This window comes from Alosa sapidissima, chromosome 6, assembly GCF_018492685.1.
Source record: "Alosa sapidissima isolate fAloSap1 chromosome 6, fAloSap1.pri, whole genome shotgun sequence".
NCBI classification, from domain to species: domain Eukaryota; kingdom Metazoa; phylum Chordata; class Actinopteri; order Clupeiformes; family Clupeidae; genus Alosa; species Alosa sapidissima.
This window is the reverse complement of record NC_055962.1, coordinates 10,044,105-10,116,193: the sequence shown is the minus strand read 5'-3', so window position 1 is coordinate 10,116,193 and position 72,089 is coordinate 10,044,105. Positions and strand designations below refer to the sequence as shown.

The following is a 72,089-nucleotide window of genomic DNA, read 5'->3' as shown; positions in this document are numbered from 1 at the left end:
TAAAAACATTAGAGTACAGTAAGAATAAGTGCATCAGTGAGTGCTGTTTTTAACAGTTACTTGTCAGTTTGAGACGGCTGGTGAGTGCTAGGATCAGTAAGACTTGTTGTAAGTGTTGCTATGAGAGGAGATGTTCTCTAAAGAGCTGGGTCTTCAGGAGTTTTCTGAAAATGGAGAAGGATGTCTCTGCCCTTGTAGGAGCTGGCAGTGTGTTCCACCAACGAGGAACAACAGATGAGAAAAGTTTGGATTGGCTTGAGCGTACCGGTGGTAGAGCTAGACGTCGTTCGTCTGAGGAGCGCAGCGGTCTGGAGGTAGCGTATGTCTGTATGAGGGCATTCAAGTAGGTGGGAGCAGAACCGGAGACTACTTTGTAGGCAAGCGTTAGAGCCTTGAATTTGATGCGGACCGCCATAGGTAGCCAGTGTACCTTGTGTGTCAATTCTTTAGATATAACACTCAAGGTGTTTTTGACCTTGACATTTGACCTCCAACATCAATTCACTTCATCTTTGAGTCCATACAAACACTCATATCAAATTTCAGGCATGTATGTCAAAGCATTCTTGAGATATCGCGCTCAGAGTATTCATGGACTTGACCTTTGACCTCCAACATCAACTCACTTAATCTTTGAGTCCATACAAACACTTGTACCAAATCTGAAGTATATGCCTCAAGCCGTTCTGGAGATATAATGTGCAAAGCATGAGATATGGCTGTGACTTTTATTGTGACACGGAAAACACTTAACAGGATGTGTCGTTTTAGGGAGCGCCAGATTGTATGCATTAGAAGCTGAGACAGTTGGATTCACAGGTGACACCTGTGCCAGTGTTCCGATTAGCCCGGGAACTACTCTGGGAGCTTAAAGGTGCGATTTGTAGGATTGTTACCGAACGTTCTGTAAGCCAAAATCAAAACACTGGTGAACGTTCTCAAGACTACCAGAGGCGAGCCTCTTCTGGGTTGCCAGATGTAATGAAGACTTAGCTAACGTTAGTTGACCTGCAGCTGCTTTAACGTTTCTCCAACCATGACCCAGCTACACATTACGGAAGCAGTGAAAACAAAAAATACCTCTCTAACCAACGTAACATATTTAGCTGAAGTTAGCGATGCAGATGAAGTTTAGCCTAGGCTACCTGTTGTGGAGAAATATGGCCAGCTCTGCGTCAGACTTGATATTCTTCGTTTGACGAAGAACCATCTCAGGAAGCTCCTCCGATGTCCACTTAATTTGTTTCTTGTTTTAATTTTGGAAATTTGCCTGCCTCTCGTAGGCGTTCATGACTACAACTGACAGCTGTTGACAGTTGGCCTTTGCTAATTTGGCAACCCAAATAGGAGGACGCGCTAGCCCATTATTAATACGCTATTCTAGAATTAATCGTTCAAAATTCCATTCCAATAAACGAAAATTCCAAGAGATTCCACCCCGTAACTCATTTTTTTCATGGGTTTTACGGGTTAGAGTAATGTTGTCAAATAAGGCATTACTTCAATTCATCGTGTTTCCTTACTCTCTGACAACATATGGTGATCATTTTTGGAATGGTTACAGTTTATTTTCCATTATTTCCTACATACTGGACCTCTAACGAGCGCAGCTGGCTTTAGGCCATTATGACATCACAGCCATTCAAGTCTATGGGGGAAAAAATTAGCTTTTTAACATTTATAATCCCCTATTTCTCAAAAAGTATAAACTTTTCAAAAAAATGAGGAACAACAACTCTCTTGCCCCACTCCAGACCTTCAGAACGGTTATTTCAACATGTCTGTACGTTAAGCGATTAGAGCCGCATTCATTTTTGAAAAGGTAAAAAGAAAAGGTTATAATAACTAGATGTACCGCAGAGCGGTACAAAATATGACCGCCGCCCAGTCCAGCACATTTTTTTCAGAAAAATAAGTCACGCTTGTCAAATTGTGTTCATTTCCTACTTTGTTCCTTTTTTGTGTGTTTGTAATTGAGTGTATGTAGGTGTGTTTGTATGTGTGGGTGCATATGTGTGTGTGCGTGCGTGTCGTGTGTGTGCATGTAAGTGTGTGTGCATGTGTAGTGTGTGTGCGCATGTGTGTGTGTCTTTATGTATGTGTACATAAATAAAGCAAATCAGGGAACCACCTACTCTTTGCGATAAGTGCCATGAGATCTTTAACAACCATGGTGAGTCAGGACCTCAATTTAACATTCATGCAAAGGAAAACATCTCCTGCAGTACAGTGTCCCTCTCACTGCAATAGGACATTGGGATTGATATTTGTTTGGTGGCTTATGGCCACAGGGAAGAGTGCCACCTTCTGGCCAGCCACCAACACCACTTCCAGCAGGAACCTACTCTTCCAAGGAGGTTTTTTATCCAAGTACTAACTAAGCCCGTTTGCTTCAGTAATTCAGCAAAGTCAGGGTATCTGCTGGCCTGGCTGCTGGCTAAAAACAAAAGGTGAAAGGCATATATGATTCTAACTGTCTCACTGAATTGCATTATGCACACTCAATTGTCACTGGTATCTGCTAGACAACAAGTACCAAAACATGATTAGTTCATAGATTTCACATGTAAAATTCATTTTATACAACCCCAGCCCCATCTTGCCTGTTCATAATTCTGAGAAATTCTTGAATTGTGTGCATGTGTGCGTGTACATGTTTATGTTTATGTGTGTGTGTGTGTGTGTGTGCGTGCTTGTGTGTTTGCCTGCGTATGTGTGTTTGTGCATGTGCATGCATGCATACATATGTCTACTTTGTGAGTATGTGTCATACGTATGATTACTGTGAATGTATGTGTGTGCGTGTGTATCTGTTTATGCACATGTGTGCACATGGAATGGGTTAACATGACCCCTGGAGGCAAACATACGGAAAAAATTGGTCATCCTAGGCCCTACGGTTCTCAAGATATTCACAGAGAACTGTGTCTGCCCTACTCTCCTTTCGGGGGGTCCAGTACAGCGGGGGGGGGGGCTACAGATCAAAACAAAAAACGATGGTTCCATGCTATCCATGTGGGGTTACATGCCCACCAAGTTTCGTGTACCCCGGTCTTTCAGTGTCCCGGGAATCCTTGTTGGTGTACGGTCACTAAATGTACACATAAATTAATTTATTGTGTGGCCCCCCATGAACGGCATTCCACGAAACTTGGCGTGCATTCAAAGGGTGTCATAATGATCCTACACTTCCAATTTCGTGCAGTTTTGACTATGTTAGGTCACAGATACCTGCGATTACAACACCTCATTTTTACTTTTTTGTGTTTAACTAGGTGGCGCTATACATGAAATGAGTGGTTATGGAATGGGTTGACATGGCCCCTTGAGATCAACATACAAAAAAAAATGGTCCTCCTAAACCTTACGGTTCTCGAGATATTCACAGAAAACTGTGTCTGCCCTACCCTCCTTTCGGGGGGTGCAGTCCAGCGGGGGGGCTACAGATCAAAACGAAAAACAATGGTTCCATGCTATCCATGTGGGGTTACATGCCTACCAAGTTTCGTCTACCCCGGTCTTTCAGTGTCCCAGGAATCCTTGACGGAAATTTGGACATGCGAAAAAGAAAAAGAAAAAAAAATCTGACTAAACCTATAAACTCCTCCATTGCAAGCGCTAACTGGGTAAGACGTAAACACGGAAGTGACGTAGCCTAGTTCCCGCCTTGACGAGTGACTTGACAGATTGCAATGCGTTTGGCAGATTGAATGGTCATTTGAATTTTGCAACACAAAGAGCGTGACCAAAGTGCAATGCAATCACGGGGGGCGCTATTTCTTTTCCATTTGAATAAAATGCCTCAAAACGATGGCAAAACGTTTTGCCCAAAATAATCCAAAATCTTTTCAGGCTGGCATTGACAGTTTTGCCAAAAATGCAATTTTTAAAATGCAATCCTACATTGCACTTTAAATATTAAATTGCAAAAACAATTGACAGTAAAATGATGAAACTGAATATAGCAAATTGAAATGCAAAATGAATTGCCATTTGAATTTTGAAACTGAAGTACCATGGCAAAATGGAATGCAATTCAATCCATGTTTATTCTATTTTTTAACCAAAATTATTGGAATTGATTTTAGGATTTCATTGTCACTTTGCAGATTAAAATACAATCTGTTGGATATTATTGCAAATTGCAATATTAAATTGCATAATGAATTGTCAATTGCATAATGTAATGTCTTTTTGAATTGCATATTGCAGATTGCATTCTCAATTGAATAAAGCTACTCATATGCTTCTATAGAGCTGCACCAATGTTTGTCCTTCTTTTCTCTCATCTTCTCAAAAGAACTCTAGATCTCATTCATAGTGTATATATAATATTTCAGTCTTTTATTTTTTATACATTTACAAAACACTCCAAACACTTGTTTTTTATGGGTGTTGGGAGTATTGTGTGTAGATTGATGAAAAAATGAATTGAATCCATTTTAAGATGAGTCTGAAACATAATGAAATGTGGCAAAAGGGAAGTGCTGTGAATACTTTCTGTATATGTATTTGTCAGTTAATTTTCCTCACGAGCACAAGTCTGTCACACAAAAAAATAAGCCATTTGCCATTTCATTTTCATCACCATCCTTGCCAGATCTTAAAACCGGAACGGCAAAGAAAAGAAACTTCCCTTTTCCTCATGAAATATTTTTGTAGCCAGTAGCCTGTGTGGAGGATGGAGACTGTGGAGGTTGTTGGCCCCATATGCGTGAGCTATGACATGGTTGTCTCTTAGGGCATTTTCAGACCTGTAGTCCAGTTATTCAGTCCGCAGCAGGCAATAAATTGTTACAATGTTGCAAACATTGAGAGTTGTTCGGTTCGGTTTCACATACACATGTTTCTAGGCAAACCAAAATGCGTGGGCGGCCTAAACACTGAAGTGACACGATCTTGGCTCATTGTTTGCATTTGTGACTTTTGGCAAATTGTGGAGTTTGGAAACGAGTCGTGACTGCAGCTAGCTAGAAAATAATCTGATTTGCGAGGCCATGTAGGCTAGTCAGCCGACCATACACGTATGAAACATTGTTTGTATCTCCTCACGCATCCACATTTGTCCATGTTTCACATTATTAGGACCAATTGCACATGGCATTTATTTAGGAAGTGAATAGGAAATTAAATCGACCTAATTTTAACGATCCAGTGATCATTACAACTAGACCGTTAAACCTGTTTGTTTCAGGTTTGCTTTCTCACCAGCAGGACCACACCAGAGTTCATTAGATGGTGCCAGGGGCGTCATGCAAGCCAAAATTCAGGGGGGGGGGGGCACAATCAGGCAATTTGTTAGAGGGGGGCAGAGATTTCTCCCCCTGGAAATTTTGAAATTCTGGCTGCTAAACATACCATTTCAATGCAGTTTGGGAGGGACAGAAATAACTTAGCAGAGCAAGCAGCAACCCTCCTCTATCTGAGGACTAAGCTAAAGTATCTATTTTGTAAGTTAATGTAAAACATATAGGTTGGTGAAAGAACTGTAAGCTCAAATTCAGCTCATTAAAGTGTAAGCTCATTAAAGCATGTTTAGACACACACATTTACACTTACTACACAGGCCTACTACACATGATTTTAAAAACAGTAGGCCTACCATTGCAGTTGTTATGATTTGATTGATATGTGACCTAAGAACAATCTTACATTAAAAAAGGTGCTGAGGTCTGACTTTGTGGTGCTCAGAAATTAAATTATTTTAATCTTAATTCATGTGATGAAGGACTTTGAAAGAAGTTTGACAGGTTTCAGTGCTGAGTAAGGTTAACACTAAATATTTGAATATTTTACTACTAGTAATATATTTTTCATTACCATTATGGCAAGCAATAGGCTACCTCATTTGTAAGTTGATACCTGCAAATCATGAGCAAGTGACCTGATAATAACCTAAGTTATGAGCACATGAGAGAGACTATTATACTTTCTTGCCCTCTACATCACGGTAATAGCCAGGGGCATCACTAGACCTTATTCACTGGGGCACGTGCCTTAGTAAAAGTCTCCAGTGCCCCAGTACAATTCTAGCGCTGCTCTGGAAATGGCATTCATGAGCGCATCTCCGTGCCTGCTTAGTCATGACTCGAGCCTGTCACTTACCAGCCAATAAAAAAAACAAGGAAAAAGAAAGGGGCCATAATAGCCAATCAGGAAATAGCACCTCTGTAGCTGGGTAAGATTGAACGCAACAACCAATGAAAATCGTTCACATCATTCTTCCGAGTATTTCATCCGCTGGAGCTCGTCACATCACTTTGAGCACAGAGTCAGGGATGGATTACTGCACGGGCCTACTGGGCCCAGGCCCAGGGGCCCAAGGGGTCAGGGAGCCCTGAAGCCCAAGCCTTTGCATGGAATCATTGCCTCAATATCAACAAATCAGGATGAAGGCTATGAATCTGATTAAATTTAGTACTGGCCATCCCCAAAATGCACCAGAATACAGGAAATCACATAAAAAAAATGTAAACATTTCTGGGGGAGGACCCCCAAACCCCCCCTCCCACATATACGACAATAAGTGGGGGGCCCTTAATACATCTGGGCCCAGGGGCCCGAAAGTTCATAATCCGCCCATGCACAGAGTAGGTCGTCCCCTGTTTTAATGTTACAACAAATTCACAACTTGTTTGACAGAAAAAATGACAAGTTGATCGCTGTTAGAGAATGTTGCCCACATAATTAGCATCTGTTTTTCAATGCTTAGCGTCGTAGCCTAAATTTAGCAACAGTTTCCCAGCTTGTGCTCTCTCCCGCACACACACACTCACACCATGTGTATAGGCTGCATGCACACATGCGGACAATTAATAATGATTTATACGTATACTGGAGAGAGAGAGAGTCCTGTAAATGTAGCCTATACTGTTTGTGAAGCTGTCCTACTGTAAAACTAAACATAGCCTTCTGATAAACTATTCAGAGATGGACATCAGACAATTCTTCCTGAACAGAGGGAAAGGAACAGTGAGGAGAGATGAGGAGGACGAGGGAGATATGATAATTGCCCACATTAAAGGTAACATTTATGCTGGTAATAGCCAGTGCTGTGATTTGATCAATGGTTTAATGGCAAACTTAAATAAGTTTGCTGCATTTGTAAATGTAGCCTATAATAATCTACACAGAATCACTAGATTATTAGGCTACATTTGCAAATTATCACCAAAAGTCAGTATGAAGGCTTTAGTAGGCTATTTAAGATACAAAGAACTGCAGTATTGCCAGGATGACTACAGGACCCTTATCTGGGAGGGAAGTATATCTCAATTTTGACTAAAAATAAGCTTCCCTTGTGTAGGAAAGCCTATTAAATTCATGCAGTGAGTATACAGTAGGCCTACTTACTGTATGCCTATGTGTTTGGATGTTGCTGCAGTGGCTGCTACAACAATTGAGGGAGAGAGTGCTGGAGGAGAAGGAGGAGGAAAAGAAGGTCAAAAAGAAAAGAGAGGGGAGAAAGAGCACAGGCTGGGCAGTCCAGTACCAGACAGGAGGAGGAGGAGGAGGAGAGAGACAGGCAAGAAATGGATGAGGACATGATGGGGGCTAGACGTAAAAGCCACTTATTTCTTTTTTTCATTTTTTTTATGTATTGGGAGTTGGGGGCCTGTGCCCCAGCAAAGCTCTAGGTCTAGAATCGCCTCTGGTCGATCCTATTTAGGCTATATAAAACAACTTTAGGCCTCCTTTTGAACGGGTAGCCTCAGGGGCGCAGGAGATATTTTGAAAGTGAGGGGGATCAAATTGTGAACACAAACCCATAGTGAGATCAGATTTCCAGATATCGGATTGCCACCTCTGGCCCACTTTCGACCATAAACTTGCCATAATATTAAGATAATACCATTGATTGTTTTCAAAATATTTTTTGATAAAAATGGTCAAAACTGTGAGATGAGCACAACACCAGATCTGCCCTCAGACCAGCTTCTTGCTATGTGCAATTCTACTTTTATTTATTTATTTTAGATTTATTTCACACTATTTGGGCCAATGGTAGAATACTCTAAAAGCAACATGGGATGTTGATATTTTATGAAGCCATGAATGAATCATCATGCCTATGATCCAAACACAGACTACATGATCAAATAGCCTAGTTAGGCCTATACTTAAATTGTCTGGTAAAAACCAAATCAACTCTCCACTATGTGTTTGCAGTTAATATTTATGCAACGTTAGAACATGTTGGCTTAACATGTTACCAGTCCAGAACACACAGTAAATTGCAACAGAAAGTTGACTTTATAATCAACTTCTATTTGTTCCAACAGCATTTAAACAAAGCATTTATAAAATTAAAAAATAAATACTGTTACTGTAGTAACTGTAGGCCTACCACATTATCCCAAGCTTCAAAGAACTCCCCACGTCTGTGATAGGCAGACGTGACACTGCTAAATTCTCAGCTTGTTTATACCCCACACTGAACACATAAATCCTCAAATTATGCCCGGGATTGATTCTATGTATAGCCGGACAAATAATGGCAGGTTCCCACAAGACGGGGTAACAATTGCCTATACCAACAATTGCCATCAGTCCACCAGCACTAGAAGACATTGTTTTCGATTTCAGTCAATGAAATAACACCTCTTCTTAATATTTTATTATATTGTTGGTTGGATTAATAGCCTACGGTTGGCAAAGAAAAGTCGTTTTCCTACCATGGGTTTCCAACACACGTTCTCAAGCTCACTCTCTTGCTGCCCCTTTCGAGGTAATTGCCAGGCTGAAGCCTGGCTACTACATTTAAACACAATTGTTGCGCGACTCAAGGCATTCCAGCCTACGAATTTAATAAAAAATCAGAAATCATGCATATTTAAACAATAACTCAATTTAGGCTACTTAGCTACGCAAAAAGGTTTCTATTAGGCTACAGCACAACAATGAATGGCTGCCTTGTCTCGCAATAAACAGCTGCATTTGTTTCACTTCAATGTCACAATCCCGACACTTTTTCAACTGCATGAAACATAACAGTGAACCATCAAATATCTCCCAGATTTCAGTGCCCATCAGTCTCAACATTTAGCAATATAATCAAACAGTCCAAAAGTAAATTAAATCCCAAACCAAACCGAAAATGTTATGCTTTTGATAGCCTACGGTATGCCGCTCCAAACGAAACGCATGTCTAAATGCAGGTTAGAAATTTAACCCTTTAGGCGCCAGAGGTTTTTTTTTCGAAACGTTCGATTTTGACATCTTCATTTGAAAAGGCTATATCTTAAAAGTGATAAGAGATACAGACTTTCTGTAAATTAGAGAAATATTAAGGATGCCTCAAAATTTATGTAGGGATTAAATGTTTACATCTAATTTGCATATTATGACGTCATATGGTGGCGGCCATCTTGGATTATAGAATTTTCATGAAAAGTCGCATGTTTGAATGATAAAATGCACCACTTCTTTCCCCCCAAAATGTCCCTCACCTTCTGTATGCTATATTGCACAATACTGAATGCTCAGGTAAATAGTAAGTAGTGAACAAACTGTGTAAATCATTACTAATAAATGGCAGAAACAAACCAAATGCATGTAGCGGTAGACTGGCCTTTTGCTGTAGAGATTTTCCATTTACTATACAGTAGGCACTCTGATTCCATATATGGGGCACATATATATTATTCAGATGACACACAAACACAAGTAGACAAGACCTGTTTAGTTCAAAAGCTCATTTGCCACGGCAAGGCACAGATCAGGAGTGAGATGACGAGACAAGACAAGAGACAATGTTAGTATTTTTTTCTTTTTGTTGTTTTTGTTGATGTTTTTTTGTTTTTTTTTTCTTAGCTGACAAAGACACACACATCACAAGGACATGAACACACAAAAAGGAACACATAGTGTATGTCCTAAATGATCAGGGAAATAGATAGCAAATCAACAGTGTAAATCATTACTAATAAATGGCTGACTTTTTTTTTTTTTATGTAGCAGGCCTTTTGCTGTAGAGATAATGACTCCCTATCCCTATCCATACAGGGCCGGCATTCCCATCATCTTGTGATAGACTATGCATGACCTAATGTGTGTGTGTGTGTGTGTGTGGGAGAGGGAGAGAGCGTGTCACCACCTCCACCATGCGAGCAGCATGGCCAGATCTGCCTCGCGCGTGCCGAGTGGAGAGAATTTGCGCCGCTCGGACTAGGCCTACTGTCATTCTCATTGCGACTCCCCACACTGCCACTACGTTCCCCCCTAACTGTCCTATGAGCACTTCGACCTCGTCTAACATACCCAGTGGCATTAGACAAAGGCTCCACCACGTTACTGTCGCCACGAATGTGGAGAGGCACACGTTCAGAAGACAGAAGCTAGCGCTATGGACATTATGCTACCTCCAGCCTCGTTCGCCACACCACTAACACCCTGCTAACTTCCCGATGAACACTCCGAACCCGTGAAACATTATTCCCACCAGTGACATTGGGCAAACGATTCAACGTTTGTGCTTGGTGTAAGCTAAACTATGGAGTAAACTCTCACTTTGTCCAGCTGCATCATTGCAAGGCAGGGACGCATCTGAAGCCTCACTAAACGAATCACCATCATTTTCTGAAGGCAGATATTCCCCTTCAGAATCAGGGTCCGCGAATAGAAGACCCAACACTTCATTTCAGGTAAACTTTTTTGATGCCATTAGACGATAATCTAGTGCAAATACTCGCTGACGTTGACAATATCGCTCTGACAAAGTGGCTCACACGCACACTAGCTCCGGTATTGTACGCACTGATTCAATGCAGCTGTAGCGCGAAAGTTTTGTTTAAAGAGTGCCCTTTTTTCGACTCGGGGATGACGTATGACATGTCTGCCATCTAGTGGAGTGGAGGTCGAACGAAATATGACACCCTATTTGACTAAATCGGCCGTTTTATTCAGTACCGCATCTTGTCGACTATAGTCGACTGTGGCGCCTAGAGGGTTAAAAAGCCTGCCTCGAAAAGCCTACCAGCTTGCCTCAAATATCAGCAAAGATGCTGTGCTTTGCATAAGACCCCAGCCATAATTTGAGGATTTACGCTAAGAAAGTAGCCTGGATTATTTTATGATGGTTGTTAGTAGACAAACTGGCTTCAGATATCCAACAGAGTGAATATGAGATTGTGCAGTCTTACAGTACTGTAGATGGCTGTGGTTAGTGACGTGATGCTGTTAATGGGGAGTTTTAGTTAGCGCAAACCCTATAGGTTATTATTTATTTATCGTAGGCCTACCTATTTTTCCTTATCAAAAGTGAGGGGGACGATGGCGTCTCTTCAGCAATGCGGGGGACATATCCCCCACGTCCCCCATGCCTCCTGCGCCCTTGGGTAGCCTATCCCTTTTCACTACATGAATTAGCTGCCAGATACAGTGAATAGAACAAGTGGAGAAACATCCATGCCTTGGTACAGTAGGCCTAATGTTATTAGGTTGGATTTTGTAGTCACTGCAAATTTAACACCCTCGTTTCTATGAAACTGGAAACAATTGAACCACAAATATTTGTACAATTTGTAAGAGTAGCCTAGGCTACGTTACACTGACACCATGTAGGCTAACGTTAATGTAATGCTCTGAATTCGCGGCAAAACGCGGAAAATCAAATCCATAGTTCTAACTTTTTGATCACCAAGTCAAAATTTCCTGGTCAACCACAAATAATTCCACTACTTTGTATTGCTTAGCTAGACTACTTACCACTTTAACACCATTGACTGTATCTGTTTAAACTGTTACTGTAACAGTTCAACTGTTCAAACTGTAGCCTAAAGTTAACTGTAACAGTTCAACACAAGCAAAACATTGCGAGCTCAATGCGCGTGTGAGTTGTTACGGGAACATACACAGACACCACTTTTAGGAAAAGGGCTGATGTTGACCGGTCTTCAGCTATTTTGCTATGGTTTATTACACATCCAGAAGAATACATTTGAGTCGTTATAGGCTCTGGCTTATTATGGAGCATAATAGGAACAAAGTTATGATCAAAAAAATTATCAGGGAAGAAAAATCCGAGGGGGCACGTGCCCCCTTTATTTTAATGGGCATGACGCCACTGGATGGTGCGAACCAGAGCCATAGAAAAAGAGAGTTGCGACACTCTTTGAAGTCGCCGACACGCGGTCACGTGGTTCACGTACGCTTCAACAGTTCCAAACAGCTCTTTGCGTGTCGTGTTATTTCAATGGGATAGACAGCAGCGAGTGCGTTATTGAACAGGAAACATTACAACAAACCAAAAAACGAGTGTTAGCATGCTTACATTATAGTGTCAATTATATATTGCGAGTATAATTAGTTTGCAACATCAATCTAAAATATGTTCTTGGTAGTTCTAACATTGAACATTTGTTTCCTTGCTGGACATGAGCTGTTATTGGATTCCTACATTTGCCTGTATCACGCTACATATACTTTACTTACATTGTCAAAACGTAGGCTATGCATTTTGTATCCTTTTTGTGTGTGGACATTAGATCCAGTGTCCTTTTCAGGACCCCCCCCCAAATCTACCACACAACTTTGATCATTGTAGCCTATAAGACTAGCAATAAACGTCTATCAAATATATGAATGGCATTCAGTAGCCTAACTAGCTCCTATATCATTGAAATGTATAGTCTGGAATCGAACCATTCACCTCGCTTAATCCAAGGGGTGGGCAGAGAATTGTCTTTCAAAGTTGACGCCAACGCCGATTCAAACAACTGCTCTTCGTTCGCCATAGCCACCTTCCTTGTTGTTCACCGTCGCAGGACTGTCGTTATCCTGTTAAGCCCGTCTTAAGACTCTCTAACAAAATAGAGCACTGTGATTGGATGACGTCCACGGCGTCAGCCAATAGAAATCCCTATGGTTTGATACTAGACGTACAGGCTGAGCAAATTAATTTGCCGCCGCTAGGGTGCGTCTATATTTCTAGGCTATAGCCTAACAGCTTAAATTTTAAAAGTTTGATCAATGCATTAAATCTGTTCAGTTCTTTTAGAGAAATAGCATAACGGTGGCCACCACACAGCCTTGGTAACATTTTAAGACTAAGCCATAAACATGTCAAAAACACATAGGCTAAATAAGAATCAATAACAACTTAAATGTGAAAAATTTGATTAATACTGCAAGATAAGACACCCACTGTTTCAATAACACACTTGTAACTCAATAAGCAATCAACTATTTCAATAAAATACTTATAACTTATATTTCAACCGGCTGGTGAGACTACAGCATGAAAAGGATGACTGATACATGTTAGGTTTTCAATAGAATTTGTATTAAGTTTTTAATGTGTGTTTAAAACAAGAACAGGAACAAATGCAAAAAAGACTGGGAGGAAGGTATGGTGACACTGCAAGATAAAAAGGAGGTCTGACACTCATTTAGGTTTCCAAAAAATAAAAAGATTTCAGTTTCCAAAGTTTGAACACTTGTGTGTTTATACACTTGTGTGTGAACTACACAAAAGACACAATGTGGAGGGGATGGGTAGCCCTCCGTGTACTCTGTACAACTATAAGAGGGACATGGTAAGGAAGATGCAACATTTGGCTGGAGTCGGGAGTGTTATGGGAGGTGTGGAAGATGCTGGATCAACACAACTCCATTTGTGTAAGGGCCCCATCGTGTGGACCTCATAAAAAATGAAATTATCTGACCATTCCAGTCATATATCGCAAACCCTTCTTGTCCTCTGCATCCTTAGGCCTATAAACATAATAAAAACCTGTTGACAACCAACCTATCATCTAAAGTTGCTCTACTACAATAGGCTAACCAAATGTGTTTTGTCTGAAATTCATTATTGACGTAGGAACATTATCTTTAAGCCAGCCTCTCTCCACATCAAGGTTTGCAGGCTAACTTTTGGCTTTAAAATTTCGGTCAACATTTAAGCAATAAATATCAGTTAAACAAGCAGCACAAAAACCTCAAAGAACAATACCAGTATCTACTAGTGCAGTTGGTATAGGAAATGCATATGCCAATTGAAAAAACGTCGTACTTTCATCTACTTACCACTGAAAATATCAGGCAGAAAGCAATGGAAGTGAATGGGGCTAAAGCCGTCAATGTCAAAGTTAGGAACTTTTGAGCTCTGCATAACGCCGAAGTAGCCTGGAAAAAGCGCCGCCATTGTTTCCTATGGAAGTCTATGGGAGTGTCGCCACTCTGTTTTTCTACCGCTCTGGTGCGGACCAAGACCACCTCTTTTTGGAAGTCTCGGACCGATCAATTTGGTGCGCACCTGACTGTGATTGTTGCATTTGGCCCGACACAAACAAACTGAAACAAGGGCTCAAACGCACTCGTGTTGCCACGATAGTCACGATAAGTCGAGCAACGAGTAAGAATGAACAGGTATGATAAGGGATCAGATTCCAAAAATAATTCGGTGGAAATGCATGGATTCCAGTTTCTTCCAGTAGCAGCAACTGGAATCCATTCATTTCCACTGAATTATTTTTGGAATCTGATCCCTTATCATACCTGTTCATTCTTACTCGTTGCTTGACTTATCGTGACTAAATTCAAGATGGCTGCAAACGCTAAACTTCGTGAAGATACTGTCTGTATAAATCGTCTTGTAAGTAAACTACCAGTGCTTTTTCAAAGTTCTCAATGTCTCGTTTTAAATGTCAGGGCCCTCAGAAGTCTACCAATGAAGTGTGGAGATACATTGAGCCTCGTAAATGGGTGTAAAACAGTGATTTATTTGCATGGCTAGCCCGATGCCGAAGCACCACTATTGAAAAAGCTGTTGGTAGCATCGGCTAACTTGCGCCAGATTTTGGAGTGCAGGGGACAAGCCGAGATGGGCTATGAGACATACGTTCACACTCGGTATCATGTTTCAATACACTTTAGGTCAATATCACACCGGAATTCTCCTTTAAGAAACCAAGCTAAACAAATACAGGGCTCACAATAAAATGGTCAAGCAAACACATTGTTCAAGAGACTATCAAACCACATTACAAAAACAAACTTCACCCAAGGGTAGGCTACTTACCATTTCAACAGCAACAAAGCCAAGTTGGCTTCCGTTTTGCAGTCTTCTTCGAAACTACAATCTGACTACATTTTCGAGGCGCAATTGGATACTTCTGCTGAGTCACATCCGGATTTCCTCGGACCGGGAACAGAAAGTTGCATATTCGTTTTTTACGCGGAGAAGTGATAGGGGGAGACGAAGCACCAAAAAGTGTTGTAAAACCATCAGAACGACTCTGCATAATTAAGGTCATTTTTGATCAAATTGTTGCATAGTGCTTTTTTAATATTTATTTTATTAGCAGAAGGGAAATAGGGCTGCACAATATCGCAACACAATTTGAACCAATGCAATTTTCTAATCGCAAAGGCTATACTTAATCATGCATGGCTAATCTAGTCACATTTATGATTTTTATATTCATACCACCCTTTTTGTGTGACAGACTGTGAAGCTCACCACTAGGAAGTGTTCTGCTTCTCATGCACTAGGCATGTTCACCTATCAGAAGTGGCATAAATTAAAGAGACATTTGGAATATTGAAGTAAATCTTGACAATGAATAATATTCAAACATCACATATCTGTCAGAAAAATCTAACTAGACATTTTTTACAAATCGTGCAGCCCTAAAGGAAAAGACAATATTATTCAGATTTGACCTTCTTTTTGAATACAACTGAGAGACATTTTTTGATTGCCAGGAACATAATCAATAGTATGAGCAGCAGAGCCATGAGCAGAGTCAGAATGACGTCTATAGAATAATAAGCGATCCAGGACATTCTGAAGGACTGAGTGCGCAGGTGAGGGGCTCCTCCGTTCCTCATGACGAACTCGATCCAGAAAACTGCCCGGTCCAGAGGCTTCATGGGCTGGTCATGGTGGATCCTGGAGAGCCTCTGCATGTTCTCCTTGTAGGACGGCTCATAGAGCACTTCCTCTAGCGCCTCCTTAAACACTGCTCTGTCTAGAGTACAAAAGTCTACTACCTTAGCGGTTCCTCTTACCTCCATTTTGAAAAGATTATCAGGCTGATCTAATATCAGAGGCAGGCCCACTATCGGGACACCATGGTAGATTGCTTCTTGCACACCATTGGTGCCCCCGTGGGCTACAAATACTTTAGTCTTTGGGTGCCCCAGCAGGTCATTTTGGGGCATCCAGCCCACCAATAAGGTGTTGTTGCCAAGAGTCGAGGGCTTGGCACCCTCATGTCTCCAGATGACCTTTTGCGGAAGCTGAGCAAAAGCTGCTGCAATGTTCTCCGTAGTATCACTTGGAAGCTCGCCAAACAAAGTTCCAAGGGACATGACTATGACCCCATGTTCCCCTGAGCTTTGGACAAACTCTTCCAGATCAGCAGGAAGTGGTTTAGCAGGCTTGCATTGGAAGCCACTCATGTAGACCATATTAGGCATGGTTGGGCGTGGAAAGTCAAATGTGAAGTCATTCCTCATGAGCCAGATATCAGCATCCTGAAACAGGGAGAAGTAGTCGACATCAGGGCCAAAAAACCTTTTGCAAAAAGCTGTGTAGTGAGAAGAAACCATCATTGGCCATTGAATAGAGCCCACGGTCCAAGCCAGCACATTCTGAAGTCTCTGGGAGAAAGTCATTTTGTCCGTCAGCTCCGTTCTTGGGTAGGGGACATATGACAGAGGGGAGGGCGCAATAGCATAGTGGGCCTCTCCGTGGACCGTCCACCTCACGTTAAACACCAACGGAAGGCCAAGACGTCGCGCCAAAAAGACTCCGTTACCCATGCCTGGATCAGTAAGGACGACATCAAACTTGGCATCTGTGAGCGATTTCATGAGAGCCTCGTCTTGAAACATTATTGTCAACATCTCACACATTTGTCTATGCATCTCTGAAAACTGGCGTATTAATTCTAACTCAAACATCATACGACTCCAAAACTTTTGTTCTTTCCGTATCTGCAGCAGTCTCTTCACAAAGGAGCCGAAGAACTCCTCATCAAAGCCTCCAGCGGATGGGATAGTGATGGACGTGTAATGGGGAGACTCCTCTTTAATGTACCAGCTGTCTGAGGGTCGCACTATGGTAATGTTGTGCCCTCGAGAATGAAGCTCTTCAATAATGACCTTCATGTTCACCCAGTGGCTGCCATCTGCCGGGAACACCAGAACTTTACCCCCAGAACTCATGGACAGAGTGACCGACAGCACCAAGGCTGTCCAGGTAATGTGATGCATCTTAACCAATCTGAAAGAAAAGAACAGAGCCAGTCACTGTGTGGCCTGCTAATATTGTCAAACTTCCCTTCCCTTCAAACGTTACTCTTTGTAAGTTAATTTTTGCTTGTTATGTTAAACCAGCTGTTGGGCTATGAATGAATAAATAAATGAAGCCTTTATTGCCCCGGACCTAAGGAGCTATTTGTCTTGTACTCAAGGGAGACACGTTGAACCTTTAAGCACAGACAACAGTAAATAACAATACAACAACACCCAACAACATTAAGACATACAGGACAAAGAAACAACAACAACATTACATTTATATAGCGCTTTTCTCAAATTGCTTCACAGTAAAGGGGGGACCACCAATGGCAATGTGTAGCATCAAACAGAACATTTGAAGTGATTTAAAACTATATCATATAAAAATAACTATGGTGGTAGCATATAATCATCAGTCCAATATCTAAGAAGTACATAAATACACTGCAAAAACTGCTTATCTAATGAAATCTAACCTACTAATAAGTGTTATTCATATTATATCAAGATAAAAAAAATCTAGTTTTCATTGTTTTCAGTATAAAAAGACCTAGCGCCTTTTCGTAAAATCATTTGACTTAATTTCAGAAGAGTTTGACTTATTAATAAATAGTGCATTATTGTGTCTATGTGCCTGTGGCTGACCTGTTAAGTAGTTGAATGCTCCTTTTTTGGGGGGGGGGGGGGGGGGGGTTGTTTTTAATGGACTCTCCCTAGAGTTGCAGAGTATTTATATTTTATCTTGTAAAACCACCATTGTACAGTAAATACTTCCCAAGCCAGAGGACTAGCAACAGGCGAAGACAATCTCCCAAGTATCTAACCAGGTAATGTTTCACGATTCTCGTGAGATGTTACTGGGGCGCCAACAGCCAAATTGCAAGGCTGGTTTTCTGCCTGCGGGGCACTACCAGCTATGGTGCGTGATTCTTCCTATTGCAAGTTTGTTTACAATGAAATATTAATTTGAAGCTGTGATATTTAGGTAACAAACTTGCATAGGATGCCTTTAAACCAACTTCCCTTATCAAGACTAAACACTTGAAGAGTGGGAATGTACAGTATAGAGAAAATGTAACTTAAGCCATATGCATTGCAAAAGCGAGTAATACTATAAAAGCATTTACCCAATTGAAGGTACACTATGCAAGTTTTTTACCTTTATAAATCTAATTTGATAATAAATGAACTTATAATAGGTGAGTCGTTCGTTTAGCATAGCAATACAGCATAGACGTAGCGAGTCGCTACCGAGAAAATCAGCCTAGCTGGTTTCGTGAATTTGCGAGAATCGTGAAACATTACCTTGTCAGTAGAAAGAGATCTTTGGAGATAGTTTTTGCCTGTTGTTAATCCTTCACCTCAACAACAAAAGCATTTTTATTGTGTAGGGGGGAATAAGTCATGAGAAGTTTGCTATTTACAACAGCAGAGTGAAATATAAATATATTGTGACTCTAGAAGGAGCTCTACAGTCGCCCAAAATACCTAAACCTGCATAGTGTACCTTTAATCGTTAGTTTCATCAAAATGTTTGCTGTTCAGTCTGTCCATCTTAAGCAGTTTAAATGCCTAAATACATCTTTGCAGCAGCCAAAAAAAAATCCAGGATGAAACATCCCACTATATACCACTCACCTGCAGGGGACAGTCTGAATAGAGGGAAAGAGTAATTCAGGGTGGACTGAAGTCATGTAACAGATGAAAACCTTGCTACATACCTTGAATAAACCACTCCCAGTTACGACATGATCTCTGGACCTTGCTATATCTACAGTGGAAAACAGAGCCAAAGTTTGCCTGTGCTGCTCGGGTAGACTGTAATCTGTCACCTAAGGCAATAAATGTGTCCATTCTCAATGAAGGCAATTGCAAAAATGGCTAGAATGTGCTTTTGTTAAGCAAATGGCTAAAATGTGCTTTTGTTAAAAGAAGACTGAAAAGAGCTTCCTGCATTCATGTGTTCTTTTTATTTTTTTTCCTTTTCGTACTTTGCCCTCTTTGACAGATTTAGTGTGAGGCAGAGAGTCACCATAAAGTAAGTTGAACGAGGTTTGCATTCACCAGTTGTGAGGGAATAATATGTTCAGGTAAAAACCCATGTATAGAATTATTGAGAATATAATGAGTGAAATTACAAAAATGCCCACAATATGTTCTTCATATTGAGTATATTTTTGCTGCATTCCTTTAGACTTAATAAATAAATAAAAAAAACACAACACTGTAAACAACATAAATAATGAACAATATAACTTTGGCAGATGCGATGTGCACCCTGGTGTCAATATGCAACAATGCTATTTGTACCTGAAGTGATGGGGATAGCCTGTGTAGGTATTTACACCTGAGTGTACATAGCTTGGAATAGCAGAATACTGGTGTCTGTAGCACCGGCATACTGTACAGTATACTGCATTTCTACGATGCACTTACCCAGCCCAGGTCTGAGGTCAGCTGGAGGAAGTTCCGGCACTATGGATCCCGTCTGAGCAGATGTTACAACTATGAACTTATATAGTAATTTTGTCGACACAGAAAACTCTGTGGACTATGGGACACAAAAACACTCCCACTTTTCAGTGTACAGTACAGAAGGGTGTGATTGTGTAATGACCGCTAGGGAAACAAAGATCCGCCTGCTCTGCAGTGTTAGACTCTCATGGGCAGGATGTAATTTGATACCCAAGGCCAGAAATGTGCATTATCTTAACTCCTAGCAAATACCACTGCTAGCAAGAATGTCTTAGAATACTGACCCATGAAAACTGTTTCACTTGCGATCAGCCTGAGCACTGTAAATAAGTATTATTTAGTATTTGGTCTGTATCAGAGATGTTACAGTATAATGAGGAGACACAACACTCAAAGAATCCTCCAATGTGTGGGGTTAGTTAGCCTTATAGAGATTTGGGCTGACTGACCACCCCTGATCTGTGATAAACCAGTTTGCAGCAGTCTGCATAGTTGTTTGTCTGCTGTCTATAGTGTCAGGCAACTCCCTCACATGGATCCCAGCTCTTGTTCTTTGGCAGCCCATCAATAAGCAGTCAATACATGTCACATGTCCGTTAGCACCACCACATGCCAGGCTCATCGACAGATGCCCTCATCCAGGGTGATACCCACTCTTCAGATGTCCATACACTCTCTCAGAGGACAGCCATGACAAATTCATCAAATGCAAAAGTTCATAAATGGATATTTATGTGAGGCATTTTCCAACGGCTATATTTTGGCAACAAACTAAGGGGAGGCTGTAGTTCTAACCAAGGGAGTGTGTGGATCCAACAAGCAGGTAAGGTTCTAACCAGATGAACTGTAGCTCTGATTTTTCTGCAATTTGAATTGTGTATTTTCTTTCCATCATTTTCAATTTGTTCAGTAGATCATGCCAGTGGGTTTCTCTAAAATTCTCTAAATTACCATATAATGAAGTTTAACAAAGAAAGAACCACCTTACTGGGAAAGATGTCTTTAAAGAGGCACACAGTTGATGTAATCTGTATACTTAATTTAATTGATATTCTGTGAATGTGCTGTTCCATGACACCTGTATCTACATTATATGGACCATCTATAGCATTGTGTATTAAGGGAATGATTATGATATAACGATAAAGGTTTCAAAAATGCAAGGTTATTTACTCAATTCTAAGATGCAAGTCTAATACTGATGTCATCAGTGCAGTTGGTTGTTTTCAAAAGCACTCCTAACCCTACTCCCCTGTCTATCATGTATAAAGCCTGACACATGTCAGATGAGTGGTTGTAATTAGTTCTTGGGTTTGAATTTGTAAGTCGCTGTGAACTGTAAAATTGTCAGATGGATCTGCAAAGCAATTTAAATGCTTGGGTTTGTTGTTACAGTAGTTTGGGTTTACCCAGGCTCCAGCATTCAAACGAGACAATCATCAGAAATATTCAGCCAAAATAATTGAAAACAATAATGTCCCAAAATGTCCCTAGGACACATGCAAAAAGCTTGCTAGTGATTATAAGAACCATTTTGATTGCTCTGATATTAAAGGTGCAGTCAGGGATTGCACAGGAAGTCGCGTTAGTTTGTGTTTATATTTAAATGTATTAGCAGACGCGTTTGTGCAAGAAAACATACATTATATTTTAACCAAGGACCAAACTAAACAGGCCAGAGAGGTACTGTAGCTCTGCCTTCTGTATTCCCAGAGACATTCCATGCAGGGTTTTGTTTTTGTTTGGGGGACAGGCTGCCCCCACTTTGTTTGTTTCCAGTTTTCAGAGCCAGGGCTGCCTACAGAGACCGGGCTTTTTTTAGTAGTGTGCTTACGGAATGGGCAGCTAGCGGTCGTGGGGAGATGATTGCTGAATGTGACAAAAAAATGTATGGGCTTGAAATTATGTAAAATCTACACCTTTAATAAAAGCTTTTCCATTAATTATTTAGAAATTTTATGAATAATTTTGGACATGCCATTTTTCATCTGTATCCTTAGGACACTGTTTTACTATCTCTTGACATGTGTCAATGACATTTCCAGTCAGAAGAATCCTATGGTCAAATAAAAATGTACTTTAAATCAAATTTTTCCAGGGGTTTATGAATACTTCTGGGCGTTTCACCGACCCAGTGCATCATGGGAACCCTGGTGGTGGAGGTCTGCCCAGCTCTGGGATGGGAAATGGCAGCCTTCATTCATCAGTGGAGAGCGTGGGGGCAGAAGATTCGCCTCCCCCAGCCCTCTCTGCCAGACAGGACCCCCCTGGACAGGAGCATCCTGCTGCCGAGCCCCTCCCCCGCCACAGCAAGATGCAGTGGGAGGGAGCCTGTCACCATGGAGACTGCCTCAGCAACCGCCTCCAGCTCATGTCTCTGGTCCGGTGCCAGGTCATGACCACTCCCACTAAGCGTCTCAGGAAAGACCACTCCCCCTACCCATCAGCCCCGGCAGTATTCCACGCCCATCAGCATATCCCTGAGTTCCACCAGTGCAACAGGCATGTACACATGGCAGGATTGGCATGTGTGTGTGTGTGTGTGTTTGTATGTTTCTGTGTTTGTCAAGATTATATCATATTTTGTGGATTGTGGGTTTGTATGTGTGTGTGTGTGTGTGTTAGCACGGTTATACAATGTATCTGTTATGTATGTGTGTGTATGATTCAACCTTTGTGCTTGTGTCGTCTGTAAGTTTGTTTCTCTATGTGTGTGTGTGTGTGTGAAAGTATGTATGTGACAGTGTGTGGGTGTTTGTGCAATAGTGTGTGTGTGTGTGCTCATGTGTGTATGATAAAGCCTTTGTGTTTGCTTGTCTTGTGTCTCATAAACATTACAATAATCCAGTAGGGGTACAAAGACAGACGGGTAGAGTGAATGGGTCCATACACAGTTACCACCTGTAACCAGGTGATAAATAAATGCACATAAAGCGCACCAACAAAAACATAACATACTTAACATTACATACACATACATCCCAGTGGTCCATGAGGAAACAGTTTTATATTAGATATAGATTAGTAGGAAATTATTTTTTAGTTGTCTTTTGAAATTGGAGATATAGGGCAACACCTTGAGGCCATCATCAATCCTGTTCCAAATCTGCGGCCCCCTACAGGCAACACTCATACTGGAGCGCACATGTTGGCGACATTTACCTGATATGAGTGGTTTAATTCTCGTTTAGTATGTGTGCTGGGGGCTGGAGATGGGAATAAGACTACACAATCTAGGGTTGATCCTGTTGACAATTTTAAACATAAGGCAGGCATTATGATAATCATTTAGCTCAGCCAATCTTAGTAACTTAAACCGGTGAAATAGAGGGTGGGTGGGGGAATTTATCTCTGACCAGGACAGGGCCCGTATGACTTTCTTTTCCTAGGATACAAGTTTTTTAAGATGGCTGGTGAAGGTGTGGCAACATATCACATTACAGTAGTTAAGGTGAGGTTCAAAGAGAGTTTTGTGCAACGTGAGAAGGGCAGACAAAGAGAGGAAATGTCTGATCTTATAACAAGCTAACATACTTGGACAGTTTGTTTACAAGATAAAACATAAAATAAATAAGATGGTCAATATGACATTTAAAGTTGAGACAGTCATCAATGTGGACTCCTAGGAATTTAGTGGCATGCACTCTTTTTATTTCCTGGCCATTAATTTTATTCAGGCAGTGATCAATGTTTTTTAATTTTTTTGTTCGATTTGAATAAAATGGAATTTGTTTTGCTGACATTTAATAACAATTTGTTACATCATTAGGTGATCTCGGTGTATTAAAGAAGCCCTATGGAACAATATTAGCAAAAATTACCTTAATTATGCAGGTTGAGAGTCGTTCTAAAGGTTCTACAACACTTTTTGGGTCGTTTGGTGGGTGCTTCGTCTCCCCCTAGTGCTTCTCCGCGGAAAAAACAAATATGCAACTTTCTGGTCCCGTCCCGAACAAATCCGGATGTGACTCAGCGGAAGTAGGCCTATCCAATCGCGTCTCAAAAATGTAGTCAGATTGTAGTTTCTAAGAAGACTGCAAAACAGACTCCGACTTGGCTTTGTTGCTGTTAAAATTGTAAGTAGCCTACCCTTGGGTGAACTTTGTTTTTGTAATGTGGTTTGATAGTCTCTTGACAATGTGTTGCTCGACCGTTTTATTGTGAGCCCTGTATGTGTTTAGCTTGGTTTCTTAATGGCTAGCTCGCTAGCTAGTGGGGGTTTAGCGTAGCAGTCACTTGCTACCGAAGCTGCAGGGGAAGCTATGTCGTGAAAAATGCGAGCCCAAATCAGGCGAAAACCCAGAAACAGCGAAGGAATAACCAGACCTGCATAGGGCTTCTTTAATATGATCCAGAGAAAACTTCAGTTTAATTCGTCCCAGATATAGACAGAAAAAATTGCAGATATGAGTTAATAATAATAATGCCACTTAAGGTAGGCCTATACTGTGTGCAGCTGTGGCTGCTTTAGAGCGTGTAAAATAGCCATGGTGCTAGATATAGGAATCAAACTGAATTGAATTGGGTCTTTGGATCTTCTTGACAGGTATGACCATCCTGACCTTTCCTCCAAACCCCACATTCTGCCCTCTTTGCCCCCGGCGATGCGCCCCATCGTGCCCCCATCTGTGGCCGTGTCTGGGCCCGCCGGGGGGTGGGAGCCTGCCATGTCCCGCCATGCCCAGATGGAGGCGCTGTTGTGGGAAAACGAGACGCTGAAGAAGGAGCTGGACACCCAACAGGATATCAGCTTCAGGATACAGAAAGTCAGTGTACATACATACAAACACACACACGCACGCATGCATGGACACACACACACACACACACACACAGCTAATATCAGTGTGCTTTTGGCAGCTTGAGCAGGAGCTGAGGCACGTTTCTGATGCGTACAGTCAGCTGATCCAGACCTGCGCTGACAGAGAAGCTGAAGAAAACCAGCAGAGGGAGCAGTTACTGCAGGAGATCAGGAGACTGCAGCAGCACAACATTAACCTACAAGGTACACACACGCACACACACACATGAGACTACAGCAGCACAACACTAACCAAAGATAACATACACACACACTTACACATGAATAAACACACTTCCACTTATGGACAACACTACAGTCGGGTAATCTGAGTCATGCTGTTTCATGATTGGTGGTTTTCTTTGACAGACAGATTAGAGGAAACCAGTCGACAGGTCACCGAGGAGGTGGTGATAGCAGACCAACACCAACATCAGATGATGGCCCTCATTACAGAGAGTGAGCTCAAACACACACACACACACACATAAACTATACCGCATAGCGGTACAAAATATGACCACTGCTCAGTCCTGCACATTCTCTCCGCAAAATAAATCATGCTTGTCAATTTGTCTCTATCTCCATCTCCGACTCTTGGAACTTTTGTGTGTGTAAATGAGTGTGTGCATGTGTGTTTGCTTTTGTGTGTGCTTCTCTCTCTCTCTGAGTAATGAGGATCTTACCACAAATCGCACTTAGACCTGTTAGAAAGATTGCCTTTAACAGAAAATCACAAAGCAGTACAAAATCACATCCAAGATGACGTGACACATACACATAACTTGTGGGTCAGAATCGATTAAAACTTTAGTTGAAAGACTTTCCCAGATTCAAAAATATGAAACATGAGTGATAATGATCTTAGTCAAACATCCAGTGAACAGCAGCACTCATGTATGTGTGTCTGTGTATGTGTGTGTGTGCGTGTTAATGTGTGTGTGTACGTGCGTGCATGTGTGTGTGTGCCTGTGTTTATGTGTGTGTGAGTGTGTTTCAACATCATCCTCTACAGGCAACCCTTTGCTCAACACCATAATCTACAGGCTGATTAATGTACAGTCACTAAATGTACACATACATTAATGTATTGTATTGCCACCCATGAACAGATTTTCATAAAACTTGGCATAAATTCAGAAGGTGCAACAATGATCCTCAAATTTCCTGCAGTTGTTAGCCGAAGATACTGTACATGCGTTTACAACTCCTCATTTTTGCTTTTTAATTTCTAACTAGGTGGCGCTATACCGCAAATGAGGTAATGGGTTGCGTTGAAATTGTCCCTTGAGACCAACTTAAAAAAAATATTTGGTCATTCTAGTGCCCACGGATATTCACAGAAAACTGTGTCCGCCCTACCCTCCTTTTGGGCGGTCCATGCGGCGGGTGGGCGATGGATCAAAACGATCAATGGTTCCGTGTAATCCATGTGGGGCTACATGCACACCAAGTTTCGTGCAGCCCAGTCTTTTAGTGTCCCGGGAATCGTTCACACAAAATTGCACACATATACACAATATACATACACATGCAAACAATTACATTTTTGTGAGGAGAATGCGCAGGACTCAGCTGCGGTCATATTTTGTACCGATTAGTGATACATCTAATTTGCATCTCTTCAGGGTGTGTTGCTGGCCTAGGCTCCCCTGATCTGTGTGCAGATTGCTTGACAGACTTTCCCAGTCAGAGTTGTGAAGTTGTGAAAAGTTGTGAAATACTCTATAACCGCATATTCTGTTTTTTGAATGCTGGCGACTGGCTACATTTAAAAAAAATCCTTTGGTGACTGTCGCTACATAGTCTACCTGTTGCTAGCTTGACTCAAGGGGAGACAGGGAGGGGGCCTTCATTAACTTGCGGGGCCCTAGGCAACTTGCATAGTGTGCGTATAGGTAGATCCGGCCTTCTGCTGGCCGTCAAGGGTATACAATATTTGGAAATTTAGCAAACCTAGCATTAGTCATTGAAATGAATGGTAGTACTTCCTCACTATCTTGTTTCTCTGTCTCTGTGTGTGTATATGTGTGTGTGTGTGTGTGTGGGGGGGTTCTGTGCATGTTCAGACGAGACACAGCAGCAGGAATGTGCGTCTCTGCAGCGTCACCTGCGTCTGCTGCGCGTGCGCTGGCATGAGCTGCGCGTGCATGCGTTTGCGGTGGAACGCGCTCTGGGCGTGTCGGAGCGGCGCACCAGGGAGCTGCAGAGGGAGCTGCAGATGCAGCAGACCTGCGGAGACACCACTCAGCAGCTGCAGGGGGCGCTCTCGCGTCTGCAGGACGCCTGCGTGCTCAGAGAGGAGCTGGACATGGAGCTGCGAGTACAGTTACAGCAGCAGCTCAGACACACGTCTGACAGGTATAAACTCACCTCACCTGAGACTGATAGACACTTTACAGGTAGACTCACCTGAGCCCAATACACACCTGTCTTCTTTCTTTTTTTCAAACTCAGCAGCTCTTTCCCAAATGACCAGCCAGACCCAGATATGGAGAGAAGGTAAGCGTGTGTATGCATGCAAGAGCCTGTGTGTGTGTGCGAGCTTGTGTGTGTGTATGTGTGTTTGTGTGTGTATACATGCATAATTCATGCATGCGTGCGTGTGTGTGTTAGGCTGGCTGTGATGACCGCTTTAGTTCATCAGAAGGATGAAGTAATCCGCCACCTTCAACAGAGGCTCCGAGAGGCTCTGAAGACTGCTGCCAGCAACCACAGTCAATCCATATTGAGTACAGGTAATTTCACACACACACACACACGCACGTGCAGGCGCGCACACACACACACACACACACAATCATGGAGATACATGCTACATGTCTACAGACAGGATCGGACTTGGGGGGAAAAGAAGGGAAGAGCTGGCCTGGAATCTTATCTGACTAGTCTATATCTGTCAGCTCATTCATGCTGTCCTGTGTGTAGAAGCAGAAAACTCCGAATCAGAGAAGCAGCGAGCCGAGTGCTCGTCATCCACTCTCTCCAGCCCTCAGCCCAAGACTGCAGCAGCCAGCAGCCTGCCCCAGACCCTCACCCCAGCCAGCAGCCCCGGCTGCCATCTCAGTGTGGCACCCAGCACCGCCAGCCCTGTGCCCTGTGCCAGTCCAAACCAGGCCAGTGTGGGTGAGAGCATAACAGTATAATCATAAACAGATGTAGCCATTACATACACACACGCGCACGGCACGCACGCACGCACGCACACACACACACACACACACACACACACGCACACACACACACACGCACGCACGCACGGCACGCACACACACACGCATGCATGCACGCACGCACGGAGCCACGGACACACACACACACACATTATCCATACCTCCAAATTGATTAAAAATCCACTCAGTTAAAGCACCTCTAAGAGATCAGAGCCAACCTGATGAAGCGCTTAGCGAAACGTATTGTTCACTCCAAATAAATAAAAAAAATTATAAAATAGTGATCAGTGTGCAGTGACTTTGATCTTTCACTTTTGGATTACACCTATAAGAGATCTTTATTTATCTATTTGTTTGTTTTGTCTCCAGACTTTGTGCAACAACTGACCGCCAGACCTCCTGACCGGCTGGAGGGGCTAGACGTGATGCAGGTGGAGGCCGTGGAGGTGTTTATATGAGGATCAGACAAGTCTCCAACACAGAAGGTTTCAGGACTAACAGAGAAGCCACACCAGGCGCGTAACTGAAGCGTTCCGTTCGCAACGCGTAAAATCCATTTTAGAAGAATGGTCTATTTTTTTTGAATGTACTAAATCCAAATCTGATTTTTAAGTGATAAATAATGACTTACAAAGATATGAATGAATTTTAAACCAAACTACACTTTTAAGAACTCTCACATCCTCATGTATCTCTTGTAAGGAAAGTTCTGTAGCACGATTTGCAATGAAAGACTTTGAATGTTTGTTTTTTTTTTTGCATTTTTTTTCCATTATGCAAAGCTGTCATGCAGCATTTCATTACACATGCTTCAGAATAAAGGTTTTTTACACTGGGTCAATATAGTGGAGAGGAGGCTTTAACAAACAAAGGCAACTTGTGCATTATAATTAATGCCTTATGCTGCTTTATACAGTAATTACTTACATACACTACCGTTCCATTGTTTTTTTAATCAGGGAAGCAGTTTTCAGACTTTATGCAATCTGAAAACTGCTGCCCTGATTTAAAAAAAAAACAATGCAACCGATCTCAGCTGGTATTCTGTCTGTGATAAAGTGGAATGGAAATTTCTAAGTGACCCCAAACGTTTGACCGGTAGTTTATATTGCCATGCATAAATTATTGTACAAACATCTACTATATGTATGATAATAACATATACAGTATGTTTGAAATTATGGTACTATTTTTGTTAAACTCAATATATCTTAAAGGTCTGATTCATGTCTGAATGTAGTGGACTGCTTTAGAACTTGGTATGCACAACCATGCATACAGCAAAATCCCAAAAGAGCATAAACCCATACACTGCACAGACTACAGAGAGAGAAGAGAGAGAGAGAGTGAGAGAGAGAGAGAGAGAAAAAAAAAGAGGCAGAGACAGACAGACATATGTGGTTAACACACACATATACTCGTAGTCCATTGATTTATGGGGTGGCAGTATGAAACTCGTGACAAGTGCCCCGAAGGCAGAATTGAATTCACTTCACGAATGTGTCCTTGTGATTAGATACACACACACCACATGCACACACACACACAAAGTATGTGTGTATCATAGCTGTAAAAATGATTTGCACAAGTAATTGTCAATATTACAAATATGCCCTGCACTTACAAATCTATTCTATGGGTACAGATCTGTCCAATAGCTAGGCCTACAAATCATCCTACAGTTACAAATATCTTACTATTACAAATATATTATAGGCTACAGCTACAAATCAATGTTCTACATACACAAAGCTCTGCTACAGTTATAATTTTTTTGCACAACCTTGGGGATCAAAATGCCTCATGTGTGTATCATGCCATGTAACTGAAAATTATTTGCAACGATAGAAATTATTCACATAATTGTATTAATTAAAAACATAATTAATATGTTTTTATTTTTATGTATTGATTTTTTATCCTATTGTGTACATTTGTGTAATTTATTGTTTTATGGAATGCTGTATGTATCGTGTACGTGTCCTCTGATTTTACAACATACCTCAACTTGCACTATGCTGTGTAATACAATCACACAGTGTGAATAAACAAAACAGATAACAGAACACCAAAGTATTGTTGAGACAAAAATGAATGGATGTAAAGTAACTTATTCACTGCTTGATTAAATTTCCCATTGTTCTTTATGTAACCCACCATTAAGTTTGGTTATTATATATATATATATATATATATATATATATATATAGACCATAACTTTAGTTCAAGAATGGTTAAATGGATAAATATTTTAATATATGAATATGAATAAATATGAATAGCAAGAACAAGAGGCTGAGTTTACATGATTATATGTATTTCTTTTTCATTCCCAGATTTTTTATCTGCTTGAAAGTGCATGTATTTCAGTATTAACTTCCGTATCCATCCAACTTCCGGGCGTCGATTGTCTATGGGAAATAACATGGCGTTTCGAAATATCATACCGGTAAAACATCTGTAGGTAGCGAATTAGAAAAAGCTGGTGGGCAGATTGGCCTACACACTTCTGCCATCTAGTTTGCACTGGATTTTTTGATTGTCGGTGCCGTTTAAGTAGTATACTATAGACTATACTACTAAAAAATTATTCAGTACATTTTGTCTTTTCAGTTTCTTCTCGTACCAGAAAAATGAGAAAGAAATGAAACAGACATAACAAAAATGCTCATTTTGAGAACTAGATTTTGCATTTTGTTGTCTAGTGTGTAATGACTGATTGAAATCACACAGTGATTTGACAACAGGATGTGTTGTTTGAAGGCAAAATTGGCTTTTGCTGCATGTTTTAATTAAGTGTTTTGAGAGAGTAACAGCCTTTTAAAATGTGTCATTTTGGCCAGAGTGCTTTTGTTCAGACATGGGTGTTAACTGTTTTGAAAACGTGATGTCAGTTGACACAAGCATCAAAGCGATCGAGAAAAACTGTAACATGTTATTTGAACACCAATGAAGTAGATCCATTTTTTTGGCCGTATCACACTTGAATATTTCTTTTTTTCTGTTTATGCCAGCCCCTAGAACTGTATGTATAAGGAATAGCAGGCAGGAGTTGGTATGAGAACTTGATGTCCTCTGGCCCATGTTAATGATAATGAATATGCTTAGGTGGGTACTGAATACAAAAAGCCTATTCTGCCAGTTACACACACGTACCTGTTTCAGCAAAGCTAGCTTTTGTGGAACTTTGTGGTCAGATCTGCTACAGAGATTTTTTACATAAAAAAGGTAGGTGTCAGCAATTGTATGCAATTTCAAATCCATAAATATTTTTTGTCACCTTCAGTGGACATTGGCAGCCTGTCCACCAAACAGAAACAACAAAACACTGTGTGAAGGGAGGGCTACCTCTCTGGTGTTTTTTGTTTGGTCCTTGTTTAAATATAATGTATGTTGTTTTGGACAAAAGTGTCTACTAAGAAATGTAAATATAAACATAAACAAACGTGATGTCAAGCACAATCGTTGACTATACCTTTAAAACTTCTCCATGTCCATAGCACTCCACCAAGGGTCAGTAGAAATATATCTGCCTCAGAGCGTATATATAGAGAGTTGTGACAACTCAAATCATGAGTGCCATGTTTCATCCCAACGCTGGATGATTCTACAGTGTAACCCTATGGGGCGAATACGGTATGTTGAAATAAATCACTTATTTTCATCATTAACAGGCCTATAAATTATATTATCAACGTTTGTCAGTATGTAAAAGGCCCTTTAGGAAATATTCCAGTGTATTTACCTTGAATATCTTAAATGGCCCTGTAAAATGCCCATTAGTGAGTGACAATGACACCTAATCAGTCTTGGAATGCTAGCGAAAAAGCTAACGCTAGGATAAGGCTTGGCAAACTTCAAACTTAATTCATTTCTAAAGATGTTTTAGAACTTTTTTGACAGATGGTATTACTATTTTCCTATGAAATGTGTTATCATAAGTTGAAATTGACATTTACTTCACATAATATTGAGTAATTGTTTGCCCTCCAGTTTTGTTTCTTCACTTTCTGCCTTTTTGAGTCACGGGGAAAATTGTGCAGCTGTTTTCCACTTCCCGACCCTGCACTGCAGTCAGACAGGCAACAATTTGGCATTTTTTAAATAAATAATTGTATTTTCTAATAATTTAGATATGGTTTCCTCTGTTCACTGTGTAATATGTAAATGGGGATCTGCTGAATATTGGGATGAAACATGGCGTCCATGAAACACTTGGAATCAATCACTAACGGAATAGCTCAGAACATTTGATTCCGTAGTTGTCGCAACTCTATCTATAAACAGCTCTGATCTGCCTGCAAATTCCTGCATAACAATTCAACAGTGAAAATTGGTAGGCTATAGGCCCAGGGCATCTCAGATTTGTAAGAATAGCAGGGCCTTCAGTGGCAGAATCCTTTCACAGAAATAAATAAATAAATAAATAAATAAATAAATAAACAGCCAGCCATAGGTTCAACATTTAGATGCATTATAAAGACACTATGAAATGTATTATATTCATCCATCGTTTTTTTTTAATTTACAATTTATGTTGCGACAAACATGACAAATTTATTATATTCATCCATCATTTTTTTCCTTAAATTTACAATTTATGTTGCGACAAACATGACAAATGTATGATTTGATCCTTTTAAAACACTCAATAGTTAATGCATTCAAACCTTTGATATCTCAAAAGGTGATCTTTACAACTTCATGACTGATGACAAAGACTGACTAAGAGTGAGCTTTGTAGCGATCGACAGCATTTGCAATCCAGTAGTAATATTTGCTAACTTGTAGGTAAATATTGGGCCTCCTTGGGACTCCACACTTCTTTGTTATGATTCGAAGCCCTCTGACATAGTGTCTTCCAGTGGTGGGGACATAGCAACTCAATGGTCCACCAGTATCGTCCTGGAGACAGATAAAAGTATAATATAGTGTAAATTATATATACAGTTGAAACCAGAAGTTTACATACCCTTAGCATACACATGCTAAAGTGGACTAAAAAGAGGAATAAAAAATCATCTTTTAAAAATTGATCTTACTGTCTTAATGAAAAAAATTCTGAAAATATTTATTCATTTGTTCAAACAAGTCTTAATGGTTGTACAACTTTTGGTTGTTGGTTGCAGAGGTTTTAATACATTTTTAAACTGTACAAGCAATTTCACCAGCCAAACAAAATTTCTAAAAAAATAAAAAAATAAACAAATAAATTTGTTTTGGTAAGTATATCTGAAAGTGAAACTATATAACGGAGAGAAATTTTGTAGTTGACCCTGGTATTAAAAGTAAATTATGAATGGTTGCACCACCTGACGATGCAGTCGCGCCACTTGACTTTTGCTACTAAATTTAAATTATACAAACATTTTCTTGGACACCTATAAAGCCTTTGGGCTTTGCTAGCAAGTTCATCCATTAAATTTTCCAATACAATAAAGGCCTCTAACACGGTCTAAAATGTATGGTTACTGGCGAAAAGTTTGTGTGGGTTGTCCAGGCCACATTAGGTGTGCTTGGTGCAAGAAGGTGGGCTTTATGTTTCTTAATCTGTCATGGGTGTGTTTTGAATGTGACATCCTTTAAACCAATGAGAGTGACATCTGTCCTTCCCTTTAACAGCAAGCAACGTGACTTCAAACAGTGCAATGAGTGCAGCTCATTGGCAAAGTGAAACTAACTTCACCGTGGTGTCAGTCAACGACAAAACAGTTATACACAGTTAATTACTTTCACTATTGACTGACAATGGGCGACCATCGAAAACATAGCCTGGAAAAAGCAACACTTACCCCAATAATGTTCGAATGACTGAATAAAAAACATTTATCCTGCAGAGGAATTACTGCTTATATCTTGTGACAGTGCGTCTTCAGCTATGCTTCATATTTGCCTCTCGCCTAATCACTTTTATCCGTCATTACCAATTTGCAAATGATGGTGAATAGCTGGGAAGGAATATGTGAAAAATCATGAAGACTGGGAAGAAAAGTTTTTGATTTTTGCCAGGGTGTTAGGTATAGGCCTAAGGTCCTATGGATACAAGTTGGGGTGGCCCCCCTAGTGGCAGTTATCCATAAAAACCAAAATGGCCCCCGCCGAAAAGAGAAAAGGTTATCTCAGCTTCCTTTGGTCTTAAATTGTTGTATAATGTATTTTCTCTACTTTGTTTGATACAAGGAAAACAATTTTGATATGTTCTTCTTATTTTAAGTCCATTTCCATGTAGTATCATAGTCATATTTAGCTCATCAACTGTCAATATCTCTGAAAAAGTCACATTGAAATATTACTCAGGCCCCTAGACCCATATGTTACCTCCAAGGTATGTTTTTCTTTGTTGAGTGGACAGGTCACTATCACTATAGTGTCAAAAATCACATGTTGTGACCAAAAGGACCATTGTTGAGGCCTTAAATAAACACAGATTCAGAACTATGCCACAGTGAAAAGTTACAGTATATTAGGCTTTTCACCATGTTAAGGATCAATATTATATTTTAGTCAAATAACACAAAAAAAAAACAATTCATACTTAAACCAGAGACTTTCTAATGAGGAGACACAGCACTCAAAAAATCCTCCATAGAAATGCATGAGCTTAGTTTGTAACGGCAATACGGCTGTTGTCTACGCAATTCAGTCAATGAAACCCGGAAGCTTCTTTTCACTCATAGCCTCAAATCCCTGGATTCAATCCCCCCGACCCATCATGCCTTATTCCAGCATGGAAAGCGTGCCCTGCACACATTAAAATGTAGGGTCTGGGCACTCACCGTTCGCAGTGCTCAGTCCGAGGGGCGGGATAATCGATTGTCTTTCAAATTCCCTCTGCACGCAATAGGACCACGTTATGCGTCCCATGCGTTTTCCCACCAGCGGAGCTAGTTGGCTAGTTCAAACTTTTGCCAACTTAAAAAAAGCTTAACTCGTGTCACACTGTTCGCCAACCGCAACATCCATCTTCTTTGTTTTCAAGTAGCAGGGAATTCAAGCCAAACCGTTGCAACTCTGCCATCAATCATTATGTTAAGCCCGCCTAACGACTCTATACACAATTTAATGGTGAAAAGCCTAATATAACATTTCACTGTGGCATAGTTTGGAAGTTGTGTTTATTTAAGGCCTCAACAATGGTCCTTTTGGTCACAACATGTGATTTTTGACACTATAGTGATAGTGACCTGTCCAATCAACAAAGAAAAGCATACTGTACCTTGGAGGTAAAAATATGGGTCTAGGGACCTGAGTATTTCAATGTGACTTTTTCAGAGATATTGACAGTTGATGAGCTAAATATGACTATGATACTACATGGAAATGGACTTAAAATAAGAAGAACATATCAAAATTGGATTCCTTGTATCAAACAAAGTAGAGAAAATACGTTATACAACAATTTAAGACTAAAGGAAGCTGAGATATAACCTTTTCTCTTTTCGGTGGGGGCCATTTTGGATTTTATGGATAACTGCCACTAGGGGGGCCACCCCAACTTGTATCCATGGATTTTTGAAAACCTTAGGCCTATACCTAACACCCTGCCAAAAATCAAAAACTTATCCAGAAGTGCCAGAAGTTCATGAATTGCATCCTAGCTAGAATAACTACTCATTGCGAGATGTTTTTTGTAATATCTTTATTCTAATTATGTTTACAATAGTAATCGTGTAATTTGTAATTTGCATGGATGTGTGCTGGTGTGCGTTTGTGTATGAGAGAAGCACCCGCCCATATTACTGTTGATAATGCACTCTTAAAATAAAATATAAACAACTCGCCATGGATTTCTGACCAGGTTTGTCTTGGTCAGTGGCATAATTTGTTTAAGGTATTGTACGATAGCGAATTTTAGACAACGCGCCAGACCTCTCCTTAGATCGTTAATTGCCACACCCTAGCGTGTTCCTCAAAAAAAGAGACGGGCATGGCGAAAAAATCGTGTCTAGGATAGGAATAAGCTTTGCGTTGTGATGATTATAGAATTTTGATTAATAACTTTTTCTTAGTTTTGTATTGATTGTACAACCTGACATGTAGAGAAAGTAGCTATTTTTTATCAATATTTTAGAGAGATTTACAAGCGTTTCACTTACCGGTAAAGGTCACTTGGGGCCCTCTTGATGAGGCAATATTAGTCTTTTCTCTCCTCGATTTAAAATAATCATTCTATGCGGTTGCACCGCTCTGATATTTCAGATATGCAAATTTCAGGAAAAAAGTTTTTTTTTAAATGTTCAAACAATTTAAGAGCTAATAAACTAGTACACTTTGTTTATTTGAATGGTCCATAAAGTTATGCCCCCATAATTATTTTTAACTTCCTTACCTTTGAAATTCTATTAATACTATTCAAATAGTGCTAATTTGCTCAGATTTTGAGGGTTTGAGATGACAAAACAGAACACATATATCATTTGTATGACAAACAGAACAAATTATACAGGTTTTATAGAATAAAATGATGCTTGTTATGAATCATTTCAAATTATTTTAGGCTAAATCAAAGTAATCAAAGGACTCAGACACTTAAATCTCCATGTCACATCATTGACCCATATACACATATTACACAAACACACACAAGATACACCAATGGGGTATACTACGAATCTCGATTAGTGGGTTAGCAGGTATGTTGCGCTCAAAGCCAGGGTATGCTGTGACACAAAAGTGGATCTGTTTTAGCGTCGCTATATCACCATGGTATCTTATGCTCGCAACTAAACCTGGTCGGGAGGAGGTTATGTGCTAAGTTATAGCTCAAATCGTGTAATCTACCGCCCACTGACCAATCAATTGTATTGAAAAAAAGTTCTCACGTGAAGGATTCTGTCATATATCTTACAGGTGGAGCTCCGCCTCTACACACATTTTGGATATCATATATGCGCTTTAATAGTGTTGTGCGTGCAAATATGCCACTATGGACGTGCATACCATACAACATCTGATGACAGTCGATTTATTTGATGTTATAGGCTAGACGCTAAAAATAACCGCAGTGTAGATTACACTATCGCTCATAAATGCGGAAGTAATTGTTTTTTAATATAGGCGGCATAGGCGCCTATACCGTGGGTGCTCCGTCGCTCGAGCACCCACGGAAAATATCGAGCACCCACGTGTGCCAGCTTAGTCCTGGCTAAATTTACATTAGTTTAAAATCAAACATCGCAGTTGATGTTAAATTCAGCATCTCTCATAATGTGATTGGCTATGTTGCTGTCAATCCCCTACTTCATATCCTAACCACCAATGAGAGCGTCTCTCGTATGAAAATTCCTGACACTTCCCACCTGAAGAATTAACGCAAGGCCTTGTCGGGTCTTCAGCCCCGAACGTTTAAAATAGCCCTGAATATCATTTTAAAAGTAGTCTGACAAAGCTTATTGTTTTGTGACACAGCTAAACACTGGTACCTCATAGAATGTCTATAACATAGCCTATTAATGTGATGAGGTGGTCGCAACTCGCAAAAGTAAAGCAGATAGAAAGAACTCTAGCCTACAACACACAGACAGCTTCATGCGCAGGGGAGAGAGAGCGAGCGCACAGGTGTTTTATGATTGTTGGCTTCTGATGGTATCTTGCTAATTCACTGAAGAAAGACTTATGATTATGTATAGAACATTCTGAAAAGAAAAGGAGTAAGGCAATGAGGAGCAATGCTATAGTGGAATACTCATGTTGCTGTATCAGCAGATGAGAAGAACCTGAGAGTGCCACTGACGACGTGACTGCCTCATAGGCTCACAGGTTGGTGAAGGAGAAAGCTACATAGCTGAGCCCAGTGACTATGCTTTTGTGAGAAGGCACACCATTCATAGGCCTAAGAATATCCCTGGCAGACCTTTACAAAAAATATGATACCATACATGCCTTTTACACCAGTGTAGGATATGGCAAAGTTTGAGAACCACTGCTTCCACTTACTGTCAGCTAATGCGCGCTTCTGGATGGATAGGCTATATCTCGTTTTTTTAACGGCGTGATGTCAACACGAAATATAATTTCTGTTTATAAAAACAAAGCAAAGTGTTTTTCCTTTTAGTTTGGGTTAACGCAATTAACCTTCTGTTACGTAAACTGTTCAGGAGTCAAATGTGTAGGAGTAGGTGACTGAAAGTGCACAAAAATTGTGACTTTGCTTAACAGCATTTAAGAAATGTCCTCAGGGGTGACACCCACGGACTCCCGCAAACTATATTGACGTTTTGTGTGTCGGCCGCTGTTGATTTCCTAAAGTGTTGAAGTGCATACATTACTTCTCAAAAACTGTATGGCAACAATACACATGGGCGTTGGTATCAGGCATTTAAATGTTTGAGCACCCACCGACGGAAACATAAATCGGCGCCTATGATAGGCGGTCTTGTGCGTCTCCACGTTTAACGATTGGCCAACGTCATCCCAACACCGAGAACGAGCGCAGATCTGAGCTGAAAGCCTAGTTTGACAAATATATCACATAACTGCTATCGTAGTATCACTTAACGTATACCCCTGAGTAGGGTTGGGTATCGTTTGGGTTTTATCCGATACCGGTGCTAAATCGATACTTTTAAAACGGTGCCGGTGCCGAAGTGGTGCCTGAACCGGTACTTTGTTTTTAAATTAAAATGGTCTAAAGCATGAATTGCTTTTTTTATTGATAAGACAAATTTGAACATGAACTGTTATATTCAATTTACTATCAATATCTCATTGCTCCTACGCATAATACATTTAAATGTTAAAACAGCTTGCCATGGATGCACACACAATGGTAAGCTCTGCTTTCAAGTTTACCCCATAGACTGTATATATAGTGTATGGTTTACCCAGTGTAGGTGGTTTGCCATAAGGTATGTTAAAACCGCTTGCCATAGAACTGCCAGGTCATGGACAACGGCATTTGCAAGCAAACTAATCTAACAGGGACTCAACTTTCTAGTTAATTCAGTGTGTTCCCAAATGCTTCAAGAAATTTCATGTCTTCTCCCATAACACGCAATAGTTTTGAACATATCAGGCTACATTATGTCGGTGTTGAAGTGTTTAGATTCCCAGCGCTAGTAGTAGGTATTTTAACAGCAAATGGCTATGCGCCAACACCAGTCAGCTGAGTTTAATTAGCAATAACGTACGCACAATGGAGAAGTTTGCCTCGAACGTCGACTACTAGGCTGCAGCCTTCCATGCCGCGGTCCATCCCTCCAATGAGCGTCGTCAAACAGTAAACGTCATTGACAGCGCCACAGTTTGTCTGAAAGAGCGACAAGATACTTGAGGTTGGACGCTGTAAAAGCCGGCGTCTTTGGAGCTAACAGTGCTAAAATCAAGGATTTGACAATAAAAGAGTTACACATGTACACCGATGTTTGGTATTAATGTATCTTACAACCTATTAGCCTACTAGATCAATGGAAATGGGCCTGTGTTGCGCTGTATCAATGTTACGTTATATCCTCAGAAACAGACGATAAAAAAAAACGTAATTTCATGGATGTTTATGTGTCTGATTGGTGGGCAGTTGTTTATTCGATGCTAATTGGATGTGATAATGATGTCGTATCTTTCTTGTCACTCAATCTGTGAAATTGTCACTCTGAGGTAAATTGCAGGAACGGAACACCCAGATCAATGCAGTGATTAATTTGACCATCATTCAAAAGGTAATTGACTTGTCAATGTAGCCTGAACAAGTGCAGCGACGTTACCTGTATGTTACTTACCTATGTGTTGATATTGTGTGGCCCATGGGTTCATCTTTGATCAATATTAAGGCTAAATAAATAACTGTGGAACTGGGATTGGCGAAGAAACTTGATTGTTTGTCTATTCCTAATGGAAATTCTTCTTTGAAATGCAGCACAAGCTAGTGGACAATGGCTAGACTAGGTTATGAAGTAATGGTCTACATTATGTAATGCTGTGTAAGTGTTTATGTGCACAGCAAGACACTTATTAGCTATTCTTCAAATTTCTTAAAGATATTACACTAAGCACTTTCACTCACAGAAAAAAGATCAGATGGTCCAAAATGAACAAACTTTATTGGAGATACAGTAAGCAGTGTTGGGCAAGTTACTTCAAAAGCGTAATGCATTATTTATTACTTGTTACTGTCATCTCAAAGTAATTTGTTACATTACAATATTACTGTCCTTGAATTGTAAGGCATTACACTACATTTACATTACTTTCACCAAAATAACAGGAAATATGGATTTGGTGTTCTCAATAGATCTTCATGTGTTCAATGCAGCTCATTACACGGCAGGCGGTGATGTGGTATGGCATAATGACTGAGCTAGGCTTAAAAGAACACTATAATGGTTGCAGTTATGGCTCATGGGACAATGTAGGCCCCAAATGCCAAAGGTCACTCACAACTTAATATAGTAAAATATAGCCATAGTGAAATTGTATGTTGACTTTAAATGGTTCTCATCATTGCTGGTTGCCTTTCCTTCCACTTACAGTGGTGTAGACTTAATGCAAATAGTTTGAGAATAATGGCTACGATCTTTGTCTGTAAAAGCAACATTTTAGTTATTCTCACTGCTTGAAATGAGAAGTATAGCCTAACCATGTTACAGTAGATCTGTTGCATGAATGGCAGAGATAACTCAAATTCCCTTTCTACAGTCATCTAAACATATCAAACATATATAACTAACATATCAAAAAGGCAGAGGTGTCTTTGTAAATTTACATTTCTTACCCTAGTGAGGATTCAAGGATGTTTACAGTCACTTACATGCTTAGAAATACAATAACTTATGTTTATGGGTTGTTATCAGATGTTATCTTTCCCAAACTGATGTATGTGTAATGGCGTGGGCTTGTTCACACCATCACATAATGGGGGAAGAAAGACAGTTGTAAAAATAGTAATTTATTAAGAAAAAAGCAAAGCAAAGCACCTAACCCCTCACTGCTCCCCGAGTGCCGCTGTTGCAGCAGGCAGCTCACTGCGCCGGGATTGGTGTGTTTCACCTCACTGTGTGTTCACAGCTGTGCTGAGTGTGTTTCACTAATTCACAGATTGGGATAAATGCAGAGACCAAATTTCCCTCAAGGGATCAAAAGAGTATACTTATACTATACATGAACTCTTCCCATGTCAAAAACAGACAGTATGTTACCATGTTATTTTCACCGCTGTTTATTTCTTTCATTGACAAACTGTAGGTCTATACTTTTTTTCCAGTAATGGAGGCCAGCTGGATTGAAGCTTTGGAGCAGTCTCTACGAAAAGAGACAAATCCACATGTTAAGAGAACAATTGTCGTGGTGAGAGACAAGAGTAAGGATGCTTTTATGGCATCCCACCTTCAATCCTTGGAAGAAAATGGCCATGGAAATTTTACAAGCCTTAAGTTGCTTGCATAACTTGCATTAAGTCTACACCACTGTAAGTGGAAGGAAAGGCAACCAGCAATGATGAGAACCATTTAAAGTCAACATACAATTTCACTATGGCTATATTTTACTATATTAAGTTGTGAGTGACCTTTGGCATTTGGGGCCTACATTGTCCCATGAGCCATAACTGCAACCATTATAGTGTTCTTTTAAGCCTAGCTCAGTCATTATGCCATACCACATCACCGCCTGCCGTGTAATGAGCTGCATTGAACACATGAAGATCTATTGAGAACACCAAATCCATATTTCCTGTTATTTTGGTGAAAGTAATGTAAATGTAGTGTAATGCCTTACAATTCAAGGACAGTAATATTGTAATGTAACAAATTACTTTGAGATGACAGTAACAAGTAATAAATAATGCATTACGCTTTTGAAGTAACTTGCCCAACACTGCTTACTGTATCTCCAATAAAGTTTGTTCATTTTGGACCATCTGATCTTTTTTCTGTGAGTGAAAGTGCTTAGTGTAATATCTTTAAGAAATTTGAAGAATAGCTAATAAGTGTCTTGCTGTGCACATAAACACTTACACAGCATTACATAATGTAGACCATTACTTCATAACCTAGTCTAGCCATTGTCCACTAGCTTGTGCTGCATTTCAAAGAAGAATTTCCATTAGGAATAGACAAACAATCAAGTTTCTTCGCCAATCCCAGTTCCACAGTTATTTATTTAGCCTTAATATTGATCAAAGATGAACCCATGGGCCACACAATATCAACACATAGGTAAGTAACATACAGGTAACGTCGCTGCACTTGTTCAGGCTACATTGACAAGTCAATTACCTTTTGAATGATGGTCAAATTAATCACTGCATTGATCTGGGTGTTCCGTTCCTGCAATTTACCTCAGAGTGACAATTTCACAGATTGAGTGACAAGAAAGATACGACATCATTATCACATCCAATTAGCATCGAATAAACAACTGCCCACCAATCAGACACATAAACATCCATGAAATTACGTTTTTTTTTATCGTCTGTTTCTGAGGATATAACGTAACATTGATACAGCGCAACACAGGCCCATTTCCATTGATCTAGTAGGCTAATAGGTTGTAAGATACATTAATACCAAACATCGGTGTACATGTGTAACTCTTTTATTGTCAAATCCTTGATTTTAGCACTGTTAGCTCCAAAGACGCCGGCTTTTACAGCGTCCAACCTCAAGTATCTTGTCGCTCTTTCAGACAAACTGTGGCGCTGTCAATGACGTTTACTGTTTGACGACGCTCATTGGAGGGATGGACCGCGGCATGGAAGGCTGCAGCCTAGTAGTCGACGTTCGAGGCAAACTTTGACAGCTCAGTGACAGCAGGTATGTAACCTATTTATGTTTTTGCCAGCTAACTTTTAACATGATGTTCATATGCATTGTGATGCTATATGGGCCTCATGCACATGAAAGATTAATATCATGCCATTATGTTGTTTAGAACACACCGTGAAATAAAGTTTTCACCTTACTTTGCTGATAACATTTCAAATAAATGCCAGATAGCGCATTAGCAAGGATATTGTGTAGTATACTGTTGATGTTGTTTCATAGCCTTTTGCTTGTGTGTAGTTAGGCCCAATGCTAGATTTTGACAGGAGCTCGTGATATCTTTAAATAAGCTACTTGGGCTCATGCAAGCTGTCAAACACTGTCCACTCGCCTATGTGGTGCACCCCTCTGGTTTATCCAGTGTTTATGTTAGCTAACTGTATCTGGATGTGTTGCTATCAGAGCAAGACGGTAGAGATGGGGCATGACATGCAGTGATGCCTCGTATATATATATATATATATATATATATATATATATATAAAAAACGCGATTTAAGCACCGAAATGAGGCACCGAAATCCACGTTGTTATTCGATGCAGTTACTACCGTTTGCGTCGGCACCGTGCCATATTAGAACCGTGTTTCGGTGCCCAACCCTACCCCTGAGTCAAGGCTTTGTGAAGCTTCGATATGTCTAACGTGCTTCGTAGTATACCCCACAGATTAATATTTTTTTTTTGCTTGAGCCAGAAAGTTGTTGCACATACCAGACATCCATCCAAACCTCCATACTCGTAGCCGGCGCAAAACATATCTGCAGACACTTTGAACTTATGCCATGAAAGCATGTTACATGTTGAATGTGGAAATATGTTCACAGGGCTCTCTTTCAAAACTCCAGTGTTATCTATTTGGGGGAAAGGCTGTTTTTGAAGTCATAAACAATCATATTTTCTGTGTAACCAGATTAAAACAGTCAAAAGAGAATTCACAAACAAAACGCTTAATTATATTACCATAGACAGTGATGTGGCACGTTGAATACTTAAAATGCTCCACATTCATTAGGTCAGGTATGCAGACACGATCAACAAAGTTATTGAATACCAGTGGTGTTGTCAACTTCACCAGTGCAATGTTATTCCATGATGACTCAGGGTGGTAATCTTTGTGCAAAATAATATCTTCCATTGTGGATGTCTGTATGTGGGGGCTATTATAATTCAAGTCAGAAGACCCAGTTTGGATCCTCCAGTTACTTGAATTTCTGCAAAAGAAATGCATTATCTCTTTGTACTGAATGAATGACATAATTATGGAAATTTCACAACCCCAATGCTACACCTTGACCCTTGGTTAGTAATTTAGGGGTTACTTTGAGGTGGTCGCTACTTGACAAACCTTTTTTCTTACAGTTTTTCTCCATTGGTTTGGCTCATTTCTTGAAACAGAAATTACATTCTCAAAATAACACGGACAAACCTCCAAACTACTTGGCAATTGTTCACAACAGAATTTAATTTATCATTCATTTAATCAAATTGCAAATGTCTTAGTACATGTCTCAATGTCTCATATCTGCAAATGATTAAGTACAGGTAGCCTCCATATAGCACAATTTTCAAGTGAATAGACCTTGTTGGTCTAAACTGATTGTTGATTCTCAGTCTAATGGTTGTTCTCTCAAAAACATGTCAGCATCATTTCATTGTATAAGTCATCACATGCACAATAGTCTGTTCAGTTGTCAAAATTGCACTATATTGCACTACATTTTCTTTTTACAGCTTTTCTAAGCCGCTTTGGTACATTTCTCAGATCAGAATTGAAATTCTCAAAACTACCTGTTCAATCTTCACATCATTGTGTCACTTATGCACATCAAAAAAACACCTCATTTCATTTCTCTACCCCATTTTTTTCTTTTTCCATTCTATACACAATTATATTATGTTAGCTAGACAAAAAAACGAGTACAGTAACCATTGTCAATGAAGGTAAGCTACAGTAAGACTGAGAGGTGGACATGAGGGATATTTAAATGGTCCTCTGCCATAGTGACAAAACATCTAAACATTTTGACTTGCAGTGCTTACACCAGTGGTCCCCAAACTACGGACCGCCACTTCATTTTGGGTGGCCCTCCAAAACATGTCCGTGGTATATAGCATCTGCCCCGCATGGAAGTACGACATCATCAAACTATAACCTCTGTAATTTCCCCCATTCATTCTCTATGGCGTGTCTTACAGTTTTTCTCAGTCGCTTTGGTGCTTTTTTCAGATCAGAATGAAAATTCTCATAACTATTAGTTCAACCTCCACAACATTTAGTCATTTATGCACATCATAGTAGCAATTTCTCCTTCCTCTGAACAAATTACAAATACTTTTGGACATGTATCAGTTGCTTTCATACAATTCTCTGCTGTTTTTTAACATTATCATTTGCTTATGTCATGTCAGTCAAAATGAACTATACTTATGAATGCTGAATAGTCGTTCCCAATAAAACTAATAGTCTTCATTTCATTGCTTGAGTCATTACATACAAAATTGTTGAACTAGTTATCAAATTCTGTCACAATGCTGTAGAATTGCAAAGGGCATACAGTAAAAATGTACGTATTCAGTGTCTTGTACTCACTTAACTACAGCAATGTGTAACTTTACTGTAGATTTGTGTTTCTGCTGTTTCGCGTTTGCCATCGAAAACGGAATGAAATGTAGGCCTACCTGCAAACAATGTAAGAGGCCTATGCTGACTGCATCAGTGCTCGAAGTATTCTAAAAGTTTATCAATTAATTGCTAATAACTAACTAACTTCTATTCAAGTCATATTTCTGGGACTTTCTGGGATAATTATTTCTATTTTTTATTCACTCGTTCAAATGTTCTCATCAGGTGAGTGAAAGTGGTCATTTCAGGTGTTTTTGCCAGCACTTCATAAAACTCTCATAGTTTGAGAACTTTAAATTATTTGTAGGATATTACTTGTTCACAACTTGAGCTGTGTATGTAAAGACACAGAGTTCAGAGTTCACACATTTTGAATATTTCATTTGAGCTACATTTTACACTGATATGGCATGATGGCAATATAAACACATCTAACAATGGTATTAAATTGCAGTAGCCTATGATTAAATGTAATGGAATATTCAACTAAGGTAGACTGCTGTTGTTTACAGCACTAAGCTATTTATGGTTACTGATATACTCCGAGTCTCTGGCCCTCTCTTAGAGCCAGTCATAGTGAGCTGGCCCTCGGAAGAAAAAGTTTGGGGACCACTGGCTTACACAATGCCAAAGGGACGATGCATTGGGGGCATTGGCTATTTATATGAGAAAGAAATTTAGTTTTGACACATGAGTGAACTGTTTTTGGAGAGATATGAGCTTTTGCAGGTGAACCATGGTGTTGTGCTGAACCATCCAGGTTATTTTGGCAAAAGCACCAAGAGTGTTGAGAACGTCCGGTCTGTTTCAAGAAATGAGCCAAAGCAATTGAGAAGGATCTTTGCCATTTTCGTGACACTGACTCTTTATATGGGAAAGGAATTTAGTTTTGAAGCATGAGTGAACAGTTTTGGGAGATATGAGCTTTTGCAAGTGAGCTATAGTGTTGTGCTGAACTGTAAGACTATTTTGCCAAATGATATTAGAGTTTTGAGAATGTAATTTCTGTTTCAAGAAATGAGCCAAACCAATGGAGAAAAACTGTAATGTAGAGGTACTAGAAACTTGCCAGAATCAGGACTTTTTTTCAGGATGGAGAATAAAAACACTCATAAATTAGGCTATCTAGATATAGCGTACTGTAGCCTATACCAGTTACATATTTTTATATAATTTAATATATGTACCAGTAATATATATATATATACAATTGATCTATATAATAGATATTAAGACTTAAGAGGTTCTATGGTTTTACTGTTTGTTAATTTGAGTCAAATGTGGCTTATCTTTCCACACTCCACACGCTAATAACAGGAATGACAGCACCTTCGACCCATCACTAAATTCACAACACAAAAAAACTTTTCCGTTTTATGCCGGTTGTTTATAACCTGACCCTAGCCAGATGAATGTCGTTCCGCTTAGCTCCGCCTAGCTTCACTCACATCCATCTGGGACCTCTTCCATTGAGAGTGATTTCTCCAACAAACTTTATGGTTTAGCCAATCAGGACGCAGGGCGGGAGTTTCATATATGTGACATAGCGTAGAAGCGACTGTGAGTCTGTTATTAGCGTCACGGGTTGGCTTCGATGTGAGTGATTGAAGTAGCACGTCAATAGATGACGGACAAGTGGCTTATTCAATCATATGCAAGCATTTATTGCCTTCTGAAGCAACACTTCAATGGATCGGTTCCAGATGGATGAGTGGAGCTAGGCGGAGCGAAATTCATCTGGCTATTGCCAGGTTAGGTTGTTTAGGCCTAGGTTTTTTTTTTCAAGCTTTTGTGTACCTTTGGGTAGCCCCGTGTTTCACGTCACAACACTATGAATTGTAGGTAATAGACCATCACAGTCCCGCCCACAGCTGATTCCGGAAGTAAGAATCCAATATAATTTCACCATTGACAATTGTATAAGCCATAAAAACGTAACCATACATGGTAGACTTAAAACCAGTTACGGCTGTACTAAGCAATTGTATAATATAGACGGAAAAGGCCATAGGGCACCAACCTTGTTGAGATAAATGTCTTTTATTCGCGATGTCTTGGATAAGTACGTCATTACCCATAATCCTGAACAATCCCACAGTGATGCCTCTGATTGGTGAAAGTCCGTTATGGTAAAGTTTGAAACTTTCTCAGCGAAAATTGCTGACCAAGATGGCGGAGTCTTTTACTGCCTATGGCAAAAATCTTAAAGGGATATTCCACCATTTGCGGAATTACACTCATTTTCCACCTCCCCTCTAGTTAAACAATTGCTTTTTACCTTTCTTCACACCAGCGCACGTCCATGCAAAACATTAGAAATTGCACGATTACAATAATAGAATAAAGATATTACGAAATACTGTACATCTCATGATGAGTAGTATTCACCATCATTTGCAAATTGGTAATGACGGTTAAAAGTGATTAGGGGAGAGGCGAGAGACACGTATGGAGCACAGCTGAAGACGCACTGTCACGAGATATAAGCAACTCCTCTGCAGGCTAAATGTTGTTTTGTTCAGTCATTTGAGTAAGTGTTGCTTTTTTCAGCCTATGTTTTCGATGGTAACCCATTGTCAGTCAATAGTGAAAGTAACTGCATATAACTGTCTTGTCGTTGACTGACACATTGGTGAAGTTATTTTCACTTTGCCAATGAGTTAAAATAATAGACGAGTGCAAATGCGTGAAGGCTATGCTAGGTTTTAGTAAAGCATGGTTTAGTGGAATGACTATTCCATACGGTCTCGCAAGCAGCTTCCTTCAAATGCGCCGTTGAATGCCAAAATACCGATGCATTTATCTGACATATCGCACTTTGCGCCGTTAAAGGGAATGACAGATGTCATTCTCATTGGTTTAAATGATGTTACGCCCCAAACACACCCATATGACTGATTAAAAAACCTAGGGACACCATGTTGCGCCATGCGCTCGACGTTTGATAACGAAACCCCTCTCAATGTGGACTGGACATCCTACTAAATTTGAATAAGCTTTTGACGAGTGACAATGCGCTTTAGAATGTCATGATAGGGCCCTAAGAGTGAGTCTTCGTTGCTATGAATGACGTCATTACTCATGCACAAGCTTGACTGAAGTGACCACCTTGATTAGCTAATGATTGTAACGCGGGAATGATTGCAAACACCTCCCTTACGATGATGAGTGACAGGTGACAGGTCTGAGAATGCGTGTGCTACACAAGGACGGAAGAGGATGATAGATAGATAGATAGACAGATAGATAGATAGATAGATACTTTATTGATTCCCAAGGGGAAATTCAAGGGTCTCAGTAGCATATGGACATCACACACAACATGCACTTACAGCAGAAATGGTAAACATCAGTATAAGTAAAAACATATAACTAAAATCCACTGTACAATAAAGACAGTAGAAGATAAGACAGATAAGAAAACTAACAAAACTAAATACTAAATACACTATATAAATTAAATTTAAAAAGTCCAATGTGCTTGAGGGTGATCAAGCATAAGACGCTTGTAGTGACAGGGCCGGGACTGGTAAGGTGCTCAAGGGAGTGAGTGTCATGGTGAAGGTGCAAAAAGTACTCCAACCTTAGTCCTTTAGTTATTTGTGCATGGCAAGGTGCTCAAGAGAGTGAGTGTCATGGTGAAGGTGCAAAAAGTAGTCCAACAGTGCAAGAATAAGGTCTAGAGACCAGCATAAATAATATGGACAAATAGGAGAGTAAAGTATAATGTAGACAAGGTAATATAAAAAACTATGTCAGTGCAAGAACAGGTTGAGGTAATAGGGTTATAGCCATTCATTCATTCAGTATTGTAGCAGAAGCCAGACCGCAGCCATTGATCATGTGTGCTAATATAGCATGAAAAACAGTGTAGCAGTAAAACAGTAGTGAAAACATTAGGCTGTGGACATTAGTAAAACAGTAGTAAAACAGTAGTAAAGCAGTAGTAGGCAGTCAGTACTCAAACATGGAGAGGATGGAGAGGAAGACAGACTAAGCAGAGAAGTCTATCTCTCCTCTTCCCTTTAGTGAGGCATTGAACAGTTCAATGACCCTGGGGACAAATGACTTCCTCAGCCTTTCAGTTGTGCATGGCAGTGAGCGAAGTCTCCAGCTGATCAAGCTCTTTTGCTTTTTAATAGTGCTGTAGAGTGGATGACTTTCATATTCCAAGATGTTGATCAGTTTGTTCAGGGTCCTTTTGTCAGATATTGAAGTGATGCACTCCAGTTCAGCTCGGACAGGCCTGCCCCCACTGCTTAAAAAAATCCTAGAGGAAACACTGCTGACCAGTCCAGTTTATTGTCCAGGTGGAGACCCAGATACTTGTAGGTGCTTACCACCTCCACATTGACCCCATCAATGGAGACTGGTAGCAGAGCGGGCTTAGACCTGCGGAAATCCACCACCATCTCCTTGGTCTTTGAAGTGTTGAGTTGAAGGTGATTGAGTTTGCACCAATGCACAAAGTCCTCCACCAGGCTCCTGTACTCCTCCTCTTGCTCGTCCCTGATACACCCCACAATTGCAGTATCATCAGAAAACTTCTGCATGTGGCATGACTCGGTGTAGCAGAAGTCAGATGTGTACAGGGTGAACAGGACTGGAGAGAGCACAGTTCCCTGTGGCGCTCCGGTGCTGCTGATCACAGTGTCAGAGAGACAGTTCTTCAGTCTGAGGTTACCAGGTGAGCGTCCACACGCTCTGAATAACTGAATAAAAAGGCCTAGCCTAAATGAATCAAGAGTAAGGCAAAACAAATAGCCTAGTAGCCTAATGAAACATACGGATTGATGCAGTATCTTTGTAACATTATTAAATTAATCTGTCACCATAGCCTATGCCTACATTTGCAAAGAGGAGAACATTTTAATTTGATTCACAATAATATGTTACATTTAATTTACATGTTGACAATGAGTAGCCTAGTTTTGGTTGTTGTTCGTGGCGTTATTGCATCAGTTAGTTATGCCTACAATGCAAAATTGTTTCCTCGCGATTGGAAGCTCCTGTAGCCGCATAGGATTTTCAAAACATCGCGATGTGAAATGTGAATAGGTCTTAGTGAGTTAGGAGTCCTCTCGACTTCTTTTAAGCTGTCCCAGACTTAGGTGCTACTTTTAGGTCTAAAATGCTTCGTGAAATACTTTTAGTGAAAAAAAATAGGAGTCCTAAAGTTAGGAGTGACACGCCCATTATTTTTAGGAGTTGCTCCTAAATTCGCCAGTTAGGAGCTACTTTTAGCCTTAAAATTCTTTGTGAATACGGCCCCTGACCAGGTGTACAATAGCGATTTTTAGACAATGCTCCAGGCCACATTGTTTAAACACTCAAACTTTTCAGGTAGCTGACAGGCTGACCTTTAGCATTTCCGACATTGCATGTCATTATGCTGCTAACATTAGCCTACATGGGTAACACTCCATAATAAGGTGCCATAATAAATAGCAAACTAGTAATTAACTAACCCTTTGTTAATATTTGTAAATTTTTACTAAAATATCTATTTTAGTAAACAAGTCTATATACAAGTTAATAGTTTTTTCATCATTAATTAAATATTAGTTGTTTGCACAAGATCTGCATTTTTTAACAAATCTATTAACTAATATTGTATTCATATTTGTTAATAGTTAACTAAATGTCTTTTTGGCACTAATTAACAGTTATTTTTACATAATTTAAATGTTAAATGTTTATTTACAAACTATATGCTAATATAAAAGTTAATGACAAATTATTATTTATCAAGCTTTTCTGATTAGCTTTGTGGAGAATTTTTGGAATTTATGGTTTATGGCTTTATGGTCTTGTGGGGTGTATAAGGCACCCTACTGCCAGTGGTTGGTTGTGTGAGAGTTTGCGCACCTATTCTTCTACTTCATCCTTATTGGATACCTTTGTGGTTGTCCTGTAATTGGTGACCCTCTGTCTAGTGTTTGAAAGTAGTGTGCTCTTTGCCTTTGGAAGTACTATTTGGTTGCTGCTCGAATTTGGTGAAATTCAGGGGAGGTGGGTGTAACAGAGTTAGAAATGTAGTTTAGTGTTTGTATGTGATTTTCGTCGTAATTAAGCAGCTTTATTGAGATTGGTGTTTTGGAGCCCCCTTTGGAGAAACGGTATACTGCAGCTCTGCTGCGTTTTGTCCTTGTATTGTTGCCATAGCCGATCAGAAGCGGTATGCTTTGCATTGGGTAGGTTGACTGTATAAAGCACTCCCCACTTTGTTTTAACTTTGTAACTGTAAAATGTTTAATTTGAAAACTTCGATATACCACCTGTATTATATTACTTTATTACACGGCTCTTCGGAGTGCTGCAGAAAGTTCCATTCACATGAATGGGCCTTCCCAACGTTCGGGCCTATGTTAAATCTATATAAATCACCGGCAAAGTATATAATCACCGCTGTCAATGGCAACGGGTTTATTAACGTCTTTCATATCCCTCCGCAAGAATTCCGTTCGCTTATTGCAATGGAATTTCATTGAAAGGGAAAGTAAGCTAGTAAGACGTTGCCATTATGACCACGAGTTCATACACACTGAGTCTTACGTGACTAGCTGTAAACTCCGCTAGCAACTTTCCATGCATTTAGTGTAGTTTAGCTTAGTGTGCATGGAAAGTGCAATTCAGTCTAGCAGGAAATGAATGTACATTTAGTTTAGCATTATGTTTATGCATTACCTCCGTATGGTCTACGTCTGTGAATGTTTAGTGAGTCTCAGAATATTAATTAACTGTCGTTCTGTGCACCTGAACATTCCATGTCGCATGTCTCCCTTGCTAGTATAGTGCTGACAGTGATGGTATAGGAATGATTCATGTAATATAGCCCATTCAACTACTTCTTTTTATGTTGCTTGTGCAGATGCTGTTTTATGTATGCCAGTGCCTGAAGACATGTTTTGTTTTAACTTTTCCTAAAGGAATAAATGTGATAAGCCAGTTTTGGTCTCAGTCCCTTCACTGTCTGACTAATAGTTATATATTACTAATATATTAATAAAGCTTAACCAACTTTATTATAAGGGTCCCCCATACTGATAGTTATATATTACTAATATATTAATTAAGCTTAACCAACTTTATTATAAGGGGCCCCACACTGACAGCTATATACTACTAATATATTAATTAAGCTTAACCAACTTTATTGCAAGCGGTTCCAGCGCTGACAAGAGTGACAGAATGTCAAGGTAGCTCTGTGTTTTTTTCTTGAATTTCCCCTTGGGGATCAATAAAGTATCTATCTATCTATTGTAAGGGTCCTATGGGGAGTGTTCATATTGGGATAGGCAGAAGCACAGTTTAATAACAATTAGTTAAATAATAATAAGTCATTAACTTTTCTATTAACATATAGTTTGTAAATAAACATTTAACATTTAAATGATGTAAGAAATAACTGTTAATTAGTGCCAAAAATACATTTAGTTAACTATTAACACATATTAATACAATATTAGTTAATAGATTTGTTAAAACATTAACATACAGATTTTATGCAAACAACTAATATGTAATTAATGATGAAAAAACTATTAACTTGTGGAAAATAGATATTTTAGTAACAATTAACAAATATTAACAAAGGGTTAGGTAATTACTAGTTTGCTATTTATTATGGCACCTTATTATGGAGTGTTACCCCTACATGCTGCAACACAGGTATGAAATAATATTATGTTTTAGTGACCTTGTTGTTTCTATGAACATGAATTGTTGTTTATAGGCAACATCAACTTAGTCAAGGCATAAAGAGCCCTATATCCTCATTAAGTACTTATACTTTTGAACTGATAGCTCGTTGCCACCACCGCCTAGACACTGCAGTGAATTGGTTAGCGGTTTGGCCGTCCATGCCCCCGTGGCAATATTTTGCTGTTTCAAGGACGAGAACAAGTGTCCAAAGGGGTGAAACCACTTTAAAATCGGGTCACATTGTGTGTCCAAGAGTCAGCTTGTGGGTTTTGTATAGAGCCAGCATGAGGGACAATACCTACAAAGTTGTGGTGAGTTTTGCAGGGAGGTTGGTAATGCTAGTTAACATTAGCTAGGCTACTGTAGCCTTCATACTATGAGTCATACCAATCATTAACTCATTGAGTGCCACATTCCCATGCGTTGAGTGCCAAAAACGTAATATTAAGTTTTTAGCTTTTTTTTATTATTATTACGAAACTAGACACTCTAACACACCTTATATGTGATTTTGGGAACTCTGTGATGAATGGAAATGAAATATATGACAATCGAAAACTCATGAAAACTCATGAAATCTGGACATTTTATCCTAACTTGGTTGCCGCTTTGGGTCGAATCAGTGACGCATGCACGTCAGGTCAAAACCAGGCCATTTTCGTGGGTCTATCACTAGGTGGCAGTCTCGCCAGGTCTCGCTGATCACTTCCCGGAAAGTTTACCGAAGTTTACAGGCAACACTTCATATTTCTTGAAAGACGTTATATCTCCATTTCTAGACAAAAACAGCGAAAACTAGCCACTGTTTTACTAGCTTGGGATTTCTCAGGAACAGAGGCATGTAGAAATACACGGTTTGCACCGACGGAGAGCTTAAAGTCTCACCTTTTAAACGAGCCATTGTATGTGTTCATAGCTATAACACAGAATATGCTGTGGCTGTACAAAAATCATCAACAATGGTCTAGATTGCTGGCACTCTAGGACAAAGCTTCCAAAAACAGCTTGGCATTCAATGAGTTAACCTAGGAATACTTCTTTGTGCATTTAATGAACATTTTGTGTAATAATCACGGCAAGTTAATAAACTGAATATGGTGGTCCAAGAGCAGGCCATGCACTGATCCATGCATCAGCCCGACTGAGCGGTGATGGCAGTTAGGTACCAAGCACTGCACCATGTTGCTAATGTTAACGTTAACTGCTTTCACACACACACACACACAATATAAAATCTAAAATTCAATACCACTAAACACTATTGTTTACACGATTAGTCCTGAAATAACTGCACATTCACTATATAAAAATCACTGTTTGGAGGAAAAGGTTTGTGTGCTGTCGTCAGTTGGAAGTTGTTCAAATGGCTTTAGCGGTTGTGCCTTTATATTATTATATTATGGGATGAGTAGTTCCTTCACTCGGAAATGAAAATATGTACACAGTCATACACACAGTACATGTACCTTTTGGGATTTTTTGGATTTTCTCTTTGTTTTTTCCACTCAAAATGATATGTTGTATGCTTATGAGTTACGCCGTAGCTGGTTAGCCTAAGACATGCTCTAAAACTCTTTAGATACAGATTTTTCCAAAACGTTAATGGGAGAAATCAATGGGAAACTTACTTCCAGAAACTAAGCTCTCTTGGCGGAGGGGCGGGACTGTGAAGCTCTATTCCCTTGAGTAGCCTAAAGTGTTCACATATGCCGACTTGGGAAAAGGACTCGGAAAGGTTCATCTCTGATGAATATTCTAATTTGAATAGACCTCGGCTAGACCTACTTGATTTTGGAGATCATAGCCTACTGTTTCTGGGTCTATCTTCTGTAACATTGGCTCTTTGTCCTGCTTATTTGAATCCAACTGATCTCCTAATAAAGCACAGGTACACTGACCTGAATGCAGTCTCATAGAAACATGATGTTGCTGTCAATATCCAGTCTTCATAAATGATGGCTCCTGAGCAGTGTTGCTTAAATGAATCCAAGCCATTGTGGCTGTATTGTAAAGAAACAATCCATGGCCAAATACTGATGTTTACAGGATAACCAAATAAAGGCATGTATTGCAATGTTGGCAGCATTGCCTTGTTTTCTGGTCTGTTGCCACAATCAGCTGCAGAAAGGATGGAAAAGACACAACAATGATTAAACTTTACCCAAATCAAACTGAAGGTTAAGTTTAGTCGACGTTAGCTAGGCTATATGTATAACGTTAACCTTAGCCTGTCTGCATGTTAACAAACGTTAGTAGCCCAACTTTGTGCATATTATGCTATAGTCACTCACTTAATATTCATTTCTATACAAACCAAGACGGCGGATTTTGAAAGAAACGCAAGCACACAAGATATGATCGACGGAAGCGTATTGCTGCCACACTAAAATAAATAAAAAGGCTCAGTATTATGTAATTACGTGAAAAGTTTCTTGTTATAACAATATCTTTTTCACGTTTTAACAAGATATGCATCATGTTATTATTACATGTCATGAAATTATCACGTTATGTCATGATAATGATAAATATCATGTTATTTCAAGATATGATTTTTTCACGTTTTTACAAGATATTTATCATGTTTTTACATGAAATTATCACGTTATTTCAAGATAACGAAACTAAATGAAACGAGGCCACGAGAGCTCATGGCTGACATAAATGATAACTAGTCGTGTCTATGAACTTGCACCCTGACTGCTATTACACAGTGCTGCTTGATGAGTGTTTGTTTTTGTGCATGTGTGTGTGTAGGCTACGTGTGTGTGGTCAATTCCCAGCTGATTGAGGAGCAGCGAAGAGGGATGTGTGTGTATCGTCAGAGAGCCGCTGAAAAGAAGGCCGATAGAGAGGTTCTGTGCAGGATAGCCTGCTCACACAGCCTGATAGTTCTGCTTCATCTTCTTATCAACACAATAAATAAAACTTTCGCTAACTTGATGCAAGAGGGAGAAAGGGCTTTGATAAATATGTGACTCTTCACGCAATGTAGGTGAATGTATAGAGCGCTCTGGCTCGGTAGCCTGCATGTCAGGTCATCGCAGTCATTTCTAAGGCTGTGGGGAAGGGACGCGGGGAGTGAGTAGTGAAGCGCTGCAGTCGCATAGTGCAGGCTGCTAGAGAGCACAGCAAAGAAAATATTCAAACAGCAATAGCATGCGCTTTTTGAGATCACACTACAGTAATCCAGGAATCCTCCCGACTCTCCTGATTGCCACTCCGCTAGGCTGGCCTACTGCACACAGGTGCAGAATATTCTGGACAATAGGCTACTTGGGTGTTCGCATAGGCTAGGCCTATAACAATATCATCCATCGTGTTCAATAACAAGAATGTCTTAAACCGAGCTTAAAATAGAATTTCATTAAGTCGTGTAAACGAGCATAGCCTATAAAAGCCTATAAAATATCATATCTTAAAATATCAGTATCATGAAATAACGTGATAATTTTATGTAACGTGATACATATCTTGTTAAAACGTGAAAAAGATATTGTTATAACAAGAAACTTTTCACGTAATTACATAATACTGAGCCTTTTTATTTATTTTAGTGTGGCAGCAATACGTTTCCTTATGTATCTAAATTAGCTTTGTACCAAAAATGACATTTTACCGTGACTCGAAGAGCTGTAAACAGTGTTGTAATAGTCCAGCAGCCAAATGCCATACTTGAAGTTTTTTTTTTTTTTTTTTGCTGTTTCTTGTTGCCAAGGGGGATTAGAGAGGGTGCCCGGTGATATCCCTTGAGCAATTCTCGATATCAAGCCTCTCTTGTTCAATGTGTTGTTATAAGGCGAGGCACTACAGGTGAATAGGGTAAAAAAAAAATAACTAGCAGATATCACTATGAAACTTCCCCAGTTGATTACTTTAATATGGGGGGAAAAATGTATTACAAGTTTTCTGTAATTTAATGTTTAAATATGCAAATTAGGCATGATCTAATTAAATATGTGCTGATTTGCATAAACTTTAAAAAAGCTAAATCTGAACATTGGATAAAGCCAGGTTCAAAATTACTTTTTCATTGTGTTGACATATTAGATGAAAAGTCTTTGACACAGGGAATTATAGATATCTCTTTTAGTTATTCAGTAAATCAGAAAATACTGCCAATAGCCTTAAAAAAACAATGTTTGCCATGTTCTTAGGAATAAAATGTTATAAATCAGGCTAGGAATAATATATCAACAAACCCCTCAGTAAAAGCCATCTATATATAGTTAGGTATAAGACTGGAAAGTTTGGTGTATGTAAGTGCTTCTGAAGTGCAGATTTCATTCTCAGAGTGGGACAGGAAACTCATCCAGGTGCTAGAATCTCTCACTAGCACGTCTCTTAAGGTGTTGGGAGGGAGGTTTACTTACTGCACAGCTATGTAATTACAGACTGTGCTGTTCTTCCTAGGCTTTTTACAGTGCATGAAAATGCACTGTACTGTTCTTCCTAGGCTTCTTCTTATTCTTCTAACGCAGTTAATGCAGCTTCAACCAAAGCTGAATAAATCAATGGGCGTCGCGTTTCAAGTTGCGTTACGTTTTGACATGAAATAAGTTTAGCAATATTTTTACTCCTCTCAATATGTAGTTGTAGAAAATAAGATGTGAAATCACATATTCTGTCAGAAATATGTGGACATTGGACATTGGACTTTCTGACCATATCACTGTTATGCTAATGCCCGCATACAGACAAAGAGTAAAAGCAAACAAACTGGTTCGTAAGCAGGTATAAGTGTGGCCTGAGGGAGCCTCCGATGCTCTTCAAGACTGCTTTGACCCAACAGACTGGGAAATGTTTAAGCAGGCAGCCACTTACAACAACCAGACAGACATAGAGGAGTATACAGACACTGTAACCTCTTACATCACCAAGTGCTCCTCAGGCTGCTGAGGGCCAGAGACAAAGCCTACAGAGCTGGGGATGAAGCTGGCATGAGAACAGCGAGAGCCAACCTGTCCCGTGGCATCAAGGAAGCAAAAAAGGAATACACTCACAAGATAACCACCCACTTCAAAGACAGCAGGAACGCACAAAGCCTATGGCAGGGCATTCAGGCCCTCACGGACTACAAGCTCGCGCCACAGAGCTGTGAGAGCAACATCCCTCTGCTCAACAATCTGAACCGCTTCTTTGCTCGCTTTGAAGCACAAAACAGCACTTGCCCACAGAAGACCCCTCCCCCTCTACACGAGCAGCCCCTGTGCCTCTCTGCCGACAGCGTGAAGAGGACACTGCTATCAACACCCGTAAGGCAACAGGCCCAGACAACATCCCAGGTCGTGCGCTGAAGGACTGTGCAGAGGAGCTTAAAGATGTCTTCACAGCTGCCACCATCATACCTGTGCCGAAGAAAACTGCTCCATCCTGCTTCAATGACTACCACCCTGTGGCACTGACACCCATCATCATGAAGTGCTTTGAGCGGCTTGTCATGTCACACATCAAATTCTCCCCCCCACCAGGGCGACGAGACTCAATACAGGTTGGAGGTCGACCTTCTGACCACGTGGTGCAGGGACAACAACCTCCTGCTGAACGTCAGCAAGACCAAGGAGATTGTTGTTGACTTCTGGAGAGGTCACACCCAACACCTGCCACTGACCATCGACGGTGCTGTGGTGGAGAGAGTGAGCAGCACCAAATTCCTGGGGGTGCACATCAGTGAAGACCTCTCCTGGACCACCAACACTGCATCACTAGCGAAGAATGCTCAGCGCCGCCTCTACTTCCTGCGGAAACTCAGGCAAGCAAGTGCTCCACCAGCCATCATGACCACATTCTACCGAGGCACCATTGAGAGCATCCTCTCCAGCTGTATCGCTGTGTGGGGCGGAAGCTGCACTGAATACAACAGGAAAGCCCTGCAGCGCATAGTGAATACAGCTGGAAGGATTATTGGTGCTTCACTCCCCTCCCTGAAGAACATTTACACCACCCACCTCACCCGCAAGGCGACCGAAATTGTGAGTGATGCAAGTCACCCCGCTCACAATTTGTTTGATCTACTGCCCTCTGGAAAGAGGTACAGAAGCCTGCGCTCCCGCACCACCAGACTCACCAACAGATTCATACACCAGGCTGTTAGGATGCTGAACTCTCTCCCCCCTCCACCCTCAGCTACATAGCATCCTGGACTTTGGACCCACAATGGCTGCCTTGCACTACTCCACTTGTACACTTGCACACTTTGCAACTTGTTGTTGTTGTCCTGTTGTCCTGAACACACTTCTGCTGCTCTTACATAACTTGCACCACTATGCCACTTGCTTACTTTGGTCAAACAGAACTAACTCAGCCATTTATTGGCCGGACTTTGCACTATTATATTGACTGTCTATGCATAATTTCAACCCAATTTTGCTGCTCTTATTTCTTCATTGTACTGTATGTGCCTTCTTATTTATTCTACTCATTTATTGTTTACTTGAATGTTATGTTTGTCTGTGGACTTAATTGGTAAAATATGTCTTGTCTTCACCGTGGGATAGTGAGAAACGTAATTTCGATCTCTTTGTATGTCTGGGCATGTGAAGAAATTGACAATAAAGCAGACTTTGACTTTGACTTTGAGAAATGTAATTAACTTATTGCCTTTCCTCGGGTTGTTACCTGTAGTGCAGTCTGTAGTGTGAACTATTTTAGCTTGCTAACTTCTAAATAACAAACATCAGATGTGCTTGTCTCAACATTTTCTAAGATGGCATGACTTGAAATAGATGAAGCACAACTCCTCTCAATATGTAGTTATAGAAAACATGATGTAAAATCACATATTCTGTCAGAAATATCATTATTGCATTTCAGCAGTTTGTTACCAGGTGTAATGTAATCTGTCTTTATCTTGATGCCAGCCAGGCAATCAAATTTAGGGTAGCTAAACCCATGTGTAATAAAATGACTTTTCATGCTTAGAAATATTTTGAGTATATTCTGAGGATGCTTTAATAGTTTAGGCTACCTCTTCTTTTGTGTGCATACATGCACATATCTGTGATTTTGTGATTTTATTTTTTACATTAATAAAGGTATTTGTATGATTTCGCTGTTGTTTCAGATGGAGGATGACAAGACCTACACAGACCTTCTCGCAAGCCTGAAGAGGTAGCTGACTGCTCATGAGCTTGTGCTCACAATGCTGAAGACAATGAGGGGATGGTGCAGACTTCCACTCAAACACTGTGTGAAATAGACTTATGTTCTTTTTTACTCACATTGTTGTCCCAGGCATATGTGGTTTTACCAACCGGAAGGAATGGGAGCTTGTGCTTAGTAGGCCTTCTTATGCAAACAGTGCAGGGGCATGGGACAAAGACCTCAGAAGAGTTTCACAGGTTTCTGGGATTGATCATTTACATGGGGTTCACTTCCCTCCCTAATATCTATTGCTACTGGGGAACCAAGTCTTGGCAGGGATCAGGGGACGTTGACCAAATGATAAATACATATCGTGTACTCCAAAAAACGCAGAATATCAGAAAGCACTTTTTCTCCATTGACATTGCCGTTGTCAGTAACTTCTTGTTATTTCAAGTTTGACAATGCAATGCAGAATCTGGTGTTAAACCTAGGTTTAGTAGCTACAGCCAGAAAGACTTTGGAGAAAATCTATCGACAGCCGTCAGGCATTTCCGTTGAAATTTCAGTCTCACCTTCAGTTGCTCCAACTACTACTCTGTTGTCTTTCCATCAAGTACATATTCCTGTACAGCAGGAGCTTGTTATAAAAAACGTACGTAATAAAACTAAAGTAGCTTGTATGGCCCTGGAGTGTAACGGTAGGCAAATTTGTTTTATTGATTTGCTGTCAGATTTGGCATTCTGCAAAAGGGGATGCGTTTAGTAATGAGTCATAGTATTTCTGTGTTCAACCTTCAGGTTCCCCACCCCACCTTTCCCTATCCTCCTCTGTAAGTGTGTCTGTGTGGGTATGAGTTTGTGTGTATATGTGTGTATGTGTTTATTCTCCACAGGCTTGTTCTAAGTATGTAATCCACTTTCAAATGTTTAGAACACATTGACTTTTGAGTGATGTTGATTGTATTCCTAGCTTTTCATAAATAATAATACATTTTATATATGTATATAATTTTCATATTTTACTGATTTATATAAGGAGTTTGTATTTGTTGAATCAAATGTATTTTATGTCTCTTTTCCGAAATACAGTACACTTACATCCTGTATTACTGGTAAGGTATTCATCATTTCATAGAACTGATCCTTCTGATTACAATGGTATGTATATCCCATTGATGGTATGTATTATACTCAAGAAATAAGTTTTTTTTGTGTGAGGAGGTCATCCAGCACCAAAAATGGAATGTTCGGCACGGGCACGAAAGGGTTAACGTAGAAACTTCATTCAAACTATGTTACGTACATCTTTGTAACTTTTATACTTTTTAAACTATTAATTAAAAACTACTCAAAATTTCCCCATAGACTTAACATTGGGCTGATGACATCACAATAGAGCCATTAAGCAATTAGAATCCTATGCCAGGTCGTCAGGCATACAAAGTATACAAAAGCATACAAACTGGCTGCTATTAAAGGAATTATCCGGAGTAAAATGCACTTTAGCCAAGTGTGGAGTAATAACAGCAACGCCTCACGAGACATCACGTCACGTGACATTTCAAAATTCCAACCTGTTAGTAAGCTAGGGTTTGCTGTTGCATACAACTGCATTTCATTTTCCAAAGAAATACTGGACTATGTTTTAAAAAAAAAAAAAACGGCGACGAAATTGTGAATTTCCAGAGCGTGTTACTCCACAATCGGCAATCGACTCCTACGGACCTTCCCCTAAAGATGGCAGCTGCAGCAGCAACATTTCCGGAAAGGTACTGGCTTGATGAAGTTCATTCTGGACTCTCTATCCGACCACATAAAGACTTTGGGATACTTCGGTTTGCCTTTAAGGACCCTCTACTCACTACCACGTAAGTGTAATGTTGTTTGGAACTGTAGAAGAGGTATAAAAATAGCGTTTTGTAGCGGCGAAATCCAGGCTAACGAGTTTTGACTAAAAACGGTAAAATCGAACTTTCTCAAACCCTAACCCTAACCCAACTCAACGTATGTACTCCCAATCATCCGTAAATTATCTACCTACCTGTAAATTATCTACCTATACACAGCAATTAAAGTATTTGAATAGCAACATTCATTAAACTTTCAGTCTGTCAACAACTTTTAAACAATTTACATTCAACTTTTTAACGGTCTACTTTTAAACTATCATTAAACTATCTATCTATTAAACTAGCCGTCTATCAACAACTTTTAAACTATCTACATTCAACTTTCAAACAGTCTACTTGTAAACTATCTATCTATTAAACTAGCTGTCTATCAACAACTTTTAAACTATACATTTAACTTTTAAAAATCAACTTTTATTAAGCTATGCAACCAGCATATCTATCCTAGCATCACCGTAGTAAACATCTCTGTATTATCTATTTTAACTATACATGATATTTTACATCACAACTTTTGCATTTTCATGCACTGGTAATTCCTTGGAATTGCATTTCTAGTTCTTATTTTTCTTCTTCTAACGCAGCTAATGCAGCTTCAACAATTTAACGTAGAAATTCATTCAAACTATGTTACGACGTAGGTCTTAATCAGGACATGTGGGTTTTGTATTTTTTAATCTTTGTAACTTTTATACTTTTTAAACTATTAATTAAAAACTATTAAAATGTCCCCATTGACTTAACATTGCGATTATGACATCACAATATGGCCATTAAGCTTTTTCATTTTTGGAGATACATGGATTTTCATTAAACCTGAAATTCAAGTAGTTTCACTGGAAAATGACATGTCGATAATGACTTTTGCAACTAGGGTGAGGCCATATTTTAAAAATGCAGGCGCTTCGTCATCAGAATGGTTAGCGTTTGTTTGTGGATGTTTTAGCCATTAGCGGATGTTCACTTTATTTCAATATGCCTACGCAAATTCTGTTGATGTTTGTTTTTGTGTTTGTACAAGAACAAGGGTCGCTGTAATGTAGCCTGTAGGCCTATCAGAGACAGTACTTGATTAGATTTAAAGATGCCCTGCCATACATATTTCATTACTTTGTGGTAATGTCTGAAGTTCTACCATGGACTCTGTAACATTTTTTGTGGAAAACATGCCTTGGTTACCTTGTTTCAAGCCATTCTAGTGTGGTATTGAAAGCCTGCATGAAGACTTGGCTCGATTTGCACCAGTTCTCATTAATATTCAACGAGCTAAGCTGCTTGACTCTGATTGGCTAACAGCTAGTAGGTTTCGTCCATAACATGACAGCCGTTATTAACTAATTTTAGCTTCATGGCATGAATTTAGCTTGGCTAGCGAGTGCTAGCATTGTCCAAATGTGCATAAATAAAACCTGCTAGGCTAGCGAGTTCATTAAACCTGTATAACACTTCCTTGACAATAGCACTTCCTCAACAATAGCACTTCCTTGACAATTACGTTTTACTTACAGGCACTGGTCCTCTTACAGACTGCGATGGTAGCCTGCTCCAGGCTTCAACGGCAACGTTTTTGCAAAGCCTGTGGCATTGTTCCAAAAAATAAACTGAAGCCATTTTATCCTCAAGTCTGGGTTCTTGGGCAAAATGCATTGTTAAAGTTCTATTTGTGCATAGCGCACAAGTCCGTTGGCATTCAGCCATCCTTGCATAGGCGAAAACTGTCAGAGCTAAACGAATTTTGTGGGCATGGTCTCAACTGGGCGAGCTCATGAATAGTAATGAGCTCATCAATTCCAATCAATCTGAAGAGCTTTTGCAATTGGCCTAATTTCTCCGCTTATTTCTTTTCAGTGGCTAGAGCTGACAGAGGAGTTAGCTGTTCATTTTCACATTCACGACATAGCACAAACACATATGGACCTAACATGTTTAAAAAAATACAAGTAAAAACGGTTTTGTGTGGCAGGGCACCTTTAACTTCAGTCACAATAATGTGTTTGGATGTTCTCGCACAACTTGTGGATTACGCAAATTAAATGCACACACACACACTCAAGCCTCCCAGGACACAACTGCATCACACACACACACACAGCTTGAATGAATTGGTGAATAAACTCGGGGAAGCGAACTTCTAATGTGTGAGTAAGAGGTTTCTTTTTGTGATTGAGTAGTATCGATGACTGCATTTGTTTCGCTCAAGAGGTAGTGGAAACTATTTGCATAGACTTGCCAACCTAGGGCCTATTGCACAAAACTAGGATAAGGGATTAAGCCGGGATATCTTGTTTATCCTGGCTCAATTTATCTGTGATCCAGTTGCACAAAAGCGGGATAGGGGGCAGCAGGATATGTTATGGTATAAATCACCATGGCGATTTATTCTGTGGAGCTAAGGACCAGGATCTATTTAATCTCATCCCTTATCTCAGTCAGCAGTCACCACAAACGGAAACCAATAGTTATTCCACTGCCACTACACATTGTTATCACATATAACTAGACCCACTGTCATTATTTAAACGTTTGTGATCATTAATTAACTTTTACATGATCGCCATTCCCGACCCGTCATGCGACAATGTGACGTCAGGGGAGTGCCTAACCATTTCGCACGTGGTGGTCGCGGAACTAGTTTCAATATTCTCCCAAACAGAGGTGTTGCTGTTTGTTGCTGTTGTGAAAAGGCTATCGCTACCTACTTCACACCGTAGAAGAAGCAATGAAGCCGCTCTAGTTGCCATGGTGAATCAGTGAATCTGTGATCGGTGGCGGGGTCTATCTGAGGGAGCCGTGAACGCGCACTTATCCAGGATAGGTTTCACCTGGCTTGATGAATCCGTGTCTGCTCATCCTGGCTTGCTCGTTGTGCAACCAATTAAGCCTGTACGCTCTTGTTTTGGATTCATTGCTCAGCTCAGTAATTTATCCCGGATGTCTTAATTCTGCTTTTGTGCAATAGGCCCCATGGCCCCCAATAAGCAACAATGTGGGGGCCTAGCAGAGCGCTAGCAGGAATGGTGTTGAGCAAGCACTCACAGCAAGTTTGATGGCAATCGGATAAAGAATGGTTGAGAAATAAGCTCATTTACTTTGTTACAGCGCCCCTAGAGGCCAAATTACACCAATGTCCTTGTGCGTTCTCACAATCAGCTACCATGTCCCTCTACCAAGTTTGGACTTCATACACCAGGGCTCTTGAATTGGCGGCCCACGGGCCAGAGGTAATTTGTACTGGCCCTTTAAAAAAATGTAATCTCTAGCAAGCGCATGAGCTGTCCTCCACTCTTGCATCTCTCGCTCGCTTTAGTCCTGCATCCACTGCAGCTCAGCCCATGGCACAAGTTAGGCTACATTACAATTCATTACATTTGTACGTAAGTTGAACGTAAGTTCCATCTTAGTTTAGTTTCAACCTAAATTGAAGTTTATGAACTACTAATATTTAACAGGTTGCACCACACAAATAGTTTCTGTCAACAATATCGCAAAAAACCACAGGCACAATTTCTGCAAAACTTGGTGAAAAGGTGGAGCAGATCCGACTCAAAGGGAATTTCAAAGTATTTCTATAGCCTGGCTATTTTTTCGCAACGATAGTGAAAGAAAAACTTGGAGTCTCTGTGTCTGATGAATTAGTGAATGATGAATTTGTGCGTAGGCTATTGCCGATGTAGGCTATTGCCTTCATTTCTTCACATCTTACAACATAAACAAATGCAATAATCGTCTAGTGAAGTCAGAAATTAGTCTGTCTAAAAGCCTCTTGGAAATCATGTGGCATGTTACATTAAATGCGCACTCAATGCGATTCGAAGCAAAAAGTATCACTGATAGCCTAACGAAGGTAAATTGCATATTTGTAAAAACATCCACCAACAAACGCTAACCATTCTGATGACGTAGCGCCTGCATTTTTAAAACATGGCCGCGCCCTAGTGGCGAAAGTCGTTATCGGCATGTCATTTTCCAGTGAAACTACTTGAATTTCAGGTTTAATGAAAATCCATGTATCTTCAAAAATGAAAAAGCAACCAAAAACTGGTCACAGTTCTCACTGCTTCATTTCCACTTTAAGGTACTGTAGGATGTTCAAGAACAAATGAGTCAGAACTGATCAAAACCAATAGAGGAAACGTGTATATATTGAGAATTATTACAGGAGATATCTGAAATTATGAATTCATTATTTGACATAGAAAAGGGTTAAATTTTCCCAATTTGAATGCATGAAGTATTGTCTGAAAACTATCAGTTTTTCATAATTTTGGCACATTGGGCTTTTTTCACATTTCAACATTACATTTTCAGAAAACTTGTAATATTTTTTTTTTTCATATTAATGTAAGTTGTCAACTGGGGAAGTGTCATAGTAATATATCTGCTAGTTATTTTTTTTACCCTATTCACCTGAAGAATCTCGCCTTATATTCAGCACATTGAACAAGAAAGGGATAATATATTTATTGATATATTCAATTGCTCAAGGGAAAGCGCATATGAAAGTTTCAGGTGAGCACATGAAAGTTTACCTGAGCACATGAAACTAAACTTTAGATTTTTTTTTGCCCATGTCCCCTTAGGGGCTCCATAGATATCACTGGGCACCCTCCTGAATCTTAAAGAGCTACCCCAGAGAATGTCTAATAAGGGCTCTGGCTACCCCTAGTCTACAAGATAAGAAAAAAAAAAAAAAAAAAAAAACTTTAACCAGAGAATCGGCTCTGCTTTAACCGACAAAACCAGGTCTGACCCCATGGCTGCCGGACTATTAGGTTGTGTAGCCTACACGTACAAATCCGTTTGGAGCTGGTATGGAGTGGAATTTTGATTTCGCGAGCCCAACCGTTGCTGAGCCGTGTGAAATAGGGCACCCACCAGCCCAGCACCAAACCCAGAGCACAGTAAACAAAATCGTATTTTTAAGGCAGTAAATGCTCCCGTTAAGAACCAAACCATATTTTGTCCAAATCTACACACCTATGGCTACTGAAAATGGAACGGTTAATTTATCAAATGTTATTTTTAAGTATTAAAAACATATTAAAACGTATATAAAACGTATTGTTTTAGAATTTTCGAACGAAAGGGTCGGTAATTGGTGCTTTTACGATAATATAATTGGTCACATGTTCTGGTTAATTTCTTGCAAAATTAGGCTACTCGACTAGCCTACTTATATTAGCCAACGTCAACACTATTTGTCAACCGAGTTAACGCCTAGGGCCTAACTCACGTTACATTAAATATTGCTTTGTTTGTGCTTTAGCCTAACAGTTAGCCTACGTTGACAGTAGGCTAACGTTAACGTTAAACTTAGGTAAGATGTAGGCCTAACGTTAGCCTACATCACTGATAATACATAAATACAATACAAAAATATTAACTCACACTCCAAGTAGAAACCACTTTGTTCTACAACGCCAAAGTATAAAATCAGACAAATTGAACCGACGCCTATTAAGCATGAAAATTTCCCGCAGAGGTTCATGATTCCGGACTGTCTCACACCCAGCACAAAAGGCAAAATACAGATCTGTAAACGGCGCTAGATTCTACACTCCAGAGCAAAGATTCTAGAGTGCTACGCGCAAGATGGATTACTGGCTGGAAAATACGTTGGATATGTTTAAGTACGTTCTATGACTCTATGGGCGCCATTTTAATAAGCTCAGGTGTCGTCACAGACGCTGGCTACCGTGGGAATCCTATGGCGCTGATCCTAAAATGTTATCAATATTTGTTCTTTAAAGCTGTATGTTGAAATTACGAGAAACCCAATAGACCACACCATGTCTAGACCAGTTAAATATATTGTATAAAGACAATGTCGAATTATTTCCGAGGGTAAATTAGGCTAGGGCACTGACATCTGTCCATCATCCACCAAAACTAAGTTCAATAGACCTATGTTTGGGATACAAGGAAGTTTATTGTCACATGCATATAGTTACTGGAAGTAAGAAATGTAGTGAAATTATGTCTGGTGTCAGCCTATAGCGTCGTTAATGTAATTTCGTTACTTTGTTGGGAAACGAAGTAGCATAGTCTAAAGGTAGCCTAGGCCTACATTTAAATTTCATTAATTCGTTACATTGAATAACTGTAACGTCCATTCCTGCATTAGGCTAGGCCTATTCATATAGACTATTTTTGTCTCCATGATTGCTTATTTAAAATATGGATTAGTATTGACAGGCTACATTATTTCATAGAGATGTGTGTAGGCTACAGCACGCATTCTCTCCCTCTCTCCCTCAAACGGGTTCAGCTTGCATCTCCCCTAAGCAAATCAAAACGGTGGCTTGTGCAATAACTGTTCATGCAGACTTCAACTGGCGCGGTAGCCTACACAACTTTGCAAAGTCAACTTGAATGTATCAATTTTGAACAAAGTTAGTATTAGGCCTACCCTATTTAACACAACGGTGTCTGTCGCGTTGTTAATCGCAAACGCAAATTTATTCAAACGGCTAAGGAATTAACTGTAGCTTAATTTGTGGAGATCGAAGAGAAAGCATCTGTTTGACATAGGCCTACGCGTAGCCACGGACGGCACGGTCTACTTGTCAGTCTTGCCCGTCCGATTAGAGGGCTTTCCTTCGTTTACGCTCACCATCTTAAAAAGACGCGCATAAGTCAACACTGCGCTGAAACCTCAAGAATCAAATCGCGAAAAGCCACAGCTCCGTTTAATTGTCAGGTGTGATGAAATGCGTTCATAATCCACTTCTTAGGCTATGTCATAAACGTTGAATGCCTATGGAAAGGTTTTGTGGTAGGATTGTCCAATGGTCAGTGTTGCAATGCTTCAATTTGTGTTTTGATTTATGCGACGAACCGATGCTGGGTTCATCAGTTTTGCGCAAGTTCAAAACGTTTAGCCAACTGTCAATTTGTCATTTTCGTTCTATAATTTCCATTTCTCATGTCATGAATGTAACATGCCTATGATAAGGCTTTGCAGTTGTAAGATGGTCAATCTATTGTCTCAATTGTGATTCATGTGATGCGCACACCAATGCTGGTGCTGGGTGAACCACGCAAGAAACACTTTTTAATTAAACGTAGGCCTAATTTACAAAGACATCGTAAAACACTGAAAGTTATTTACACCACGGGTCTCACGTCGCTCTCAAGATCAGTCGCGTGCTGCCCACTTTTGAGCTTGCAAGAGGCTTAAGATGCACAATTGCGCAGCCTATAATAAAAAGTAAATAATGCTTAATTAAATAAAGGCATGTGCTTACGCAGCCTATAAGTAAAGAAAAGACCCCTGCCAAATTTGAGGATTTACAGTAGGCCTAGATGAGTAGGCCTAAATAATAGGACTACAGCTATTGTATAACTCAAGCAAATTGTTTTATTAACATATAGCCTAATTGCACAAATTAAGTCCAACGGTTAGATTCATCTGGACGTGTTTTAAGGTGGCTGCAGCCTGTAAATAGGCTAATGATTTTTGAAAACAAACTTCTGTGGACATGTGGGCAAGCAGGACAATTTGGGAGTTTTTTTTAACGTTACTGCATGGAAACGATACAATAGACTAGTGTCAAGCACGGTTGTGTTTAGCCTAGGCCTACCATTTGCATTTATTTAAGTTATGAACATTAGACGCTTGAGTGAAATCTCGACCTTATTAGTGATTGATATAGCCTATCATATGCACTGTGTTTAAGCAGGCCGTGAACAAAGGGTTAACTTATAGCCTACAGGTAGAAAAAAGAAAAATGGTGATAATATAACTAACGTTAGCTAAGTTAGTTTGCCTGCTAGCTAGCTTATCAGTAGGCTATACAGTCTCTCAATGGGAATTTATGTGATCTATTTACCAGTGCAATAGCTACGTCTGTCTAAATAATAGGCCTATTTACCTCTCCTTATTCAGTGTAACCTTGGAAAAAGATCAATCGGGCCTTTCACACTGTCAGTTCTTGCAGTTCATTACCGAGAAAGAAAAAAAAACAGCTGGTAACGTTAAAAACCGCTGTTCAGGTGGGCTCATAGAATTGGAACTGTATTATGAAATTTTGCGCTGAGCTTATTAAAATGGCGCCCTGTCAGGCTCAGAACGTACTTCATGCCTATGACGTAACTGATCTATCTTGCTCCGCTCTAGAATCTTTGCTCCAGAGTCGTTGGTAAAAACAGAGAACGTAAGTTATGCATGTAACTATGGATCTGTGAGACCGAGGGATGACCGTCACTACGGTCTAAAAAAGGAATGATCACCTTCGTTCTGCCTATCACCGAGACCATATGTCAACAAAGTCATGCCCATGACCTCCGGAATCAGAACGACTCGAGCTTGTAAATAGCGGAGATTGCTCCCGGTTCAGTCTCCTACCTTGAGCGCCTCAGGATGGTCCGAGCGACAAGGATAGTGACGGTCATCCCTTGGTCTCACAGATCCATAGTTACATGCGTAACTTACGATCTGTTTCGACCTCACTCTGACCGTCACTACGGTCTAAAAAAGGGATGACACATACCAAAAAAGTCGCGAGGAGCTCTAAGCTAACCATTAAAACCTCGCTCGGTCACGGACATGAGGGCAGCGTCGCCAACCGGAGCTGGGCGAGTGACGTCCACCCTATAAAACCTGGTAAAAGTGCAAGGCGTCGCCCATGAAGCCGCTGCACAGATATCGCTTGCTGGTACCCCCTTAAGGGCAGCCCAAGACGTAGCCATACTCCTGGTGGAGTGAGCCCTTGTACCCGAAGGGACCGGCATTCCCAGAGCCTGGTAGGCATGGGAAATAACCTCAACCAGCCAATGCGACAGCCGCTGTTTGGAAAGCGGTAGTCCCTGCTTTGCCGCCCCATAACAGACAAAAAGTTGAGTGTGTTCCCTCCTCAACGACTGCGTACGGGCCAGATAAGCTCTCAAAGCCCTGACTGGGCACAGAGTGAGCAACTTGTCGCGCTCTGCCTGTGAGGCAGCAGACGGCTGGAATTGGGTCAGCTCCAGAACCTGGTTGATAGACTGCTGACTTAGAACCTTAGGCAGGAAGGCTGGATTAGGCCAAAGTGACACGCCAGTGCCCCCTGCCTGCCACCTCAGGCAGTCTTCGCTGACGGAGAGGGCGCACAGCTCCCCGACGCGCCTGGCCGAACAAAGAGCCAGGAGAAAGCTAGTTTTCAGAGACAAAGATCGCAGATCTGCATCTAAAATGGGCTCATACGGGCCTTCAGTAAGAGACATTAAAACGGTGGGCAAATCCCAGTTTGGTGCCCGCAAAGTGCGAACTGGATGCAACCGGCGGGCCCCTTTTAAAAACTGACCAATCAGTGGATGCCTACCCAAGGGCCTGTTATCCGCACCCTGGTGAAAGGCTGAAATGGCCGAGGCATAAACCTTCACAGTACTCCGCCTTGCCTTGATCCAAATAGGACTGCAAGAAGCGCAAAACTTGTGGCACAGGGCAAACCGCTGGCTCAAGACCCAAGCTGGCACACCAATCCGAAAAGATCCTCCACCTGAGTGCATAGCAAGCTCTAGTAGAAGGAGCCCTGGCGTTGTTCAGAGTCTCCTGCACAGACTCAGCTAGCTGTTCAATGACTGACTCTGCAGGGGCCAAACCCACAGGCGCAGGGCACCTGGGTTCGGATGCCACATCTGCCCGTCTGCTTGTGACAGAAGATCCGCCCGGCAGGGTAACTGCCATGGCTGACCCCGCAGGAGCCAGAGAAGGTCTGGGAACCAAGGCCTCGCCGGCCACCGTGGAACAACCAGCAGAACTGTGTGTTGGCCCTCCCTGATCCTCCGCAGGACCTGAGGTACAAGAGGGGATGGAGGAAAAGCGTACAACAAGCCTGTCGGCCAGTCTTGTGACAGAGCATCCAGGCCCAAACTGCCTCCCTGTCCCACGAGAGAGTACCACTCTGGGCAGTGAGTCGTTTCTGCCGACGCAAACAGGTCCACTTGTGCAGTCCCATACTGAGCCCAGACCTGGCTGACCACCTCTGGGTTCAATCTCCATTCCCCCGGGAATGGCCCGGTCCTGGAGAGAATGTCGGCCGCCCTGTTCTCCACGCTTGGAACGTGTACTGCCCTCACTGAAGCCAGACGCGGCCATGCCCATGACAGCAACTCCTCCGCCACCTGGAGGCACCGCCAGGACCTCGTGCCGCCTTGGTGATTGACATGATACACCGCCGAGGTGCTGTCTGACCTCACCAGAACATGTTGGCTTCGCAACCCTGGCAGGAACCTCTGCAGGGCGAGATGGATGGCCTTCAGCTCGAGGACGTTGATGTGCTCTGACGTCCAGGAGGGAGGCCACACACCCCTCGCTGACAGCCCTTCCCAGACA

At 40.5% G+C, this 72,089-nt stretch overlaps 1 protein-coding gene and 1 long non-coding RNA gene across 4 annotated transcripts; both read right to left on the bottom strand.

The window, feature by feature from the left end:
- Nucleotides 1-15,244: 15,244 nt before the first annotated feature.
- Nucleotides 15,245-19,837, bottom strand: LOC121711091 (UDP-glucuronosyltransferase 2A1-like). Of its 3 annotated transcripts, none has more exons than XM_042094403.1 (2): nucleotides 19,684-19,837; nucleotides 15,245-17,230 (listed from the first exon to the last, which is right to left on the bottom strand). In XM_042094403.1, exon 2 carries the CDS (start codon nucleotides 17,218-17,220, stop codon nucleotides 15,649-15,651), a length of 1,572 nt encoding a protein of 523 aa, XP_041950337.1. In that variant the 5' UTR covers nucleotides 17,221-17,230; nucleotides 19,684-19,837; the 3' UTR covers nucleotides 15,245-15,648. The 3 variants fall into 3 exon arrangements, with proteins under 3 accessions (XP_041950337.1, XP_041950339.1, XP_041950340.1); XM_042094405.1 differs by lacking the exon at nucleotides 19,684-19,837 and adding an exon at nucleotides 18,888-18,938 and having other exon boundaries at nucleotides 15,245-17,233; XM_042094406.1 differs by lacking the exon at nucleotides 19,684-19,837 and adding an exon at nucleotides 18,755-18,825.
- Nucleotides 19,838-32,150: 12,313 nt separating this feature from the next.
- Nucleotides 32,151-67,330, bottom strand: LOC121711106. The gene is made up of 5 exons (XR_006032242.1): nucleotides 67,163-67,330; nucleotides 54,677-54,896; nucleotides 43,412-43,662; nucleotides 43,163-43,302; nucleotides 32,151-32,601 (listed from the first exon to the last, which is right to left on the bottom strand). It is a non-coding gene; the product is annotated as an uncharacterized LOC121711106 (long non-coding RNA).
- Between the last annotated feature and the right edge of the window lie 4,759 nt (nucleotides 67,331-72,089).

Excerpts from the sequence above, each read along its gene's own strand:
- LOC121711091 (XM_042094403.1), bottom strand. The coding sequence starts at position 17,220 with ATGCATCACATTACCTGGACAGCCTTGGTGCTGTCGGTCACTCTGTCC.